General features: G+C 34.4%; 4 protein-coding genes and 1 non-coding gene across 6 annotated transcripts; all 5 read right to left on the bottom strand.

Annotated features, from left to right (window-relative positions):
* Positions 1-17,031: 17,031 nt before the first annotated feature.
* On the bottom strand, positions 17,032-27,752 carry LOC125830563 (mitochondrial outer membrane import complex protein METAXIN). The gene is made up of 6 exons (XM_049509746.1): positions 27,461-27,752; positions 23,520-23,854; positions 22,690-22,766; positions 22,546-22,606; positions 21,763-21,925; positions 17,032-17,507 (listed from the first exon to the last, which is right to left on the bottom strand). The coding sequence occupies exons 1-6, from the start codon at positions 27,618-27,620 to the stop codon at positions 17,323-17,325; spliced, it is 981 nt and encodes a 326-aa protein (XP_049365703.1). The 5' UTR covers positions 27,621-27,752; the 3' UTR covers positions 17,032-17,322.
* A 2,055-nt stretch (positions 27,753-29,807) lies between these two features.
* LOC125830565 (60S acidic ribosomal protein P3-like) lies at positions 29,808-31,221 on the bottom strand. The gene is made up of 2 exons (XM_049509749.1): positions 30,937-31,221; positions 29,808-30,065 (listed from the first exon to the last, which is right to left on the bottom strand). Exons 1-2 carry the CDS (start codon positions 31,132-31,134, stop codon positions 29,910-29,912), a joined length of 354 nt encoding a protein of 117 aa, XP_049365706.1. The 5' UTR covers positions 31,135-31,221; the 3' UTR covers positions 29,808-29,909.
* On the bottom strand, positions 30,462-30,585 carry LOC125830591 (small nucleolar RNA SNORD14). The gene has a single exon (XR_007443150.1). It is a non-coding gene; the product is annotated as a small nucleolar RNA SNORD14 (small nucleolar RNA).
* A 950-nt stretch (positions 31,222-32,171) lies between the features above and the next one.
* LOC125830584 (cytochrome b561 and DOMON domain-containing protein At5g47530-like) lies at positions 32,172-35,474 on the bottom strand. Its single transcript, XM_049509764.1, has 4 exons — positions 35,258-35,474; positions 34,294-34,743; positions 33,131-33,394; positions 32,172-32,450 (listed from the first exon to the last, which is right to left on the bottom strand). The coding sequence occupies exons 1-4, from the start codon at positions 35,462-35,464 to the stop codon at positions 32,172-32,174; spliced, it is 1,200 nt and encodes a 399-aa protein (XP_049365721.1). The 5' UTR covers positions 35,465-35,474.
* Positions 35,475-44,371: 8,897 nt separating this feature from the next.
* On the bottom strand, positions 44,372-63,219 carry LOC125830557 (U3 small nucleolar RNA-associated protein 25). Of its 2 annotated transcripts, none has more exons than XM_049509741.1 (25): positions 63,062-63,219; positions 62,867-62,971; positions 62,530-62,647; positions 62,080-62,168; positions 59,907-60,096; positions 58,432-58,567; positions 56,703-56,826; positions 55,155-55,255; positions 54,905-55,036; positions 53,156-53,236; positions 52,287-52,468; positions 51,502-51,574; positions 50,902-50,961; positions 50,748-50,786; positions 50,567-50,655; positions 50,268-50,332; positions 49,941-49,987; positions 48,693-48,752; positions 47,958-48,029; positions 46,854-46,883; positions 46,664-46,758; positions 46,423-46,528; positions 45,031-45,093; positions 44,875-44,937; positions 44,372-44,706 (listed from the first exon to the last, which is right to left on the bottom strand). In XM_049509741.1, the coding sequence occupies exons 1-25, from the start codon at positions 63,090-63,092 to the stop codon at positions 44,632-44,634; spliced, it is 2,226 nt and encodes a 741-aa protein (XP_049365698.1). In that variant the 5' UTR covers positions 63,093-63,219; the 3' UTR covers positions 44,372-44,631. The 2 variants fall into 2 exon arrangements, with proteins under 2 accessions (XP_049365698.1, XP_049365697.1); XM_049509740.1 differs by having other exon boundaries at positions 62,530-62,659; positions 63,062-63,218.
* Positions 63,220-64,538: the final 1,319 nt, after the last annotated feature.

Below are 64,538 nucleotides of genomic sequence, written 5' to 3'. Positions count from 1 at the left end.
ATACCAACATTATGAAAAAATACATCGTAAAATGTTAGTCATAGTTCTTATAGTTTGACTCTAAAAAATGAAACCATGACAATTAAAAGTGGATGGGGGAGTACTCATATAAGCAAAGCTAGAATTTTCATTAAGAGGGTTCAAAATATAAAAATATGAATACACAAAGAAGTCGAAGGAGATTCAACATCTACTATATACATATAACTTTAACTATGTATAAGCAGTGTAATTTTTCCACTAAAGGAGGTTCAGATGAAACCCTGGACCTTTACTAGCTCCGTGCGTACCCATAAACTTACTCATCATCCATTTTGTCATGCAGAGATGCAAGGTGCTGAGGGGAAAACTTGTCGATGGAGGAGCAAGGAATATCGTACCCGTTATTGCTTGTTGAGTGATACTTGTTTCATTAAGTGCAAACAAGAGTATTCCAAGGCAATTAAAGGTGAATGCATTAGAAAAAGCACTTTTTCACGTTATTGTTATTGTTGGCGCAAGTGTTAAGAAGCATCAAATCTTCTCACATTATGTACTATAGAAATTATGATAAATAAAAAATTAGTGGTGTGGTTATCTTGTGTCATGTGTGAAAGAATAAAAACACTATCAATTCATTAGAATTGTAGTAGTGATAGTAAGGAAATAGTTCTATATTTTCTTCTTGGGGTATGTACTATAGTTTGTTTTTTTTATGTCATGTGAAGTAATCTAAATAATTTAAATAAATTGTTCGTTGGTTATTTTCATTGAGTTGATTGCGTGTTGGTGTTTACTTATTATATTATCCATTATACAAATGACCACTTATTTAGGGATATAATCAGGGCGATTTAATTACTAACTGTTTATGTGAATTAAATAATTAAAATTTTATATGTGTATTGACAAATTTCCTAAATATCTGTTAATATTTAACCATGAACTCGATTATTAATATATACCTCCTCCGTTTAAAATTTGTAATAGACATAAGATTGTATACTAGTTAACAATAATGACAGGTTGACGAAATTTTTGTTGAGAAATTGCTCCAAATCAGCTTTAAATCTCAAGGAAACAGTGTTCTATTGTCACCAACTAAATGTCTGTTTGTGTTGAACTTTTTGTTGATCTTTTGATAGAAAGAGTTTTTTATATTTCCTCTGTTTTGTTAAGAGGAGTTGGGATTATCAGTTACTTGGTAATTGTTCCTCTCTTTTTAAAATAAGAGATAACTTGTTCTAATCTCTTCTCAGATAACTTCTTGGATCGGATTAAAGCGGGTCAGATCATTCTATATGAGCGACTCATGACCAAAAACTTATATAGTTAAAAGGGCTCAACTTGATAAGTGACAAATTTCAACTTTTAGAAAAAGATATAGGAAACATAAATTTTCGTTAGTTAAATTTCTTTGTTGAATATGAGAAGGAATTTGTATTGGCAGTATTTTTTGTCAGGATTTGAAATCGGGCCATAATAACGCCAATAAAACCCTCAATAGGCAAGAAAAAATCCAGAAGACAAGATAAAAACAGAAAATAGTAAATAACTTATAAAGGAAGAATCGAAGCAAAATAAAGATACAGAATGAGGCCATAGTAAAGAAATGTAAATATGATATATAATATAAAAAACGGGCCCAAGAGAGATAGAGAGAGAAAAACTATACACAAGAATCCAACCGGGAACCTGATGTCATCAGTTCTGGAGCATCTAATTACAAAGGCTATAAACATCAAGTTTGTCTAATCAAAATACAAAATTCATAGACATCTACAAAAGAAAAAAAAACAACAAGTCTCTGGGAGCCAAGAGTTCACCACAATCCGAGTTTGTGACGGTTACAGGAGAGACAAGCTCACTACTAAGGGTGACTCATACTAGGAGTTGCATCAGAAAAAGATGCAGAAGTGTAATATGAGTACCAAAATATGGGCTATTCATGAATAAGCAGCATATGTCAACCGAAGTTAGAAAAATCATATATATAAAGTAGTAGTATGTAACATCTCGCAACTTTATATAGGTAGAAAGAAGCTAAGAGCTTGAAATAATCATTTTTGGAAAGTATAAGAAAATCTGGAAATTTGCAAGTTAAAGTTGAGATTTTGGTCAACTTCAATCGACCATAACTCCTAACTCAGGATGAGTTAGGTGTAGTTCCAGATGTGGTTGGAAAGCTCTTGTATTTATCTTTCCAAGGCCGCCGAGTTTGTACGATTCCGAGTTCGTATGAGTGAGTTACGTCCTTTGTAAGTTGGGTTGTTCGAATGAAGCAACGCCCAATCCGGAATTTAAAAGGGTAGTTGGGTCTTTTCCTTACCCAATTAATTAAATCAGTTTCTTAGTAAAATAATTGGGGTCAAGACTGAGTTAGTTCAGTTTACGCTTTTGAAAATTAGAGTTAGGGTTTTTGGAGAAGGAACACAAGAGAAAGGAAAGAAGAAAAGCAAGATTTGCCAAGAACGATTGATTTTGGTTGTGGATTCGCCAAGAAGTTGATCCTACAAGGCATGTGAGTCTCTCATAGCGTTGGGTTCATTCACCCACGCGCCAAACATGTTTAGTTTCAGCGCAATTCGTCCTAAAAGAGTTTAAAAGTTGATGTTCTTGACATGAATTCTTGAATTTAAATGTTGTTCTTGAATTGGGTTGAATTGTGGAGTTTCTGAGATCTTTACATTGTGTTTTAGAGTTCCTTTGAGTCAGGTTCTTGAGTACATACGCTGGGTATCGGGACCTAAAATGAATTTGAGGAAAATATTCGAGTTTAGGCAAATTGGGGCTGGAAAACGAAGAAGGAAAAAGTCGAGCAGGCTTCGTCAAACAAGTCCACGTCGCGGACTTGTTCCCACAGTGTACAAAAATTGTCTCCGCGTCACTGACATGACGCGGACTCCTCTGTCTCAAAATTTAATTTCGCGATTATTTATTTAGAAACATCTCCGCGTCGCGAACTTGTTCCAAGACGGTGATTTCGTAACTTTTCTCAAGTTTAGCTATTTGAAATCATTCCTACACATCATGAGGTCTTACCAAACACAAATCATAATCCTTGAATCCATAATTCACTTCAAGGATCAGCTAAGAGTCAATTCAAGCAAGAGTTAAGATCAAAGTCAAGAGTCAAGCAAGAGAAGTTCATTTCAAGTTTTCATAAGTCTTTTACAAACGTTTTAACTTGTTTTAAGACTTAAGTTGAAGTTAAGCAAAGAGTAAAAGGTTAAGTTTGAAGTTCATTCCTTCAAAAGTATAGGGGGACTAAGTATTCCCAAAGTGATTTTTAAATGTTTTCACATTTAAATAAGAACGGAAACTGAGATTTCCAAAGAGCCTTCGGGCAAGTTTTCAGAAAAGAGTATTAGCTTTCTAAATGAAGCAAGCAGGGAAACTGAGATTTCCAAGATAGCCTTTGAGCTAAGTTTTTGAGAACTAATCTCAAATCATAGAAGAAGTATGTTTTTAAACATAAAGAGCTAGTATATTTTGGGAATAGTATTGAGCACCGATGGGGAAAAGTTCATACAACTATCAGCCCCCTTAAACCATGTAGCCATCAAGGGTAGAAAAGGGTCATACTTTTTTGATGAACCCTTTTCGAAATAGACTAGTGGATCTATTAGGCAGTTCAGGTCCTATACCTTTGGCCAGGTATAGGATGCGCTGGCAGCGTAAGGAAGATCGTTGTATCATCACTATAGCTCTTAAGTGATGGTTGTCGGTTAGAGAAACTCTCACATAAGTTATTGTATTTTTATATACATTAGTTTATTTGTATTTTTACATACATCTCAGAGTTATATTGTATCTTTGCATACATACAGAGTTGATATCATATTTTCAAACAACTTTTCTTTATAGTGTACTTGCTTTTAAATTGCTTTATATTGAAATGAGTCCAGTCAGGTTGAGTTGAGTTGAGCCAGGTAAGTTCTTCAGTTTCTCTCAGATTCTTTCTAGCCGATGTTGTTTTAGCATTCCAACTCGCATACTCGTACATTCAATGTACTAATGCCAATTGGCCTGCATCGTATTATGATGCAGACACATGCAACTAGGGTCAGCATCCAGCGCCTCATTGATCAGGTTCAGCACTCAGAGTCAGTTGGTGAGCCTCCTTGCATTCCGGAGGATCCACTCCATTGCTTTCTAGTTTAGTTCATTAGGATGTTGTGGGGTCTGTCCCAACATCCATCTCAGTTGTTTAGAGGCTTCATAGATAGACAGTCAGATGTTAGTTCTTTGAGTCTTTTCAATATCATTTCTTATTGTTAAGACCTGGGTTGCCACTTTTGGCCAAGTTGAATGTTTACTTTTTAACATTCTCAGTTATCTTATTTTTCAGTTCAGTTAAGTTCATTGAGTATTAAGTATGAATGTTGTCTTCCGCTGAGTAAGTAAGTCAGGCCAAGGGTTCGGTTGAGGCCAGCAATGGTCTTCGAGTGTCGGCCACGCCCAGGGTGTAGGCTCGGGGTGTGACATAGTAGATAGTTCTAACATTACAATTTAAAAATGTTAAGGAGTGAAAAACAACTACTAAAAACACAATTTAACAATCAGGAAGCACTCAAATACAAGACAGTCAAGATCAGATCAACCAAGCAAAGTAATGCATTGCAACGTGGTAAATGCAAAAAAGTAGAAGCTCGGAAGAACTGTCGAATAACCTGGACTCATCAATAGATGAAGTGCATTAGAAACATAACTCCAAACTCAGTCAACGAGCCGCCCAAAATATCTACGGGAGCTTGCCAATGAAAAGTTCTTAAAAAATCAAGTATTTCCCGTTTTAAGTCTTAAAAATTCTTAAATGATATAATTGTCATAAAAACCTCTTTTATGTGAGATAACACAGTGATACACTCCTTTGGAGTTTAATAAGTGGGGAAAACTTAGTAAAAATTGTTTCATATCCTCAAATATAACTTTTCCCAAGTTTATAAAAAATTAACAACTTAGATACAAATCTCAAATGTTTGAATTGCACACAAAGACATTTTCTTGGAAAGGAAGTCTTGAAATCTGTAAATAGAAGACATTTTCTTCTCTGAACACAATTTCACAATGTAATCATTTAATGAGTCATCTAGGGAGAAATTTTTCACCCAATAGGTTTTAATCTTTCTTTTGTAATAGTTTTCTCCAGCGGAGACTCAAGCTAATTAGGGGTTTAAAGCCAAAAATAAATTGGACGCCTAAATTTTAAATTTTTTTTTTATATGTGAGATTCAAGTTATTTCTTTTTTTTTATATAAATAAAGTTTTATTTTTTTATGGTCTTAAACCAAAGATATATATGCCGAAATATTTTTTAATCTTGTGATCTTAAACATATCATGTGGAAGTTAAATTTAAAAATTGATCCATAAAAAGAAACATTCTTTAATGTTTCGAAACAAACTAAAAAAAACGACAAATAAATTAAAAAATATAGTATATTTTTTTTTAAAAAAAAGGCTTATAATAATTTAATTATTACTAAAAGATTAGGCCCTTCGATTTTGGAGCCTAAGGCATATGCCTCATTTTTAAATGCATTGAGTCATTCCTGGTTTTCTCATATGTAGGTCAATTGATTAAATTATATTAAATTATTATTATTTTTAGTATAATTTTTTTGTCATCTGATTTATAATTATATTCAAGATTTAAATTAATAATTTGTGCATGACGCCCTGATTATTTCAATCTCAACATGAATAATAATCTTTGGACGAAACTAAAGAGATGAACATAACTTTAAGCGTCTAATATATGTATTACTTACTCCAATCATGATCTATTTAAGTGCTAAAGAAAATAAAAATTCTTCAACAACATCATCAGATTAATAATAACATATCCATTAATCAACTCAATCAAAATTACAATGAACAATTTATTTAATATATATATATATATATATATATATATATATATATATTACTTCACTTGACACACTGTAACGACTTGTTCCCATCGTTATAAAAAAGCCATTGGAGAAAGAAATTGGGTCAGAAAACTTTTTGAGAGTAACTTGAGAATTCCTAGCATAGTCCAGATTTGGACGAAATCGGAGTCAGTGAGTTCTAGGAAGATCTGGTAGCGAATGAGAGACCTGACAATGAATTTGATCACATGAGTAGATAGCTAAGACGTTAAGGAACCCGTGCGACTTTACGAAATTGAATTAGAGCGAGTAGAACTCCTGAAACTGATATTAGCGTGAACGGGTATTTTCTGAGTGTCATGGGATGAAGGTGTGTTGTGAAATGGGAGTTTGAGACTCTAATTACGACATTTTGTCTCCGCGCAAGCCATCAGGGTGGGGCCGTTGTAGCGGGGTGAGGACAGTTGTGGCGGGCCAGTCGCGAATTAAGTCGGAAATAAACCCCAAAATCGTTTTATTCTGCAAGTTTCGACTTTCAGAGCTAGGAGATGACCCCATGTGTTTTCTTGATAGTTTTCCACCATTCTTAAGGGTAAAGGTAAGGTTTTACTCACCCGAATCCATGTTTCGATCCGTAGAACTTAGTCTCTTGGGTAATTATCGATGGGGAAGGGTTTTGATCTGGGAATTATGGTGGAAAAAACCCTAATCTGGTTATGGGGATCAATGGTTTGACCTAGGGTTGATATTAATTATAATACGGATAATTAGGTCTTGTTTATTGATCATCGCGCTATATTGATTGTTTGTATACCAAGAACAAGCGTCTCACACCCCGAGTCTACACTCCGGACGTGGCTAGCACTCGAAGACCATTGCTGGCCCCAAGCGAACCCTTGGCCTGGCTTACTTAACTCAGCGGAAGACAATATTCATACTTATAATGATCAATAACACTTAACTGAACTGAATAATAAAATAACTGAGAATGTTTAAAGGTTAAACATTCAACTTGGCCAAAAGTGGCAACCCAAGTCTTAACAATAAGAAATAATAATGAAAAGACTCAAAGGACTAACATATGGTTGTCTATGAAGCCTCTAAAACAACTAAGCTGGATGTTGGGACAATCCCACAACATCCTAATGAACTAACTAGAAAACAATGAAAATAAGTCTTCCGGAATGCAATGAGGTTCACCGACTAACTCTGAAATGCTCATTGGATCAACGGTGCGCTGGAATGCCGATCCTAGTTACCTGTGTCTGCATCATAAGACAATGCAGGCCAACTAGCACCAGTACATTGAATGTACGAGTATGCGAGTTGGAATGCTAAAACAACATAGGCTTGAAAGGAAATCTAGAAAAAAAACACTTACCTTGGCTCTTCTTAACTCATGAATACTTAACTGAACTCATTTCAATATAAAGCAGTTTAAAACAAGTGCAATATAAAGAAAAGTTGTTTAAAAACATGATGTCAACTCTGTGTATATACAAAGATACAACATAACTCTGAAATGTATGTAAAAATACAATAAACTGATGTATATAAAAATACAATAACTTTTGTGGGAGTTTCTCTAACCGACAACCATCACATAAGAGCTATAGTGATGATACAACGATCTACCTCACGCTGCCAGCGCATCCTATACCTGGCTAGAGACCTGAACTACTAAGTGGATCTACTAGTCTATTGTGAAAAGGGTTCATCTAAAAAGTATGACCATTTTCTACCCATGGTGGCTACATGATTTTATGGAGACGTGAGTTATCTGAACTCATGCTCGCCCCCAATTCGGTGCTCAATACTACTCCCAAAATATACTAGCTCTTATGTTTTTTTTTAAAAACATACTTATTCTGTGATTTGAGATTAGTGCTCAAAAACTTAGCTCAAAGGTTATCTTGGAAATCTCAGTTTCCCTTCTTGCTTCATTTAGAAAGCTATTACTCTTTTCTAAAACCTAGCCCGAAAGCTCTTTGGAAATCTCAGTTTCCGTTCTTATTTAAATGTGAAAACATTTTTATATCTCTTTGGGAATACATAGTCCCCATATACTTCTTTGAAGAAAAGAACTTCAACTTTACATCTTTACTGAACTCAAAACTTAAGTCTTAAAACAAAGTTAAAACATTTGTGAAAGACTCTTGGAAAACTATAAGAACTTATCTTAACTTGACTATTAACTGATCCTTGAATTGAATTATGGATTCAAGGATTAAGATTTGGGTTTGGAAAGATCTCATGTTGTTTAGGAATGATTTTAGATAGCTAAACATGAGAAAAGACCAAAAATAAAGATTTGAAGATAGGTCCGCGACGCGGAGACATATTTAATTTTTGGTTTCAAAAACGTCTTTTGAGACAGAACGGTCCGTGACCGATCCGCGACGCGGAGAAGCTTTTAAAATTTAGTTTCGAAAATGTCGTTTTAGGCAGAACGCTCCGTGACAGCTCCGTGACGCGAAACATAAATTTCCAAATTTGGGAACCAGCTCCGCGACGCGGAGGCAGTGCTGGGATTTCGTTTGACGAAATCTTCTTCTTCGTTTTCCAACCCTAATTCACCCAAACTCGATTCTTTTTCTCAAATTACTTTTAGCTGCAGATACCCAACAATTATACCTAAGAACCTAACTTGAAATGACTTTATGATTCGACGTAACGAACTCAGAAACTTCCCAACTCAGTCAAATTCAAGAACAATATATGAATTCAAGAATAGATATCAAGATCATCAATATTCAAACTCTTTTAGGTCGAATCCAAACTGAAATTAATATGCTTGGCACGTGAAGAATGATCCCAACATTATGAGAGCCTCACATACCTGATAGATGTAAATCCTTGTCGAAACACCAACTTTCTTGATCGATCTTGATGAATTTTCCCTTTTTCTCCTTCTTCTTTTCTCTTCTCCTTTCTCCTTAGCCCTAGCGTGAAATTCCAAATTCTAAAACTGACTAAAATCTGATATGACCCATATTAAACTCCTAAAAATGGATTAAAATAATAGGGCAAGGAAAAGACTAAAATACCCCTCTAAATCCGGATTGGACTTTCCTTAATCCAACAGCCCTACTTCCAAAGGGCATAACTTACTCATACGAACTTGGAATCGTGCAAACTTGGCGACGTTGGAAAGATCATCCCAAGGTCTTTCCAACCATATCTGGAAACACATCTAACTCATCCTGAGCTAGGAATTATGGCCATTAGAAGTTGACCAAAAACTCATTTTAACACCTTTACCAAATTTTCCAGATTTTAAACTTCCTTCTAGTTCTTTCTAGTTGCGAGGTGTTACAAAGCGGAAAGAACCCGAAAAGGGAAGAATCAAGTTTCTTAGGGGATTCAAGCTTTGTTCGAGGTAGGTGATGGTTGTGATTTCATGTTTGTGTGATATATGTTTGTAATTGCTTCATTGTATTGCATGTATGTATGCGAATGTTGCATTATTGATCACACCCTATGTAAATGAGTATGAACGAATAACTATATGCCATGAATCACCTCTTAATTGTATGATTATGAGAATGTACATTGTGATTGTGATCGTGATAGTGGTATGTTGAATGGATCAGGTGTTATGTTCCAACACACTAACTTGGAACGGGTGCCACGTTTCAGCGCATATATGGGATCGGGTGTCACGTCCGGCACACTAATTTGGATCGGGTACCACGTACAGGTATACTAACAGTTTGGGTTTGGGTTCCATGAGAGGACCATTGACTTGGCATATTTGTGTACTCTTTGAGAATGCGGAATTGACATGTTTTCTTGAAATGAAGACTAGTATTGTATATGTTCGGTATATGCCTGTTTTATAATATTGAGGTTATTTGCATGTGTTTCACTTAATGGGATAGCCGCGTGATCCTACCAGTACATTGTGGTTGTGTATTGATACTGCACTTGCTCTTTCTTTGTTGAGTACAATGCATCTTCGTCAGGCGGCTACTGACAGGCTGCCATGAGTTCTCTTTTGTTTATGTCCACATCTTCGGACTTAGACTAGTACTTCAGATTTTCCTATGTTTAATTGGGTTGTACCCATTTCCTTAGACTTGTGGTTCCTTGTTAGAGTTTTGGTACATTGACTTTCAGGTTCTAGGCATTATTTCCGCATTTGGTTGTTAGACTTTTGTTGGAGTTTATGGGAACTCCCTAATTTTCCTTCCTTAGACATTTAAACTTGCTTCCGTATCTTTAAATGTGTAGTATTTTGGTGAAGGCTGCTTAGTTGGATTGTAGTAATGGTTCTCCCACCGGGGGGTTAGTGTGGATGTCAATTACGATGGTCTGGATCGTGACACACACAAAGATATAGTACAATGTCATACTAAGACATAATTTGGAATTATTTCCTCATCATAATCACTACAATTCAAATGAACTAGTAGTACTTTTATTCTTTCACACACAAGATAACACACCATTTATTTATTTATGATAATTTGATACATTAGACTTAGCACTTGCGATAGCAAAAGCAATAACGAAAAAAGCCTTTTCTAACACACTCACCCTTGAATCCTCTATTTTGCACTTTTTGTTACAAATCTCACTAAACAAACAAAAACTAGTACGATATTCATGGCTCCTCCAATAGCAAAGTTTGCCTTCAACAGCTTGCATCTCTGCATGGAACAAGTACAACTTAATTATCATTAAAAAAAATTGGTTAAAATCATTTGTTAGAATTGAAATATATGAATTTCTCTTCAAAATATTAACATTATATAATAGTGTACATGTTAGTATAGCATTTTAATATTAGTAAAATGTTGGATCATTCTATCAATTTAACTTAATAGGTGCTGCACGCTGATGATAATTGGTGTGCATTATTTTGCGCGTTGAAGGGAGTGGTATATAACACCAACAATTGTTAGGATCGAAAATAATTAGGTGTCATGCGGAATCTAGCAAAGCAAACCTCGAAAGACCATAAGTAAGAAGACAAACGAAAAATATATCATAGGACACAAAGATTAACCTCACACAATTCACTCAGAATATAAAGAGGTTCACACAAGTGATACGTTATCACTTGTGTCTCACAGTTTCTCCCCCTACACAAAACTCTCAAAGCCCCTAGGGCTACATTGTGAATGCCGATTAAGTTAGAAGGAACAAACATCTATTTATAGAGTCCTAAACATTTTCCTACAAGAAAAGAACTAGCCAAATATGAAGACTTTATATTTGTGATAAGAAACTCGAGGCAAATATCCAACAATATATGTACCACGAAAGGATTGGGCCAGGTAAACAAAAATTAATTTATGATGAATCCTGGAAATTCTATTTCATATTTAGTTATTTTGGAATTAATATATACTGAAAACGTATTATTCTGAATAGTCACAAATATTGAAATGACAAATGGATTAAGAATTGAGTACAAACCATTGGATGAAATGAGGATGAAGCATAAGAGGAGAGCAAGGAAGGTTGTGTAGCTCACAAATGACTTTGCCATATTCTTATAAAAATTGTACTTTGGATGTAATTAATGATCTTTCTATTTTCTTTCAAGTGATTTGTGTGTGAAAACTATTAAGTGAAAACAAGTATTTATAGCAAGGCTTGTCAATTTATTTGATTGGCTTAGTCAATTGTTCCAATAAAAATGTAAGCAATTGGATGGCTACTGATGTGAGCCTATATATATGTGTGTGTCGTTTTTTGTTTCATATTTTAGTGTTGTTGTCGACATCTTTTGAGTACTAATTATACTATTCTGTGTTTTTTTTTTTTCATTCAGTGTTTGAAGCCTATATATATTGGATCCCTAATTAAATTCAAATCACGTGCTACAGGCAGCAGCGTTGCCACATATAGCCCAGGTGGCCAAGTGGACACCCTTCGTTGAAAAATTATATTATGTAGGGAAAAAGGACAAATATGCCCTTGAACTATCGTAAATGGTATGCAGATACCCTCTGATACTTTTGGGACATTGGTGCCCCTGCCATCCAAAAACTAGAGCAAATATGCCCTTCTCTCTAACGAAAGACTAAATAGGTGTCATGACCCTAAAATGGACGTGATGGCACTCGTCTTATCCCACCAAGACAAGTCAGCCTAAAACTCAACCATTACAATAAAATGCGGAAATTTCATAATCAACTCAAAAATACCCCCAAAATCTGGTTGTCACGTGTACAAGCCTCTAAAGTATTACAATTGATTCAAAAGAAATATACAAGTCTCAAATGACATTGTTTCTAGAATAGAACAAGATCATAAATAGGAGTAAGAAGGTCCGTTGAAATGACAAGCATATATCTCACAAACCTCCACAAGAAGCCTTGGAAAAGAAGAGAATGACAAGTACCACAAAAATCCAAGCTCGTAACCAACAAAAAATTGTAGAAGCAAGAGGTGAGTACCAAACCACACGGTACTCAGCAAGTAAACTCCTAAACACAAGCTAAGGGAATAGAATACGAGTACTCTTTACCACCCCAACCGAACCTCCACAACTACAACCTGCATAGAACCAGCCCAACCTAACAGTTCATAGTTTACAAAGCACATAGCTCAACAACAACACTCTAACAATTTCATATCCTTGACAACAACACTCTAACTGTTTCATATCCTCAACAACAACACTCTAACAATTGCATATCTTCAACAACAGGCTCAATATTCATCAGTCACAAGTTCCACAGAAAGGCACTCACAAGATCAGCAATACACAAGATCAAGTTCACCAATAATAAAGAAGTGCAATGCAATGAAATGCAATGTCAAGTATAGTGATGCATGTCTGACCTAATGATACACACATATTGTCTCTCAGTCCGGGACCCATGGGGGACATATCTATCCATGCATTCATCGCGGCGAGCGATATGACCCTCGATAATAGTAACCATCGCGGCGCGCGATACGTCCCTCGAAATATAGTATCCATCGCGGCGCGTGATACGTCCCACGAAATGGTACATCTTCTTTAATTTCTTATTCTTTCTCAATGCACATAACACTTGTCACAACCATGTCTCAGAACAATGCAAATGGCATGTATGTTCACACAAATAATGAGGAGATGACCATTTTCATAACATTGCACAATTCACAACAACACAATCATGCTACAACATCAACAATGATTCAACAAGCCTTTCAAACCATTCTCAACACATCACACAAACAATTGATCACATTGCCTTTTATTACCCCTTTTTCATCATTAGAATAAGTCAATGTGGACAAGTCAATCCATCACCAAATCTCATTACCCCCAAACACATATTACAAGGAAATACACGATTTCATACACTTAACAAGAGTTTAGAAATTCACTTGCCTCAAATAATCGAACAATTACTCCGGAACTTGAGCCTTCCCTTTTTATTGAACTTCCAACCCAAAGCAATCTAGTCAAATAATTAACCACAATAAGATTTCAAAACTAACAACACCCATGTTACTATAGGTCTAACCTAGACCCAAAAACTCATCCCAAATCTATAATCAAGTTCTTAAATCTCGTTGCCAATTAACATGTCAAACTCTTTCAAATTTTTTCCAAATTTGAAGCCTAGGGTTAAGTCCCAACTTCTCCAATATCATAAATCTAAGGATATTCACAAAATGCAATAACCCTAATATTTAATTATTTATCTCAATATATCAAAAATATAGTTTATAATGTGATAATTATGGAAAAACAAAAATCTGGAAAATATCAAAACTGGTTCGCTAACTCCTAAATCAACTGTAACCACTGAATCATTATTCCTAGTATTCACCATTTGCCTATCATTAGCCACACCATCGTTTCTCAATTCCAAAATTACTTTATACAGATATACCAATTTTCTTATTCCAAATCCACTTTTTCCTCTTCAAAGCCAACATTAAGTAATACTAACAGTTATTATGATTACATAAATGACATTTGGCCGTAATGATCACAGGATTGCACGAAATCCAATTCTAATCCACTGTAACTTATAAATATACATATAATTAATCAAGTTTGCAATTTGATTCCCTTCTTACTCTTTTTCACTCATTATTATAATGATAATAATACTTATAACTACATTTGACCTCAATACACATTTTCAATTGCATAATTAATGATTTTATAAATGTTACCTGATCGTGAAGTGCAGTGGATGGTTTCCACGCCAGTCGCCGCTATACGCAGGTAAGTCTCCTTTTCTTTTCTTAAGTTATGAACCAAAAACTCTCTAACCTTAATAATTTATTTTCCTATAAAGGTCAAGTGGTATATGGTATTAAAAAAAAAAAAAAAAACTTAACCCATAATTATTAACTAAAATTAGTTATTTAATAATTAACCGTCAATTAATTTACTTTAGTTAAATGAATATTCAAAATTTCCAAAAATAACCTTTCGAGTCATTACAATAGGGACACATGGCGCAATCTTATCTGTGATCCAATATTTAATAAATGCCGATCGGTGGATAAGATTATGACACGTGTATGTCCGTTAGTATAAAGGGTGTATATGCTCTAGTTTTTGGACGGCAATGTCCCAAAAGTATGACGGAGGGTATCTGCATACCATTTACGATAGTTCGGGGGTATATTTGTCCTTTTTCCCTATTATGTATATAGAAAATTGTACGAAATGCATAGGTCAAAAATTATTTTTCATACATATATATTAAATCTTGGACATCCTTAACGAAATTTCTGACTTTGCCACTGACTACATAGTTCATTGGGAGGTGGCGCTTTCAACTGGATTTTCTCCATATCCAGGACTCAAACCCGAGACATCTTATTACTGATCGAAACAATCTCACCACTGTTTCACAATCCATATTGGTCTATATTATTTTGTGCTTAATATAGCATTTTGATGTGTGACAATAAAAAGGTGTGGAAGTTAAAAATATTGGAGCAAAATTGAATAAAAGCGGAAAGAAAAAAAAGGAAAGGAGACAAGGGGTGGCATGACGGAACATCTTTTCCACGGAAAATGTTTGTACCCTCTCTTTGTCTACAAGGATAGGGATGACAATGGGGGCGGATGCGGGGCGGGGGCGTTTTTAAGGTTGTGCGAGATGGTTTGAAGAGAGTTTTTTAAAAACTAATGTGGGGTGGGGCGGTTGCAGGTTTATGCGATTTTATACGGGTTCAAACTTAATTTTAACTTTTTACATGTTATAAGAGTGATAGAGCATCATTTATTAAGATAATTTCTCTAAAGTTACTAAAATAATCAAGATAGTAAATGAAAATGGCTCAATAAAAACTAATACGACTGTTTACATGCTTCCCAATTGACCTTTAAAAAATAAAATTTTAATTTATTATCTATTAAATTAATATACTTAATGAGAAAATGAATTTATTTTTATAAATTTTATTTTTAGTATCAAATTTAATTAAAAAAGGCAAATATATAAAAATTTATGCGTGGCAGGTTGAAAATGAAAAAAGTTGTTATGCGGGACTGGTTAAAAATTTTATGAGTTAAGCGCAACCCGGCCCGCACCGCCCCATTGTCATCTCTATACAAGGATTCCTGAGGCATGAGTTAAGCATATAGTTGATTGCTCTTTCTTTCGATTGAACGTGTTTTCTGGAAAAATAAGTGGATCTTACTTATTTTCTAATGTTTTGATAAATAAGTAAGAAAATCTTTTATATATATATATATATATATTCCAAGAATATTTTATAAGTTATCTAACAAAATGTTATGAAGACAGATAGGAATGGATACTGGGAGTTCGGGGGTGGGATGGTCAAGGAGTGAAGGCTGGGTCAGTAAGGAGGTGACGAACTTAGAACGTGACTTATGCAAATGGAAGTAAAAAAAAATAGAATGAAAAGAGAATGGAAGAGATCACTTGACGATTGAATGTAGAAGTTTTTCATCGATCGTGATGGCTGACGCACTGAACAAATTTCAGACCCTGAAAAATTCTCAATTTGTTTTGAACTATATTATTTTGTTTTTTCTATATTTAGAAATAGTGCATAAAATACGTTTCGAAGAGGGAATATAAGATAAGAGGAATTAGTCAGATGATAAGCATCCTCACTTCTAATATGAAGATTGTGAGTTTAAGTCATCAAAGGACCGTTTGAATGTTCTCCTTTAGAATCGATCAACTTCACAAAATGATAGAAAATTAAATCCTAAAGAAACCACGTCATATATGTCATTTATTTTGTTTCTTACATCATATCTTAGTTTACTATTCAACTTCTTGACTGCATCTTAATTCCAAAGAAGAACCGTTCATTAAATGTATATATTGCTTGCATTAATTATGTCAAAAGTTAAGTTGAAGTATTTTTATGTATAAGCATACGAATCTTGCTCTTCCTCATCAACTAGGGACAAAGTTCTTTCATAAAAAGAAAATTTTCATTTCTCTCTATAGTAAGCGGCTAAGCGCATGTATTGAATACACTAGGTCAATCAGTATATTTAATATTAAGAAATCATCGAACTTTCGTGTATACCTAGACAACTTATCATACAATTAATCATCAATTGTCTTTGATTCATTTTAGTAATGAACACCGTCTGATTTCACAAGTGCCTAGAGAATTGTCCTTATAGTAAAGCGTATTACATTTCACAACTCATAATCAATATGTACTGTAATGAGGATGAAATGAAATTCAAATGTATATGCACGTCCCAATAACATGTATACACTCATTTCTCTATCGAATAATAGAAAACTCGCAATGTCCATATACGCACTCTGTATTGGATAATCCTATATTGAATAACCCTATATCTCTTGTTGGAAAATACCCTAAGTGAACAACATTTTCCTTGATACCAAACACACCCTAATTGTAGATGAAAGACAACATAGATCAACTTCTAAAGCAAAATAATGCACCATATAACAATCTAACAGCTGTTCTAAAATGTCAAATCCAGGCCTCCATTATAATAACATCTGACTGTTCCAATATTGTTATAAACAACATATCTAGTGTAATATAATGTTGTCTAAAGAACATATATAATATAACATAATATGAAAGATTGAATTCCATAGAAAACATGATGGCCATTGTGAAATGTATTATAGAGAATGATTGTTAAAGAGAAATCAGACTACCAACCAAATGACAAACAAGAAACTACCTCCAAAGCATGACTGCTTCTACCATTTTCCAACATCCATCAAAACTGAAGTTGAAACAAAAAATTATAGCAAATCATAAAAAGTAAAAAGAAACTGTAATTTTCATCTCTCGTATTTGTTCGTTGCCCTATTTTTCTGAAGGGGGCAACTCAGACCACGATTTATGAAGAAAAACAATTTATTCTACAGTGATACCATAATTCATGGCAGCAATTTGTACACCAGGAAGAATTCAAAATTTTCCAGATTATAAAGAGGGATACTACTAACGTGCATCAAGAGTCTCGAGTCTAAACTACTCTCAACAGTGAAAATCAAGGCACCCACGCCCACTGCTCAATCATAATCTGCACCATCATCATCTTCATCAAGCTCCACTTCAGCAGCATCAGATCCTCCAAGAAGAGAGAGGAAAACTAAAACTGCAACTAGTTGAGTGACCAGAAAATATTTAGCCCTTCTACGGAACTTTTTCTCTTCCTCAGTTTTTTCCCTCTTAGGCTTGCTTTTGGGTTTCGAACCTAAATGAATAAACAGAACAAAACAATCATATAGTAGCAAAAACAAAAAATAGTAACAGGACAATAACTACAACAAAATAATATGATAGTCGAAATACAAGAAACAACAGAAAGTAGAAATTAAAAGACAAGAAACTACAAGAGTAATACTACACCTAATATGGACGAATAACATGACAGCTATCTTTTGCCCTAATTGATGTCATTCATACCCTCCTATCTAAAGTCATTTCCTTGATAAGTTAAAACTGTGTGATGTCCTATCTAATCATCTCCCCAAAAATACTTCGATCTACCTCTACCTCTCCTGAAACCATCAATAGTCAACCTCTCACACTATTGGTTTTTTTAATAAACAAATTAAGAAAATAACAGAGAGACTTTGAGAGAAAAAATATTGCAATATTATCAAAGGGAATTATTTTATTAACAATCCAGAGACTTGCATTTATAGATATAATTCCTAACTAAAAATAGAAAAATGAGATACTAACTTATCAGTTTAATTCAAATAACAAATAAAAAGAACTAACTCCTAAATATAAGTCAAATAGGACTCTAATAACATAATTTAAAAACCCTAAAAATAGCCAACTGTTTTATTTCTGCAATATCCTGAGACATATTTTCAACACTCCTTGGATCAGGAATTGTAGATTGTAGTCTCATCTGAAATTGACCTTGTGAACAAATCTACTAATTCATCATTTGTCTTGCAAGGCTTGTGTGCATCTTCTGTTGGATTAAATGAGAAGCTCTTACCTCTCATTTCAACTTGTAAAATCTCTTGCTTAGTAGAATCAAAGATTCGACAATATTTGCCTCCAAATAATAATTTAAATCCTTTTTCTATTAACTGACCAACACTAAACAAACTTTTATCAATATTAGGCACATAAAGAACATCTGAAATTATTTTTATACCTAATTTGTTTTAATTGAAACAGACCCTTTTCCTTTTGCAGGAATATAGTCACCATTCCCAATTCTGACTTTCTTATTTTCCATAGGAATGAACTCTTTAAAAAGATTTCTTTCATATGTCATGTGGTTTGTACAACCACTATCAATCATCCAAAAATCAGATTTTTTGGTTGAAAAACAAGTTGCCACAAATTAGGGTCTTCTTCTTCTTCTTCAGTAGTGACTTGGGCAACTGTTTCATCTTTTTGAAATTTGTTTTTGCAAATCACAGCTTCATGACCGAGTTGACTAAGTTGTTTGCAGTTCTTGCACTGTGCATCTGGTCTTTTCCAACATTTATATGGAGGATGTCCATTTTTTCCACAGTGCTGACAAGGTGGGTAATTTTTTCAAAAATTTACCCTTGCTTTGAGTTTTGTGGCTGGCTACTAATCCTCCTTCAACCATGCCATCTTGCCTCATAAGTCTCCTTTGTTCCTGAGCCTGCAAAGAATTTAACAATTCTGCCAAGGTAATTTTGGACAGATCTTGTGTGTTTTCCAAGGTAGTTATACATGCTTCATATCTTTCGGGCACGATAACAAGAACTTTTTCAACAATTCTTGCATCTTTAAATTCAGTGCCTAGTAATCTTACCTTGTTGACAATAGCAAGCAATCTGTCAGAATATTCCTTAACTGTTTCTGACTCTTTCATTCTCTGCAATTCGAATTCCTTCATTAAATTTAATACCTTCATTCCTCGTATTCTTTCATCTCCAGCATATTCTTTCTTCAGATAATTCCAAATATCTTTTGGTGATGTGAAAGTCATGATTTTCGTGAAAACAGTTGTCGAAACAGCAGCAAACAAAGTTGCTTTTGCCTTCGACTTAATGGTTTTCTTTTCCTTGTGACTCTTGATCTGGGCCACGGTGGGATTATTTGGCAGCGGATTAATTTCATAATCATCTTCCACAGCTTCCCAAAGATCAAGAGCCTCAAAATAAGTTTCCATTCTCACAGCCCATAGTTGATAATTCTCACCATCAAAAATAGGAGGAGCCATTCGTGAAAAACTATTTTCAGAATTCATTTTTCTACTCACAGGTCCCTCAAGAAGAAGGCTCTAGATACCAATTGTTGGTTTTTTTAATAAAGAAATAAAGAAAATAACAGAGAAAGACTTAGAGAGAAAAAATACTGCAGTATTATCAAAGGGAATTATTTTATTAATAATCCAAAGACTTGCATTTATAGATATAATTCCTAACTAAAAATAGAAAAATGAGATACTAACTTATCAGTTTAATTCAAATAACAAATAAAAAGAACTAACTCCTAAATATAAGTCAAATAGGACTCTAATAACATAATTTAAAAAACCCTAGAAATAGCTAACTGTTTTATTTCTGCAATATCCTGAGACATATTTTCAACACACACCTCCGCATTGAGGCATCTGTGCCTCTCCTCATCACATGCCCAAGCCATCTCAACTCGCTTCCCACATCTTGTCCTCCACCGGAACTACTCAACCTTATCATGGATATTCTCATCTTTAATATCTCTCCTAGTATGCCTACACATCCATTGCAATATTTCCGCAACTTTCAACTTCTAAACATGAGAGTTCTTGACTGGCCAACACTTCACCGCATCAACACAGTTGGTCCAACTACCACCCTGTAGAACCTGCCTTTAAGCTTTGGTGACACCTTCTTATCACATGCGAGCCTTCATTTCATCCACCCTCCACCAATACGATGAGTGACTTCCTCTTCAATCTCTCTATTTTTCTTGGATAATAGACTCAAGATACTTCAAACTTCCTCTCTTTTGGATGACTTGTATATCATACCTCACTTTCCACAGCAGCCTCAAGCGCTATGTCATTGAACTTGCACTCCAAGTACTCTATCTTGGCCCTGCTCAACCTGAATCATTTACACTCCAGGTCCATCTCAAAACCTCAAGCTTAGCATTAACACTGCCACGAGTCTCGTCAGCCAGATCAATGTCATCCACAAATAACATATGCCATGGCACCTCATCTTGAATTTGTCTTGTTCATGTATCCATGACCAAGACGAATAAAAAATGGTTATTAGGTTGACCCTTAGTGCAACTTCGTCAAAACTGGGAAGTGCTCCAAGTCTCCTCCCACAATAACATTAATTGATATGTCAATACAAAAAACTACCTAACGAATGAAGTTTAAATGCAGGTGATGTAGCAAAAACAAATGCATGGAAGGCATGTTTCAATATAAAGAAGAAAAGTAAAGACATGCAGCAATTTAATTCTTTTCCTCGTTCTTCTCCTTCTTCAAAGCCTCCTCTCTGTCGTCTAAATCCAAACCCTCCTTCAACAACTTTAAGCTCAACCAACAGTCTTAACTCCCTTATCTTGAGATTAACAGCTCAGATTTGCAACTAAATTGCAACAACTCTTCTTCTTCCTTTGTAGCAAACTCGGCCTAGGTGAGCCACTTCACCGGTCTTCATGCTCTCAACATCCCCAGCAATAACCCACGCACTAACTCATCTCTTAATGCCGAGAAGAACCCTAAGTTTCTCTTCCAAAAATCAAAACTCCAATATTTTGTTACCCACTACATTTTTCTTCTCTTTTTTTTCTTTTTTTGTGGAGGGTCATATTGTCGGGAGAGAAATTGGAAGCTGAGTCAATGAGGGGGTTGAGAAGAAACAACAATTTTCACTTTATGGGTCTAAAGTCATTTTATTGGCTAAATCTCAGATGAGAAATGCACAATCCGCCATGCCAACATTTCGAACTTGATAGAAAAATCCGACAGGTCGAAGTGTTCATTACGTCACAAATAAAGATTAGTTATCTAAATGAAATATCAAAAGCAAAGTTCAGGTGTCTATGGCTATTCCCAGACTAAATTATACTACTAGTGGTACACTTTGGAGGTACCATTGGCTAGTTCCATAAAATGTGACAGGGTACCTCCAAGTTCCACTTTTTTTTCATATTTACATTACTTATGCAGAAATTATAGTACTAAACAAAGATTTTATACCAGAAGTGTTGCATAAGTAAAACCGAGTATTGGGATCATTAAATGTGCTTATCCCTCAAACAAACAACAGCCCTAAATTAACAAGATAATGGTTTTAGCAGGCATGGTAAGGAACCAACAATAAAAAGCGGATCATAGGCCTTCAAGATTTGAACTTTTAAATTTTAACAGAAATATAGAAAGGAAAATATATATTTATGATGCAACTAACAGACTATCACCCAAGAATTCCAAAAAATGGAAGAGAAAACAACAAAAATCTATAAAAAGCAGAATAATATGGTACTATCAGAAAGTTACTCACTCCATTGTGAAGGACGCCTTGGCACGGATGAAGAAGGATCACTCTGGGATTGTGTACCGGAAGATGATGATCCGCTAGAATCTATCAGTTCACTTTTATACTTCTCAGTGTATCTTACAAGATTATCATGTTCCAAGAGCTTGCTTCGGAGCACTGAAGTTTCCTATCAGCAGACATAGACAATTTAAAGGTAATTAGTGAAAGTGCCAGAGTGACGATCACATCTATTTTGCACTGCTCTGATAAAATAAGAGGCTTGTGTAAGATAAAAACAACTGCCTGTTGTGCTTTCCAACCAGTCTCAGATTAAAGAAGCCAACTTCTGACACATTCCAAATATAAAAACATCGTTAACTATTTCAAATTTTTGCATAGGCGTCTAATTGTGCATATTTCATGTTTGTTTCAAACAAAACCGCTCTCATTCAAATGGGCTTTGAAACAACCAAACAGCACCATTTTCTTAATCAAGCAGTTTTAGTGCTCAGGAAATATTATTCCCAATGATTCCAAAATGAACGTAATTCTAGTGTCAGTTGACCAGTGCTCCTTCTTCATCTCAATAACTTGTTCCCTTCTTACACAATCATGTAGACACAGGCACAAGATTGTTTAACTTGTTGTTTGACATGAGAGGAAACCAATTGTATCTCTACCTAGTAACTATAAGTTGTAACTATTATTATTAAACAGTTACTTCCAAATTTACCATATAATTACAGTACAAGTCTGAACAAAAGCTAAGCACGTAAAATTGGTTAAATAAAGCCACAGCGCACTCACAGGCAATGCATACAGTGTAAAAAGTGCATGTCCGAGGAAAACTGCATCCAAACTTGTCGGCCTGTTAGATAACTTTAGAGATTAGTAAATAATGATGCAAAGAAAATGATACATTTGCTTAGTTATGTTGTTGGATGAGGTAACCTGTTGTCAAAGAAATAGGCCTGCTCCCCTAATCTAGTTGATAAAGCACTAAAGGCATCATTGGCATTCCTGTAAATCTGTCCAGCAAAAGTTTTTGATTAATCCCCATTACGAACAATATGTGAAATTAAAGCTGCAAGAAAGATCACAAATGAAGCAAAAAGGGAACCTCATGCAACTGTCTGGTCTCATCCCACAGCAACCCAGAGACTGCATAGTTTCTACAACACTTCGACCTCAAACTAGCTTGAGTGGGCTTTATGATTTCTAATAATCCCTCCGTTTCAATTTTATTGTCCTATTTTGACTTGGCACGGAGCTTAAGAAAGTAAAGAAGACTTTTGAATCTTATGGTCTTAAATTAAAGATATGTAGAATGTACCAAAATGTCACTTAATCTTGGTCTTAAACATGTCATGTGGAAAGTTGAAACTAAAGAGTTGCCAAAAAAGGAAAGAGACATTCTTTTTTAAACAGACTAAAAAGGAAAGTAGGACAAACAAATTGAAACTGAGGGAGTATCCATTATGCCCCATAGTCCATTCAGGCCTATTTCATTCCAATATCCAATATATTTGTTTTTATGCGACTATTTTAGGATTTCTACGAGACAAATAGTTTCCTATTGCAGAAAAATCCATAAATTTGATCACTCTCTTCAAGAATAAAATTGTAGCTAACAGATAATTTATAGCTAAGGTGTAAGGTTGAATGAGCACTAGACCCTTTCCTTCCCCTTCTCATGCACCTTAGAAAACACTTACAAATACATAGTGTGAGTGCAGAAAAGTAGAGGTAAAAATAAACAGATACCAATAGAACTATATTACCTCTTCCTCTCTTCTTTCAGCATTTTCTTTCGTAATACCAAGAATTTGTTTCACAACATGAACTTGCTTTAAGTACAAGATTTTTCCAAGTGGCCACGGGAGATCTGAATAGTAAATCTTGTGTGCAGAAGTTCCGTCAGAACCCACCCAAAGTTCATAAATAATGGCATCTGCAAGCCATGACTCAACCATAGCCTTTGCTGATATCCATTCAGGTATACCACGGACTTGAGAGTCCAAATCAACGAAACCATCTTCGCTTAAATTGCGGATAACTCCACCCTTCTCATTGTTGTAGGCTACGTATGTACCAGATTCGACATAAGGTATTTGATCTGGCGAAAACACAATAAATATTGGGCAATCAACCTATAGGATGACTCAATGTGCTGAAAGAAAGGATATGGCATATTAATTGACTCAAAATATTGCGAAACCTGATTAACAGATAAAATGAATAAACCAAATGGAGAAAACCGTAAAGGCACTACACAAGATTTTCTCATTTGAAATTATTAGCCTGATGAGAGAAAATTTAAGAATTCCTACTTAAAAAGACAGTAATACATATAACTGAAATATTTTGGCGGTAGAGCTTACTGGCCAAATTGATCACTAAGCTTTACCATTCAATTGCTACAAATTTATTTTGAAGCCCTAAGTCTATGCTCTTTTATCCTTGAAACAATCATCAAACACATGTATCATCTATAGTGGACTCAGCCTACTTATAGGAAAAATCAAGGACTCAGTCCCACCCATTCTCTGCTTCCCTGTTTCAAGTATTGGTAAATATATCCAACTTCACACAAGTACAAATGGGTTTCTCTAGCTTGAGATTCTCTTCACATGGTATGCATAGATTCTTCTAATATCAGATAGTTTTGGATCATTTAACACGTGAAATCTCCCCATTCCGAGCTAGAAATCAACTCAAACAAAGAGTTGAGCAGCTAGACCACAGTATATGTACCATCTAACGGAAAAGGCGTAAGGTGACAAGGGCCTGCCTCACTGAGGCGAGAGGCGAGGCACTCGCCTTTTTGAAGTGAGGCGTCAATTAATACCAACAATTAAAATATTTAATTGCATCTATAAATAACCAAACTCTCCATAGCAATAACATATTAACAAATATTTCAATTCAAAACAGTATACTAAACTGAATTGAGCAGAAAATAAAAATATATGGACTAGAAAATGAAAAGAAAAATGGGCAGATCCACAAAAAATTGAAAATAGAGGCCAAAAAACTGAGGAAGAAAAAGCTGTGCACAATGCAGCTGGGGTTACTGGTTGATGTCCAAAACAGAGGGAGAGGAGAAATAAGAAAAAAGGAGAAGAAAGACTGCTGAAACAGAGGAGAAAGAAGAAAGGAGAACAAAGAAGAAGAAAACATAACCTTTTGGCTTTTACAGCTGAAGAGAACAAAGGGAAGAAGAGAACTCAGTGGACTCTTTGAAATTTGAGGTAATAAACCCTAAAATCACGTTTTAAATTCTAAATTGCTGCATCAGTTTTTTTTAAAACAAAAGGAGACGCCTCAGTCCCCTTGCCTCGCGCCTTATCGTTCCTTTTCAATGTATGCTCCCCTCGCCAGGCGACAAGGGCTTGCCTTGCCTCTCGCGTACAGCACTAAGACGAGCGCCTTCAACAACGCTGAACATAGCCAAGGAAGATCTGAACATTAGCAGCTGTAACTAAGCCAATGCCGACCTAACTGCCATATTTATCCATGTAACTAAGACCAATGCTTAACCCATCCAATCGGAAGATAGAAGGAATACAAACCGCTTTTCCTCTTATAGAAAAATAGGACTTTGGCACTTGTTTATCAATCAGTTATTTCAACTACAATTCAATCTCAGTTGGGTACAATCCTCTAAGCACATTCTACTTATAATAGGGTACATTTCATTCTAACACTAAATAATTTGACATTTAAGTATATTAGGAGTTCTCTTTATCAAAAATGTATATTAGGAGTTCTTTAACCAAAGATTCTCCAATGCTCGCATTTATCCATAAATGGACATACAAGTATCTAACAAAACTAAAAAAACCTTTACAACCACTGAGTCTGACATTATGTCAGAACAACAAGAAGACTTAGTCCCAACTTCCTAAAATGATCCTTCATGTTCATTGTGTTTGTTCAGAACTAATGCAGATTAATGTAGAGAAATTGTGAGTCCTTTAAGAAAGTACATCTCTATTGCATCCTTACAACTGAACCAAAATTCTGGTGCTATAACTAGAGGCGGCTCTAGGATTTCTAAAACATGGGCCCACTACTAAAGAAAGGGGTAGACAGCTTAGCTTCCAATCAAGTGCATCATTAAGCCTTTTTGTAGAATGGGTGTCAACAGGTAATATTTGATCAATTTTAAAATATGTAAAAAAAAAACCTCGTTTTGTGGGAAGACCATGAATTCATGTGCACTTAAACTGCATGGTAAATTCGCTCCTGCCTGTGACAATCCAATACATTATAAGAATATTATAACTTCGCATATGATTATTAAGTATCTAACTCGACCGGGAGGCAAGTAGGTCATGGTGTAGAGGAGTTTTATGGTTTGATTAGACAGGTGATACTAGAAGATAAAGAGGAAGCAGAAAGAATCGAACAATATAATGATGGTTCTGATAGAGATTTCATCGATCTTGAGCAGGAACTATATTATGATCAAATTCTGATATTTTAAAGCTTGGTAGGACACTAGGACTTGTGAAAATGTGAAAGTTAAAACAAATGATCTTTGATTGAACCTATTATAAGTCTCGTGTTTTTTTAATGGCACGTGTATTTGGCATGTATTTATCAAAAATACTAGTGAATTTAGGATTGTTTTGTTTTTCTTTATATACATAATGTTTATTTTCAAAAAATTTCACACTCCAACCGAGTATCCATGTAACTTTTTTGCGCTTAAAATCTACAGTCGAAAGACTCCTAATTGTTGTAAAATTACTCGAGCTCATAAATTTGGAGAGTCTGCTTCTACACTGAAATGAAGACCTTCAAGAAGAAATACAAGACTAAAAAATTTTCTTTATCCATCAAGAAAATTAACTACCATAGTTCTTTAAAAAAAAATTGAGTCAGGCAAACTCAAGAAACCCACTTCAACCAAAGCATTTTTTTTTATAACTGTGGTTTCCAAACCAACTTGCGCACACCTCAACCAATTCTACGGGTACCTTCAACCTCCTACTAGCACAAGTACCGGGTATTCTATCAACCAAGGTTTGGACAAATGACAAGAAATTACCTAGTGTTTTTGCCTCCGTTGGGGATGAAGTTTCCAAACCAATTCATTGACCACTAGGCTACACTCTTAGATGCTAAAACTTTGACTTGTCTAAAACACCAAAAGTAATCAATAGTTGGACAGTGCTAGAACAAAGGAGGATATGAATTATCAGTTATTGCATCCTAATGATAACTATCTGTCATCTGGAAGACACATATCATAAGAACTGCCATTAGAGTTTTCACAATTTACATTGTTTCCCTATTTCACAGAAAATATTCCACCACTTCATTAGATAAATAACTGTGCAACAGAACCACCAAATTACTCTCTCTCTAACCTACTTTGTTCATTAGGTTTCACATATGTAGGATAAATATGTCCAACATTTGGAGCTAAATCGAACATAAACTATCTCATTATTCAAAAATCCAAGTTAAACAATCAGAAACTTACAGAATACACTAAAAATCAACATCTTAGATGATAACAAAATATGATCATCTGGAACAAGAAAATGACAATAAAATTATACACTTTTGCATCCCTTCAGCGCAAAGAAGCATAATTTTGATATTAAAAACCTTTAAGCATTAAGTAACTATTACCAAAAACTCAGAAAATAGCTATAACAAAAATTATTTTAAAAATAAAATTTCAATAATTAGCAAGCAAAAAGAATACCAGAATCAGGATTAATGAGATTGAAATCCAAATCAAATGGAGTTCCGGAGAATTTGAGGTAAACGTAAGCCGGTAAACAGTTAGGGCAAGAAGTGGGTAGTCCGAAACAGGATTTTCGGGTCACAAGTGTCAGTTTCTCTCTCTCCTTTGCTTCTTCCATTAGAGATGGAACAATTTATGAGAAAATCTCTGTATCAACAATGAAATGAAATTGGAATTTTTTTTGGTGAAAATAAAACCCTAGAGATTTTGGGGAGGCGTTTTGTGAATTAGGGAATAAGTAAGGACTGAAAATAGTAATTTCCAGGAATAGAAAGCCTCTAGCTTATAATTTACGTAAATATATATTTTTTCTAAAAATACTTTTCACTACTCTGAAAATACTGTTTCAAAAAATATTCTGAAAACAAATTATTTTTGAAAAAGTATTGAATGTTTGGTGTTTTATGCAAATTATTTTTATGGAATCGATAGGTAAAACATAATCAATTTTTAAAACCAGTTAAAAATAAAAGAGTTATGATAAAGAAAGATAATTAGCATTTGGCTAAATATATAAATAATCTCTTTTAACTTGTCTTAGTATTCTATTTAGCCACCTAAGTAAACTTATTAGGCCATCTCCAACCCTGTCCTCTATTTTACTCTCCAAATATAGAGTTTTCTATTTTTTCAGACAATCAATTTCAACCACATTCTCTATTTTACTCTCTAAAAAAGAATCTTCTTTTCTCTCCTCAATATTATATTATTATTTCTATTTCATTTGCATTTCCTTATTTCATAATATAAATCATTTCTCTTTTCTTTTTTTTTCAAATAATCACTTTATATAATTTTTACGTAATATAAAATTTTATTTTTTCAAATTCATTATTTAATATTAAGTTTTATTTTATTCTAAATAACATAAATTGCAAGTTATTAAATAATTCCTCCGTTTCACAAAGAATGACCTCCTTTCCTTTTTAGTCAGTTTAAAAAAGAATGACCTATTTCCTTTTTTGGTAACATTTTACTTTTTGCTTTCCACGTGGCATGTTTAAGACCACAAGATTAAGGGCAATTTTGTACATTTGACATAACATTAATTTAGGACTACAAGATTCAAAAGTCTTCTTTATTTACTTAAACTCCGTGCCAAGTCAAACCAGGTCATTCTTTGTGAAACGGAGGGAGTAATATACAAATTAATGGACAATTCAAATAAAAGTGAAATCATCAATGAAATACAATTACATAAAAATTACATAAATCAACAAGCGCAATCGCAATCACAACCACAACAATTCTCTGGATCATACACTAATTTTTTTCCAAATATTGTTAAATCTGGAAACGACCTACCGAATTACTGAATTATTGTTGCGATAAAATTATTATGTATTGTTATCTTATATTTAAATTATTATGTTATGTATTATATTTTTAAATTAAAATTTCCATCTTATCATTTTACTTATGTGCATTCGTCATAGTGAAAATTAATAATAATATCAAATTATATTAAAGTGATGAAAATTTAAAAAAAAAAAATATTATTAATTCGGGATGAAAGTAGTGTATATCAAATAATATATTTTTTAAAATGTCATATTACATTTAAAAAGAATTACGAATGTTAGATATTTAATTAATGACCTTATATTAAAAATAATATGTTAATTACAAAATAATAGAAATATAATAAAATAATGAAAAAGTGAAATAGAGAATGTGAATAGTAGTTCTCCAAATTTGGAAAACTATTATTCACCTCTCTATAAATGAAGAATAGAGAGTTAATTAAAGAGTGGTTGGAGAGCCCATTCGAGTAGTTGGAGAGTTCATTCTTTATTTTATTCTCCAAATATAGAGAATGGAGAGTAAAATAGGGGTGGATTGGAGATGATCTTACTCCTGTCCACTTTTGTTTGTCATAATTTCCTTTTTAGAGTCTATCTATCAAAATTTTGACTAACATTTTACAAAGTGTTTTTTCATTATATTGACATGCAAAAAATTGCAATTTATAGTTTGAATATCTAAATTTTTTGTTCAAAGTATCAAATTAATATAATCTAATTTAACTTTAAATTTAATCAAATTGACTTTTAAAAAGCATAATATAACATGAACAAAATGAGTATCAATTTGATGTCATTTTAGTAAAAATGCGACGGGGATTAACTGTGCGGTCTTAAAGAATGAAGCGTAGTGTGACAAGTCCACAAGGACAATCAACAGTTTAAAATTGTTGATACTTTTAGAGAGATTCAGCCATTTCTTTAATGAAAGTAACTCAAAACAAGAGCAAAAATGAGTTCAGAGAACCATGAAACACAATGTCACGAGACAACTAAACAGCAACTGATAATCCAATGTTTTATCAAAACTTTAGAACCAACAAAATGAAGCTAACAAAAGATGAAAGCAACAGAAAATTGTACTACTATATAGTAATGCCAATCTAATCAAAGAGTGAGAATCCCAAATCATCGTCACTCTCTTCTTTCTCTTCCTTCTTCTCCTCAGCTGGAGCTGCTTCTGCAGCTGCTGCACCACCGGAAGGAGCTGCTGCTCCACCACCAATGGAACCACCGCCGCCACCACCACCAATTATCACCTATACAATGTGCAAACAATGAGGATAAGAATCATGTTCACACAGTACACAACTTATCAAACAAGAGTAAACCCTCTATATTCAGAGAACCAACAATTCATAAAAAAATTTTACAAAATTCACAGGCAAATCGAAGGCCGTTAACACTCCCTTTTGGAATGTTCAAATTAACTTGTACCTTTAGGACAAGACTAAGTGTGCTTAATATACTACGATGAACGTGTTATGAGGTATCCGGCGTATGTTATCAGGCCAGAAGAAACCCTCTATAGATTCCACCATAGTGGGTCCGTGTTATTTCATTCCAAAATAAAGACTACAGTAAAATTAAGAAACAACATTCAAATATGAAACTGGGAAAATCAAACAAAGTTTGGTAAATCAATGCAGTTCGGGGATCTCAGACATCCAAGGAAGGATAAAAGCAGCATTATCTCTCAAGCCTGGCGAAGGCGAAAGATCTTAGGCGGCCACTGCGAATGTTTAGAGAAACAAGCCTTCAATTGTATCATCACAGAATCCCCCAATATAAACACTCAACCAGCAAACCAAAATTCGCAAACAATGTAACTAATCAAGTGATCAAATTCCAGTGTAGTCCCTTTTCTGTTCAAAATACTAAAACAACCAACCAAATAGCCAATGCGCTTCCTTTTCTTCTTATTCAAAATCACTAGTACCATAAAATTGCACATGAATCACAAAGAAGGAATCCATACACTATTTGATTCTCAGGTTAAATCAGACAGATAAACGAACTTATTCCATTGATAATTCAATCATCAGTCGCGCATCTCAAATACACTAGCTAAAATACTCAGATCCAAGAGATTCATAACGAAAAATAAAACAGATCCATTAAATTTTATACCTGGAAAACAGCGGAGGAAGGTGTAACAAAGGAGAAAGATGACTGAACACCACCAGAAGAGTCAGAAGCAAGAGCAGCTTGAACAAGCTTGCGTTGAAGATCATAGGTACAAGAAGCAGATGCTTCTAGATCACCCTTGTGTTGCTTAGCACTCCATTCATCTCCTGAACCTTTGCAAACGAAGGTGAAAACTCCCATTTTTGCTGCGGCTCTTCTCTTTCTCTCGAGCTTTTTCACTATAGGATGATAACAGAGGCGTTTGGAGTTGAGTGTAAATTGGGGGTTTTGTAGGAGGAGAAACCCTAGGGTTGTTTACTATATTTGAAAAGACCCATATGTCCTTCTGGGATGAAAATATTAACTATTCTATCCTCGTTAGTTTTCATCCGATATTTGGTCCGACACGAATTTTTTTGATCAAATAAACAAATTATAATTCTAATTATATTCTTTGTTATCACCGAAAATACAATAGATCGAAATTTTCTATTTGGAATAGGAACTTATATCTCTTCATATATTACTCTTTAATCTTTATTCTGAAAAACTTTACAAGACCCTCCGAGGTGGGGAGTAGTACGTATGGTTTCATCACGATTCACGATTTTTTTAGGTATTTAGGAGCCATTTGATAGGAAATAAGCTATTTTCTCAATTTTTCGTGTGTGTTAGCCCATAAATATTTTGGTGATATGACTTTCAGGTGTTTTTTTTTAAAAAAAAACTTTACAAATCCGTAATGAGTTGGGGAGCAGTATGTATGGCCTCACCACAATTCACGCTATTTTTTGGCATTTAGGCGCCATTTAAAAGAAAATAAGTGATTTTCTCCATTTTTTGTGTGTGTTAGCCCATTAATATTTTGGTCATATGGTTTTCGGGCAATTTTTTTGAAAAAACTTTACGAGACCCTCCGTAATGAGTTGGGAAGCAGTACTTATGGCCTCACCAGGATTCACGACATTTTTAGGAGGCATTTAACATGAAATAGATGATTTTCTCAGTTTTTTGTGTGTTAACCTATACAAATATTTTGATGATATGACTTCCAGGCTATTTTTTTGAATTTTTTTTACCATATACATGATTATGTGATATTAACTTGAGATGTGAGCAAACTAACCGAAACACAATGTGACATTAACTTGAGATCTGAGCGAACTAGTCCAAACATCACCATTATGAAAAAATACAAAAGAATAAAAAAGATGTGATATCATCATACTTCTATACTTCTAGTGTATTTGTTTGGACAACTCTTCTTTGCTTTTCAATTGATCAACTTTGAATTTGATCCAATTGGTAATTTCAAAGACAAAGAAGATGAAAGCAATAGAAGAAATAATAGCAATGTAGGTAGGTTTCCATGTCTCTTCTTCTTGCAATATTTTGATGCCTTTGAATATGTTGACACAAATCACAATCAACAATGCATAGCCAAGAGAAAGATGATATATACTCCAATATGTGTGAAGTTCATCATTCTTGTGGGGCTTTAATCTTAGTGCCAATGTCTGTATATACACATTAACCAATTGATTAATTAGTAGTGTACATTAAATTGTCATTGACATTATAATGAAAATAAACTAAAATCATAATTAAGTGATGGATTAATTCATGAATCATGGGATAAGAGTACATATTAATCATTCCTCGTCCGATCAATTTATGTGAAGGTATTTGAATAGAGGTAAAATTTAAGAGAAAGAAAAACCTATGAAACTTATGCATATATCAAACCGTAAAATTTATGCGACTTTAAATGGGAACTTTATGTGACTAACACTACTAAATTCAAAGGTTTTTTTCATTGTGAATCAGTGAAAAACTTGTTCTATAGAACATGATTTTCCTACTTATTTCCCATTGAATCTGCTCACTGAAAAATTGCATGGTGAAAAATAGATTCTCACTAAAATTATTTAGTAGAAACCTTCCTAAGTTTTCCGTACAAAAATAAAGTAAAAAAAATTTCTTTTCACACTGATTCAATCAAAATATCTATAAAATAGTCACAAAATATTTATCAATGGAAAAATAGTACTACTACAACTAAAAAGAAGGAGTGACACATAAATTGAGACAACAGAAATAACTATGATTAACAATAAAAGTATATCATATTTATTGCATAAAAAATGAGGGCAGAAAATCAAAAGGTTGTTAGAGACTAGAGAGTAGAGAGTTTTACTTGTAGGGTGGCAAATGTGAAGATGGAAATACCATAAGCTCCATGTTTGGGAAAAGAGTAATATTTGGAATAATTTCCAAGCCAAAGGCCAATTGCCCAACCAGTTGCACCAAAAATATATCCACATGCTTGGCATGCCTTATGAGCATGTTTCCATTGATCATGTTCATTCCAATGTATTGGTCCCTTTTTGAAATACCTAGCTATTATCACCCCAATAGGCAATATTACACCCCAACCTATAATGCTAAGTATTCCATGAGCCTGCAAATATAAAATTAATTACAAGTGTAAAATAAACTTTTTCTATTCAAGTGTAACTTATTACTTTCCAAAATATAGAATGTAGTTTCTCATAAGTGAAATTTGGGAGAGGAAAAAAAACATAATACATAAATATGTCCTTTAACTTGGCCTCGTATTTGTGGCCTCTAACTTTGGATGTGCACAAGTAGGCACTTAAACTTGTATAAAATTGAACAAGTAGATGCACGTGTACGTCCTACGTACGTGGCATAATACACATAGGATGCCACGCATGACACAAGTTGGTTACGTAGGACGCCACTTAGGACTCATATGTTTACTTGTTCAACTTTATACAAGTTTAAGTGTCTATTTATATATGCACAACCAAAGGGTTTAAAATATTGTGTTCTTATGAGTTTAGGGGTTCATTGGCAAATTGATAAGTAGGAGGGTCCAACTTACAAACGGAGCCAATTACAAGGGTCTCCCTAATCATTCCGCCTTACATAAAACCAATTCAACTCACATATCATGGTTAAGTAGCTTAATAAAGTTTATATATTATTAACTAATTAATCAGAGTTTAGTAAAAGAACTCTATACTCAAACACATAGTGTATGTATGTATTAGCTTAGTGTAAATATCTTATGTGAATAAGTTTTTACCTAGTTTGAAGGACATTACATGCATGCAATGAAAAATAATAATCAAAATTATTGATGGCTTAAAATAAATTTGCACTATCAGATCAGCTAAAAAATTACTATTAGACAATTACACAAGTTCATGAAAAATAAGGTGTAACCTCAGCTACCACATGCATGGTAAAATACAATATTAATAGGAGTGTAACATTATTTTATATTGTTACGTGTATATAAGTTAAATTCGAAAAAATATAGACATCACTTACAACTCTTGCTTGATGGCGTCTAGCAGATCTAATACTTAGAGATGTGCCAGTCTGCAAATCAATGATCTCTGTGCTATCATAATTTTTGAGTGTTTTTTCATGAAATTTGGGTTCCATTCCAATTGCAACTATTCCAACTTGCCAAACATGATTAATTCTTGAAATATCAACTGTTTGAGGAAGATATATAGTGGCTTCTATAATGTGATATTGAATATGTCCAAGAAAACCAAATGTCAAATTGCTTACATTTAAATCAATTGGAGTTGGTAAAAGATTGCACCCTATTTTAATATATTGTGTGACATTGTATGTGTTACCAAGAAATGAACCATTTGTTTGTTTGATGCCAATAAGTGCTTGAGTCCCTACCATTCTTGGTTCTGGTCCTAAGTTCAAACCCCAAGCTAACCATCCTGTTTCACCATCTAATCTTGCTCCCACCATTACCTGGAACAGAGGTAAATTCAGAATTTAAAGTCGTAAATTAATGGTAGAACCAAAAATTTTACCTAGGGGATTGAAAAGAATGCTAGAATATCATACTTGAAATTTAATTTGAACATGCAGCCTGACCCGACTTTTGAATCATTTCTACCATTATACTACAAACTTCCTCAAATTACCAAAAGGATTCAACAAATTTTAACAATAATATAACAAATTCACCCAATTTGGTGTAATTTTCTAACAAAGGGGTGTCCGATCGATTTATAGGATATTGACAAGAAAAAATTCTATCAATAATAAAGAACAAAAGGAAAAAAAAAACATAGTTGAAAAAAATGAATTTTGAAAGGAATGGGAAAATAGAGAATTCAAGAGGTCATGAGTATCAAAATAAAAATAAAGACAACTGCTACAAAGAAGAGCTTCCAATTTTCTGCATGTATATATGTATCGAATCGAAAGCAATAAGTTTAGTTGAACTCATAAATTAACTAGCTCTAGATCTGCCTCTGACCTGGAGAGTTTGAGTCGTCGTGTTTTCGACTTTCCATCCAAATTCAACTCCATTCCTATGTTTGTATCTCTTGCATAATGTTAGATTTCTACTAAGGGTTTCAGATAAGAAATTCTCAGTGCAACGATGGGCATGAATTGTCAATGAAAATAAAGATAAAAGAAAGATTGAGTTTGAGACAAAAAATATTAAACAAGATGAAGACATCTTCACTTTCTTTTTTATTTCTTTAATTTATTGCTTCTTTTTTTTTCATGTTTCAACCTCAATATATATAAGAACTAAGTTAAAAGAGGGAAAGAAAAATAAAATTAACTTGAGCATGCATGATATTTTCCATGGAGTGAGAAAATTGGAGTTTAAAAGAAGTAATGTATATGTTCTGTTCTCTTTATTCATGTTTTTTCTCACTTTTTGTTGGATAAAGTCTGAGGTTCTTTTTTGGGAACAAAGTGTGATAGGGTAGCAATAAGGGTCGTGGTGGAGCGATAATTCTTTATTGGTAATTAGACGTCTCGAATTTGAATTTTACTATGTATGAAGTCTTCTTTATTAATTAAGGATCATTTTATCCCCAACATTATCACAAAAATAACTTTTAGCGGTAATATATATGCACATTAATAATGAATGTTAAAGTCTTTGCCGGCATTAGTTAATTGTTCTTGGATTCAATGTCGCTATAGACTTTAGGGACATTTACCAAAAATGTTAATTGTCACTAAAAAACACATGTAACGGCAATTAAGCTATATTGACGTTAATTAATTTCTGTTGTAAATCATTTTTGGTGTAGTAATTATTTCCCACATGAATTAGAATTTAATCGCATTTCGATACGATCACGAACCCTAAGTTGGAAATCGAAAAAAAAAAAAAGAGAGAAAAAGCGTGGGAAGGCAAAAGCAGTGTTTCAATTACTCTTCTAAGGTTTTACACTTTACTTGTCTTTCAATTGTTGCTTTTCTTGTTTAAAATGCTTTTACTAAAGTGAGAACCAACCAGATGTAGCAATGTGCTTCACGTATGTAAAGTGTATGGGAAGGAATTACACTCCAAGGACAAACACACTTAAAAAAAAAATAGATAGGCGGAAAGGCTTTACACAAGATCACAGGGTGAGAGAGAGCCTTTGCTTACATGCTTAACCGTACCCTCCTATCGTACTTATATTGTCTTTCCTTCAGTTATATCCGGTTTCTTTCTTATCCGAAAGCAAGAAAGATAACAAGGGAGGGTTTAGGCAACTCGCTGGTTTCGAGATGGGTTTCCTTGCGGGTGTGTCCACTTGTTTTCCTATTCAAGTTTTGGTTCCAATTTCAGAAAGTTCAGATGAAATAATAAAATAGGCATAATACATAAATATGCTCTTTAATTTTACTTCAGTGAATTTTTATATCCTTCAACTTTCAGTGTGTACAAGTAGATACTTAAATTTATATAAAATTGAACAAATCGACACACATGTTCTACCTGACATAATACACGTAGGACACCACATAGGATACAAAATTGTTATGTAGGATGTTATGTAGGACGATTGAGTCTATTTGTTCAATTTTATATAGGTTTAAGTGTCTACTTGTGCACACTCAAAGTTGAAGGGGTATAAATGCTAGCTGAAACAAAGTTAAAGAGCATATTTATGTATAAATTCCCCTTTAAACTTGTTTTTTAAAGGGAAAATTGTATGAAATAGCAAACTATTAATTCAAATTAAATGTTATAGTCATAGTTTATTTTATTTGTAATTCGCAGTAAACATCCCATTTTTTTGCCATATGGTTCGGTATACAATTAGTCATTTTCGGTATACAATTAGTCATTTTCGGTATACAATTACCTATTCGGTATACAAATGTATAAAATGTGTTTGTGTTTGTATAAAGCGATAGAAAATTGTATATACAAATACAAATACATATATTTTCATCCTATACACTTATAATTATACAAATACAAATCTTATTATACAAATTACAATGTATAAATGAATTTATACAAAACTGAACAATTTGTATATAATTGGATGTATCTAGCGAATTATACAAATCAAAAGTTCCATAGCAAACATAAAATTTGTTATGGAGCGCAATTATGCAAACTATAGTTATAACATACAAATATGATTTTTATGTTTGTTATATGTGAAAGTTGCTCTTTTTCTAAGGTATATATCTTCTTCTTTTTTTTAAAAAAAAAAGGACAAATATGCCCCCGAACTATTGTAAATGGTATGCAGATACTATCCTCCGTCATACTTTTGGGACATTGGTGCTCCTGCCGTCCAAAAACTAGGGCATATATGCTCTTCACTCTAACAGAAGACTAAATAGGGACACGTGGCGCAATCTTATCCGTCGATCTGATATTTAATAAATATTGGGTCGGTGAATAAGATTATGACACATGTATATATGTCTGTTAGTATAAAGGGTATATATGCTCTAGTTTTTGGACGACAGGGACAATATGACAAAGGGTATCTGCATACCATTTACGATGGTTCGAGAGTATATTTGTCCTTTTTCCCAAAAAAAGAAGATAATAGGCATAAATTCTCTCTAAACTTATGCCTTCTTAACTATTAGATCAAAAGTGAATTTAATACCACTCAGTTTCATTGATATGTTCCTATCTCTTGCGGTGGATGTGGCAACAACATATTCTAGGAAGGGAATGATTATTTTCTTCCTTTTCTCAAAGTTATTCTCCCAAATGTTACAAATTTTACTGTTTCAACTTGTAAGTTACTAGTCATAAAGCAACCTCTTGGTTGATAATACAATTAGTGTATGGAAGAAGCTTATAAGATGCATTTTCTTTTTTGGGAAAGGGTCAAAATTATTGGTATTATTGGTAATCTGAGCCACTTTTGTAACGAGGACCCTCCAATAACCCAACAAAAGAAAATGATTCCATTAAATCCACCAAAAGCTAGAGGGCAAAAGTATTTTTGATACCCAAATCAAATATAAGATAAAATTGAACTATTTTCAATAGTTCAAGGACATTTTGGCCATTGTTTTGCCATGTTAATTGTTATGTCAATGATCTAAATGACTCATGTGGATAATCAATAGTTCAGAAGATATGTAGTCCGAAAAATAAATGGAAAATATATTTTTGATACCAAAAGCAAACAAAAGATAAATGGAAGTTATTTCGAATTATTCAAGAATATTCCTGGCTCTTTGTTATTTTTTTTTAATCTTCTATTAAGGATGCATAGGTAAGTGTTAAATTTATATCAAGGTAGACAAGAGCAAAGGTCAAATTTCTTTTTATGATCATTCATCTTAATATTGAGTTGCTATAAATCGCATCTTACTCCAAAAAAATGTGCAATAAAAGTGATTTGAAAATCACTAGGTAGCCATAAACTCTTTTCAAGCAATGCCCAAAAATCTCATGTCTTTCTTGAACGGACCACTCAATCGGTGAATAACTGGATGTCTTATATTTTTAGTATTATATCTTTTGAACATTTCTTGGAATCAAGAGTCTATTGAAAATAGCATCCCTATATATATTAACATCTATTGAAAATAACGTCCCTACAAAATACCGCTTTTCAACATTCTTTCAAATAGTCCATGTTAACATCTTTTACATAATATCCAACCCCTATAGCCTCATATGTCACAAGACAGCCAAAGAATCATCTTCCAAGTATGTCCCTTCTGTAAGAATTAAAAATCTTATAACATGGACTTGCTGAAAAAATCCCATTAGCGTTTGCCTTCAACTTATGATGCTCGGACTCTTTAAAAATGTTGATAGATGTGTGGCAAGTCCTTCAAAAACAGTGCAATTTTTGAGGATTTGATACGGATACAACAACATTTTAGGAGAGTCCAAACAAATATACCCAATTTATAATATCCGATACAGGGTTTGGATTAGTTTTTAACTAGTGAAATTGTAATTTTTTAAGGAGGTTTTGGATTCGAGTTTTAGTATCGGAGAAAATTTTGTTGAAAGCTAATTAGTCGGGAGTTTCAATGTTGATATCAGACATTGGATGAAAAATAAAAAAAAATAAAAACAATTATTTCGTGGTGCGATCACAATATCAGTATATTAATGTTACAATTGATATTGCTATAACTTTCTTATCTATATGTATATAATTTTACTTTTATACTAAATAAAAGCTATAATATTTTTTTTTTATTAAAAGTAGATTCTGAAGAAATGGATTTTTCATTATCACATGCTTAGAAAATAGATGAATTGAAAAGTATACGGATAAATATTATTTTTAAATATTTATTTATTTAGAAATTATTTTAAATTCTAGTATGTGTTGTTTGTACTGATATTATTCTTGTTATACCACTTGGCATAGGCTGATTGCAGGGTCACTGTTGTTTTTTAGGTGAAGACGAAGATGAACTCTGACATGTTCTACCTCTCTTTCCTTATGGTGGGAGTCGTGTCTTATTATATTAAATCTAGCAATCTCTTAAAGGCAGTGGTGGAGCCAGAATTTTCATCAAGGATATTCATATTTAGGACAAGTAAAAAAAATAAACCTTGTTAGTGAGATTATAAAGATTGGAACGTCACTTTTATTGTCTTAAAAAATGAAACTAAAAAAAATTAAACAAAACGTCTTAGTCTGGGTTAGAACCTAGGCCCTTGAGGCGACTTTGCTCTCTAAAAAACGAAACTAAAAAAATTAAACAAAACATCTTAGCTTGGGCTTGAACCCAAAGCCCTTGAAATGATTTTAAACAACCTTAACCATTGAGTTATCTTTCTTTAGAATGTCAAGATTGTTCAACAATTAGTATATATCGAAAAATATTGATATTTAACATATATACTCGCAAAAATATTCCGACGAAAGTTGTTCATCTGACCACCCATGCTAAGGTGTAGCTCCGCCCCTGCTTAGAAGCTCTTGTACCTGTTAAGATAGTTCTTTAGAAGGTTTCAATATATTCTTTATAAAAACACTTTATTTTGATAAGTTTGAGTGTTTCGGTATTTAAATAGGGTATTTAATTAGCTTGTATTTTGTTCACTTCCACATTTCATGTTATAGAGTAGACGCTCATATGGCCTGATGATTGGGTCGTGACAATTTCAGTTTTTTCTCTCTGTTTTTTTGTTTTTCCTTCTCACTTTACAAAAAAAAAAATCAAATTCCTTTATCCACGATTAGAGGAGAGCAAAGTAGATTCCTATATTATTATATTATAAGAGGCTAGGAAGCACATATATATATTTGACAACATGAGTGCTTTCTAGTAAGGGTAATTTGGTATTTTCATAATATTGGCTATATATGATGATCTCTGTCAGGCGATGATTTTGAGAGACGCCTTCGTCTTTTGAGGTAATTTCATTAGGGTTTGTTATGTTCCGCCGTCATTTGATCAATCTCTTCTTCCAACTCTCTCTCTCTCAGTCAATTTATCTGAATAAATACGATTTCAAGTTTTTCCTGTTTAGCATCTACAAGTTCTCTCACGTGGCTACTCTAATTTTGGGTTTTTATAGTTTGATTTGAATTCTCTTTGTGTTTGATGTTGCATCTGGCCCTGATTTGGGAATTGATGCTTTCTTCTCCGTGCAATCTCGATGCTTTCTTCTCCGTGCGATCTTCTCTTTACATATCCAAATCAAAAGGTAACTAAAACTTTTGAATTTCTTAACCCTCTGCATATCATGACCGTTATTTCAGGCTCTGAGTTGAAGAAAAGAAAAATGAAGAGTTGCATGAAAAAAACAAAAGCAATCCAATAAGGGTATTTTTGACTCTGATCTTGATGTTGTTGATGAGAAGTCATATCATCAGGTAACTAACTACATTAATTGTATTTTCACTTTCGTATAAACTACTCTTGTGCTTAATTTATGTGCTAGTAATTAGAAGGAGATTCAATGAAGAGGATATCGGGTTTCAAAATTAGGCACTAGTTGTATAAATTATTGTAAAATGTGAACTGAATTATTTGATTTCAAAAGCTACCATTTGTGTTGATTCATGATGTAGAATAATTGATTTCAAATTTTTAATTAACTTGATCAGCAAATGTATTGTTTTGATTACCTTTATTAATAGATTATTATAAAGAGATTCCATGGTTTTGATTTAATAGCAAATGTAGTGTAGCATTAGATGTGTAGTGGGTGCATGTCATATGTTCACTACACAACCAATGCTAATACTATATTTGCTAAACCACACTTATAAAAAAATAACAAAAACTTGATACACCACCCAAAAATTGAACAGATGACATGCATTCACTACACATTCGATGCTACACTACATTTGTTATCGTATCAAAACTTTGGAATCTCTTTATAATCTATAAATAAATATAATCAAGAACAGTACATTTGTTGATCGAACTAATTAAAAATCTGAAATCACTTATTCTACATCATGAGCTTTGAAAATCAAATAATCCATCTCATATTATAACATTAATATTATTTTATACAACTTTTTCCTAAATTTCGGAACTCCATATCTTCTTTATTGAATTTCCTTCTAACTACTAGGCCTAATACATAAAATAAGCACAAACGAAGAGTGTATATGAAAACAAAAACACAATCAACCTGATGACATGACTTTCCATCAACAACATCAGGATTTGAGTAAAAAAATATCCTTTTCGGACTACTTTCATTTCTTCATCAAGCTCTTCATTTTACTATTCTTCATCTCAGAACCTGAAATGACAGTCATGATATACAATAGATTAAGGAATTCAAAGGTTTTACTGTGATGTACTGATATTTTATTCTAGCTTAGAGCAATTAAAGTACTATTGCACTGTCTGTTTGATTTTTGAATTCCTTAAAAATTATTATATCATGAATTGTAGAGACGTGTTGAGGTTTAATTGAGGTAGACAAAGATTAGTACAAAAAGGCTATGACAAAGATTAGTACAGTTAGTGTATTGTCACTGTGTAACTTAAGCTTAATTGGCATTACTGCTAAAAACTGCTTATTTTAAAAATAAAAAAAATAGCTTTTTAAAAAAATGTTTCTGAAAAAAATAATAATTTGTGTTTGGCTAATTCATTTGAAAAGTATTTTTTAAAAGTAAATTGTGTTTGGCTAAATTTTTTTTAAAGTGTTTTTGAGAGTCAAATTACGATTAAGGACATGTATTAATGTCATTTTAATATTAAGATTATTTTATAGAAAGAAACTAGTTTAAACATCTATTACAAAAAAAAAATTATTAAATGGAACTTAACCAAACATATGATATATATACATATATATATATATATATATATATATATATATATATATATATATGGAAGGGATATTTTAGTCTTGAAAAAAAATAATTTTTTGCTTCTGCTTTTTTTTAAAAGTAGAAATTTTTAGCTTCTTCCCAATAGCAAAAAAACTAATTCTGCTTCTATTTAAAGAAGTATAAAACATTTGACTATCTAACTTATAATGACATTGAAAAATTGCTTTAGGGTGTGTTTGGTATGAAGGAAAACATTTTTCGGAAAATGTTTTCCAATTTTTTCATGTTTGGTTGGGTTAAATGTTTTGGAAAATGTTTTCCAAATCAACTCATTTTCCTCAAATTTAAGGAAAATGACTTCTCTTCAAAACTTAAGGAAAACATTTTCCAAAACTCTCTTCCAACTTCCAATTAAAAAAAAGTTGTTGAAAAAATCAATTTATTTGGTCCCTACCCTCAAACCAGCCCCCCAATCACCCCCCAAAAATAAATAAAAATTTAAAGTTTGTTTTTAAATTCAATATTTTTACCCCACCCTCACCCCTACCACCACCCCTCCCAAAAAAAATTAAAAGTTGTTTTTAAAAGATATTTCTAATTTCAATTTTTTATTTTTTTACATCCCCCACCTCCTACCCTCGCCCCCCAGCTCCCTATCAGCCCCCCACCCCCTTCAAAAAGAAAAAAGTTTAAGTTTGTTTTTAAAAAATATTATTTTATTTTTTCACCCTTACCCTCGACCCCCCTATCCAGCCCCCACCCACCCCCTACAAGCCTCCCCACTCCCCAAAAAAAAATTTAAGTTTAGTTTTAAAAAATATTTTTGACTTCAAAATTTCATTTTTTCACCCCCCGCCCTACCAGACCCCCCACCCCCCAAAAAAAATTTTAAGTTTGTTTTTAAAAATATTTTCGACTTCGAAATTTCATTTTTTCCACCCCTACCCTCGACCCCCGCACCCCCCACCCACGCACCCACCCCCTACCAGCCCCCCCTACCCCCCAAAAAAAAATTTAAGTTTGTTTTTAAAAAATATTTTCGACTTCAAAATTTCATTTTTTCACCCCTACCCTCGACCCCCCACCCACCCAACCCCTACCAGCCCCCCCACCCCCCAAAAAAAAAATTTAAGTTTGTTTTTAAAAAATATTTTTAACTTTAAAATTTCAATTTTTCACCCCTACCCTCGACCTCCCCACCCACGCCCTACCACCCACACCCACCCCTTACCAGCCCCCCCCCCCCCACCAATTTTAAGTTTGTTTTTAAAAAATATTTTTAACTTCAAAATTTCAATTTTTCACCCCTACCCTCGACCCCCCACCCCCTACCCCCACCCACCCCTACCAGCCCCCACCCCCAAAAAAAAATTAAGTTTGTTTTTAAAAAATATTTTCAATTTCAACAATTATTTTCTACTCTAGTAAAAATAAAAGAAATTTTTCAAAAACATTTTTCATTCATAAATCAAACACTAAAAATCTTTTTCGGAAAATATTTTCTACTCATCAACCAAACATCAGAAAATAAGTCAAAAATCAACTTGTTTTCCAAGGAAACACTTTCCATGGAAAACATCTTCCTTCATACCAAACACACCCTTAGTCTTTTTTATGGAGATTCCATCCAAACCCAACTCCATTGATATGTTCGTACTCTTGCAATGGATATTCAGTTAATATAAATCGCACCTTGCTCCAAAAACATGTGCAATAGAAGTGCTTGTAAACCAATAGATAACTCATCGCGAGCAATGCCCAAAAATCCCATATCTTTCTTGATCGGACCACTCAACCATATCTAAGTAGTTGGCAGGAGAGGGGCGGGTGAGACTGAGTTCAGAAATTGTAAGGACAGAAAAGTCAAAACGAATAAGTTCATTTTTTATATATGTTTCTGGAATTGAATAATGTTACACTAATATCACAATTTTAAAAGAAAACAAAATTGATTAAGCAATATTGCTCAAATAATATGTTATAAGATTTCTGAATTGAAGGCAAGAACCATTTTCCTTCTTTTAGATAAGTGCAGGCAAGAACCAGTTCCTTGAGTTGCAGAAACAGTTGGACCCTTTTGAAAGCAAGATCTTCCCTTGGCCAAACACTTCTGTTGAGATTTTTTGTGACTTTTCTTTTAACAAAAGACGAAAACACCCTTGTCCGACATGACCATCCTTTTTGAAGCAGCAGTACCGACGATCCTCTCAAGCTGAATTCAACAGAAAGTAGATTGCACAGTAAGAACACTACAAGGAAACCAAACACTTGGCAGAAAGTTTGAGATGAATACTTTGACAGGGCAAAGGGAAAAAGGTCGAAGAAGCATGAGAGCAAAAGATATGAACTAATAATTGTATAGGGGGATTTGAAGCCATACCCGAAGCTGGTCAAAACGAGAAAATAGAACAGTGCAAGCAGACCCTTGTAGCAGATTTACAACCTGCAGGAGAAATGAAAAAGATAACTAGGTAAGACTTGCGTTCATGTGAAGCACCATATAATCCTAATTTGGGGGAGAAGTAGAAATGATCACCTCTGGGTAAAATTCTTTCCGCTCTGGAAGTGAATAAATGATCAAGTTCTGAATGCCACGTATCTAATTCTCAGAACAAGTTGAACACAAAAATAATTAGTATTATGCAAACACTAAATAAAAAAAGGCTGATAATATCTTTTAGAGGGATCCAAGGATGCATACAACCAATAAGTTACCTGTTTCAAAAAGGATAGATACAACCAATAATCATGAAAGAAGACAAGATTAATACCAACATTAACTATCAAATGGCAGTGTAATTGAGAAGAAAGTTGGCAACTACCGCATGATACTGTTTAAGTACAAATGTTACTGAGAATATGATATCAAAAAGAAAAATTCAGTACTCTTGTTTACTCTTTTGACACCAGAATCCCCAGACCTCTCAATACTCTGCAAAGGAATGACACCTTTTATACCAAACCGAACAGTAGCCAAAATGACCTCTTATGACTATGCTATTTGGAAAGCTACTGAGAATGGCCAATACTCCAACAATTCGGCTTAGCTTAGAATATCATTAGGGTCATAGACAGAAAACCTCTTTCCTTATAACATTTGGCATAGTGCTATACATTTTAAAATATCCTTTCTCACTTGGAGATTGATACATAACAAACTGCCTTTTCTTGGAAGTGACAAGTCTACTAGATCACAAATTCAACCCCATGAACAAAATACAAAACTATCCTTGGAAGCACTCCTAGTTTTTCCCTAGAACTACAGACTTGTAAGAGTAGAAAAATCCATAATACCATCAAGTAATTTAGAAGGTATACTTCCAGGTTCAATATAACTTCCGTAGCACAGTGCTATTAGCATTGAAGATCGTTTGTCTTAGACAGTCAGGAGCTTTCATATTCAGCTACCAGATATAAAGAAAATTAGAATCCTTTGCCAGAGACAGGTTGTAGCACTCCTAGCTTATCTTACCAGTTTTTCTATTTCATTCCTTTTTTTGGATGAGTACCATAGATCTAAGCATAATCCCCATCTGTTCCTCACAGTATACTAGTTTGTGAGTGGATATCACCTTGATCATGATCCTCTAAGCTCATTCAGGAAAACTTTCATGAATCAGATCGATCAGCTGAAAGAAACCACTTCCAATTGGCAGGAAGCACATTTATCCTATTTAACAGAGATTTGGAGATTGTTCATGTCAAGACTGAAGGAACCAGGAATAACTATAAAAAGAGTTTTATAAGCTGATTAAAATTCCCAGTTAGAGTGCCTTGGACTAACTACAATTTTCTCTGCAGAATCAGATATACAAGGTATAGACTAAAAGCATACAACGTTATCCAAGACAAATGCCAGAGCATTCTTATAAGCAGGAAAAAAAGTAGAGAAAGTAAGGCAGCACAAATAGCATTCAAGAGAGAGAACCTTGTATCGGTGATAGAAGTGAGCTCTTTCAGTGTAAAGCATGATTTTCTTCTTTCCATCAAAAAACCACCCTCGTGCACGAGATATGTCACTCTGTTCAGTGTACCTAGAAACAAAGGCAAACAACTGACTGAACCTTAAACCAGAACAGCATACTTATATAACAAGTACACCTCTTGGATCACAAATTCAATTTTATACACAGAAATGCAAAGCGATCTGAACACAAGATATTACTCACTCTCCCAATAGACAAAAGGATGCCTCTTGTGACTTCAAAAAGTTCCTTACACGGATAAACTCAAAGTAAGAGCTAATAAATAGCATTATACCTCCCTGCAGAACACAAAAAAGAGTCAAAGAAAGACCATCTCTCACACAGCTGAATACTTAGGAAGAATGAATTGTTTCCCGAGCTCAGTCAAACATACCTGAGTGGAATCCTTTATCTTGGGGAACACCTAGAATAACAAACTTGATAAGAGTGGAGTTGATCATATATCAATAGTACAGCACAATTGTAAGACCAACTGATTTGATGATGATATTACCTTTACAAAATCATGTTACACAGGTAGAAGGGTGTGGTTATAAGTAGTTTTTTTTTTTGAGGAAAAAAAAAGAACAAATGTACAATTCCATAACTAATTAGTAAATGACAAAAACTGAAGCAAGACGACTTCATCTCTCTTTACATTGAATAACACAGTACAAATGCAGGTCCTAAATAGTTCAGGAAAACTCAGTGGGAGGTAACGAGATGGTATTGGATAAAATCTTAGTTTATATGCACCACCAGATTTGAAATTTAAACAAAGATTAGGGGCAGTGCCTTAAACAATCTTTTAATACAGACACGAAAAATGATTAGAGTATCCGGTTCCAAAATAATCATTTATACAAATACATTCTGGCAGAGAATTAAGTTACTATCCACTTATCTAGCTTCATCGCGAAAAAGGAAAGAGAGTTGCATTTATGATATAAGCTAACATTATAAAATACAGGATCTAAGAAAATTAGAGCCTAAAGGATGAATCATTTGGCGGCTCTGTAACAGAAGAAAGGATGGAGGGTTATATGGATCAGACAATGGGAAACTGTACCTATGTTAACTTGAAAATATGTGATCATACAATGTAGTACTATTTGAACCATACTCACTTCCATCAGAGTATTTTTATCTTCACTTTCATTATTGTTTTCCTATTTCCTTTGGGTTTTTTTTTTGAAAGGGGGAGGGGGTTTACAGCAGCCACACAATGATTTGGTTAAGGAAAGATTTGATTAAAGAATGTGAAGCAGGCATTATGACCCTGGAGCCTAGTAAAGAGGATACCATTTTTATCAAACTTCTGTTGAGAAGGTAAAGAGGTTTCATTTTCTTAATATTTTTTAATGGTCTGGGAAATACATTCCATCTTGTTAAAGGCATAGTAGGAGCAAGCTCTGAACTTCAGGAAAGATAATATCACAATTATTTGAGCCGTGCCATCATGAAAAGAAATGATCAATAATGCAGAAGAATAACAGACCTTTTTTGTGAAATAGTCAAACCGGGCATCATCAGCATCTTCAGCAGTATTCGCATCAAATCGCTCATAAATCTGCAAGTTTGAGAAATGGCAAGAACCCATAAGAGGAGAAAGGAATCTATAGTACTTCCACAGTAACATGATTAATCAAATTCATGTCAGCAATTAAAAAATAAAACAGAAGCCAGACAAGATTCAAACTTAATAATACATGTAGCATAAAATAGTATGTCCACGTGCTTGGCTAAGAAAAAAATTTAGACTGTAGGGAAGAGGAAGTGTTTAAGACATAGAAGAAATATAAGTGTCCCATCTCTGTTAAACAAAAGTTTTAGATGAGGTGATCAAAATATCAACATAATCATAACGTGACATAACTACAGACCCAGAACTCGATGTATTCCTTTTTGATAAACTGAAATTCCTGCACCCAAGGGTGTGGCCTATTGGTCAATGAAGTGGTTGAGAACCATGAGGTCCCAAGTTCAATTTCCAGTGGAGACAAAAAAACACAAGGTGATTCTTCCCATCTGTCCTAGCCTTGATGGGCAGAGTTAACTGGTACCTGCTGGTGGGAGGTGTCAGGTATTCCGTGGAATTAGTCCGAGGTGAGCAAAAGCTAGCCCGGACACCCCGGTCATCAAAAAAAATAAACTGAAATTCTTGCACTGAAAATTCGCCGGGTTCAAACCAAATTATTAAATATAACTATAAGACCATAGTTTTAATGCTCACCTGCCGTATTTGAAGTACTACCTTTGGTAAAACACCTTTATACTCGCTTGCCAATTTGACCTGAAAATACAACACAAATATCTCTCTTTTCTAAGCATTCACAGAATGTAAACATGCTGAAATTTTATATTGATGTTTTAGGACAGTAAAGAGGACATTGCTAGCAAATTTTTCTTAATTAATGTTGAATGAGCATTATGAATTCCAAGGTAATGTGCAGGACTATGCATCAATCTTTTCTAGTGGAAATCCAATTCTTTTTCCCTAATGTATGCAACCCTTCAAAACTCAAATGAAGTAAGAACAACATATTGAACTCACATCAAAATTTCCATCTCCCACTATTAAATATTACTGTATAATGGAAATTCATTCATCATGTTGCATAAGTTTAGGCACATCTATCATCTTCATTAGAAGAAATTTTTTTCTTTTATGAAGGTCCTCATTAGAAGAATGTAAGTGGAAGGAAAAATAGAAAGTCAAATGGAAAATGTTTTTATTTTTAATTAGATAAAGGAAAAACAATAATTAAAATTACAGCTTCAAAGTGCCCCCAGGCTTTGGCCTAGTGATAAGAGTGCAACGTGATGTGGTTTAGAAGCACTTCACTGGTTTGAACCCTGAAACAGACCAGCCCAATATTTAAGAGTAAAGAACAGAGGGTAAGGTCCATTCTCCATCGAGTTTTGAGTTGTGCATCATTGGTCCTCAAAATTCCAACAAAAATTACTTCTGTTATCAACAAAAATTTTATTACAAGTATAGCAACAAATCACCAGTGTATGGACGATTGATTAGTCCAGACACTTCAAATTAACATGATGACAAGAAGGCTATCAACGTCTGAACATTTTGGGTGAAAAAATAATTCCATCAGACTGGTCCAGTAATTTTCTTTAACAAGCAGACCAATAATATGTACCCCTTTTCGTTTGTAGATCAAAGTTAATTTGTCTCTCTGAAAAGCATATACCTCTTTTATGCGCTAGATGCTCAAACTATGCCCAAAATGCTTATTTCCCCCAGCCACCAACTTATAATACACCAAACACAAGGAGGTATAACTGAGGGAAAGCGGATGACGGAAAGAGCAGTCAAAGTAACGACATAGCACTCTAAATCAGGAACAGAGCTCAAGAGAGAAACACAACACAATCATATTAAGGGTTATTATTATTCAAAAGTTTCCCATCATTGTCACCAGAGAAAAGAGGAATATTTCTATGCAATGCCAAATGGACAGACCTTTCCTTCATGGTTGAGGCAATGATGGTTAAATAATCCATTGATGTCTGCATAGGACAGAAAAAAAACTATAAATTTTAGGCCATAATTATAAAAACAGTTATCAAGAATGACACCAGATTAAAGTGAAGCCCGGTATTTTAGTGGAGAAGGGTAGAGGGGCGGGCCCATTATCCACCGAGTTTAGAAGGCTGTGATTAATCCAAAGGGCGGGTCACAGACGGATTTCTCAGTTATCAAAAAAAAAGAATGACACCAGATTTTTAAAATTATATCATTACCATCTATCTTTACAGCCTGCACACCACACAAAAGTTGCGAACTTACCTGGATTTATATGAGAAGATAAGATTATTGATTGCCGATAGAATGGCGCTTGACCATCTAAATACCTGCAAGCCACATTCACAAAACAGAATTATCAGCAAAAAGCATCAGTCATTTCAAGGGAGTGCAACGTGTTCTCAGTTTGGCCCTCATATTTATCCTATATTTGTGTGGTCGCGGAATGTTTTACGTGAATCCGCGTTTAGAACACACAGAGCAACCCACTTCTTTTTTCCAAAAATGGGGTGGATAACTGAAACAAGCAATAAGGCAAATAAAAGAGCAGTTTGCAAGCTTACCACTGCCTAATGCGCATAATATCTGTTCCATGCTGCTGGGAAGGTATCCGATTTAATTGCTCAACAATTGTATTCACGTGTGACCAATTCTGCGAGTACAAAAATATGAACAGAAGATAGTGAAGTGTAGACATGCACCAAATCAATCAATCAAAGGGGCACAGATGAACTATCAAAGTACCTGCATCAATATGACATCTGCATGGTCAACAATTAGAACCTGCTCAAATGGTAGTTATATCGTTAGATGACAAAAGGGTAATGAGCGTTGCTAAAAAAGATAAAGCACAGCCCACTACTTTCCAAACTAATATAAATATTCCAATAACAATTACCTCTATAGAAGACAGATAATCAACATTTTTATCCTTGTATAATTCTGCCTCCCCAATTTTCTGGAGGAAGAAAATCAATAAAAAGTTAGTAACAGCTCAACTTATAACGATTTTCGTACATCACATTACAGCTGCATAGTGTTAGCATTAAGAGAATAAGTTTTGAGAAAATCTGTTGATGTACTGAAACAGGGTATAGAAATGAGAAGAATAGAGTTCTGAGGTTATATAAGGATGCATGATGTTTTTGATTATTTCTTTTTTGAAAAGGACTAGCCGGGCTCCTTTGAAGTAATGAGACTATTCAAATTACAATATTCGTGGAGAAAAAATTGTGGCTATGTCTTAAGCCTGTATAGAATATTACAGATACAAGCCCCCTCAACAAAAAAATCAGTCAAGAGGCGACGATTTGCAAGTTCCCTTTATTACTTTAATTTATGGCTTTGAATTTAGCACTTCTTTTCCTTTCTGTGTTCTGGAAAAAGTATACTGTATATTTCAAACATCAGAGGGAATCAAGGATTTCATGAAAGATCTAAAAACCATAAAATGACAAGGAACAAGAGATCAAACAATTGCATGTATTAGCAAACTTACAGTGATTAACCCAAGAGGGGAAGCAACAATCATGTCTGACGAGTAGAAGTCACCATACAATCTTATGCTCCTCCTAAAATAAAGACACACATATGATTTGCCTTTGGAGAAAAAAGACAATAAAAATATTCCAGATGGATCTCTCCATAATTTTGACATTATACTGTGGAGTTACTCATACCTATGTACACAGTTTCATTAACTTATTGAGTGTTGCTAGCATGTTCTACCCTACTCTGTAAGAAAAGAAATAAGTGTCTCGATTTGTCCATCTTCATGTATTGCTTAGATTTCAAGTTGAACCATGTGCCACATCCATCAATTTGTAGTCAAAGCTTACTTAGATTAACCAATTTAAAGCATCATCAGTCAAAGTGGAAGCGCACGACCACAAGACATCCCATGAACATACATGACATTTTTGAAAATTGTGGGTTTCATTTAATCACTTTGTTGTTCTTTCTATAAATCGTGATTTTATTTAGCAAGATGTATCAAGGGATACTATGACATGCAGCACACAACATCTTAAAAACAAATAAACCAGGAGGATATGAATGCAAGGCGAGATAGACGATTAAACTTTTCTCTTAGGAACCTGCTTGCATAATCCAGGTACTTCAGCAAGTTGTTCATGACTGAATAATGAGCAAATTATGTGTCCTTTGAATAATGCTTACCAGCAATACATAGAGCATCAAAGTTGAAAAGTACTTGGACAAAGAAACACAGCTTTCATGGTGTGGTAAATGTTTGGGCAATTTCACCAGAGTTAAGAAACATACCTAGTGAATTTAATTCCAATCATGAAATGATCATTGTTATTTCCCCCAAATAGTGTTTCAAAATCAGATGGTTTTGAGCTCCTTTTTGATTCAGAGATTTCCGCAGCATCTTCATCCTCCTTCTCTTCACTTACTCCAGCTCCAAATTCTCTATAGAAACGTTCATGCTCCTCTACATTAGACTGAGGGAATCAAAACCACATTAATAAAGTATGAAGAAGGCCTACTGATGCCAAAATTAGAAATATAATCTTGGTCTAGTGGCGGCTAATTGAATAATGTCTTTACCTTAACTATGAGTTCCACTTAACGACTCACATCTAACAAGGCAAAAAATGTTTTCCTAGAAATCTAAACATCCACCTCAATCTCAAAAATGAAGGCGTAATAGGTCATTGTACATTCTTGTCTTCTAGACGGAGCTAAATTTGCAAATCAAACATGTAATTCCTTTTACTAGAAATACCTACGCACTAGCAGTTTCATCAATAAAATTATACCATTACCAAAAAAAATTTAAAATCCATATTCACTATCATATCACTGCTAAAAGTTTGCATATTACTGCAAAATAAAATAGCACAGTTGTTAACTTGATATATGTTATCTTACGTAAGGTGTCTGTAGAAACTTGCAAGGTGCTTGGTTCCCAACACTAGTCAATATATCTTACTAGGCAAAGTTCTGTATACTTCACAGCAACTAACTACAATTTCTAGGTCAAGCGGCAACAGCATGAATAACAATACTCTTGCTTAATTCCAAGATCCAACAAGGTTAAATATCATTTCATGAAAGCTGCTGCAAAACTCTAGGAAAGGCACTGCTTAGTTTATTTTGCATGAGAATTCAGGAAATGGAAAAACTACCTTGTATTTAGGAGGTATCAAATCAATCAGCCGCTTGACTAACCGAAATGCAACACTTGCTAGAGGGAGAAGGATCAAAACCTGAACCAATCACAAGAAATGATCAAATATTATAACAAGTTAACCAAACCACAAGAAAATGATCAACACTATACGTTTCAAAGTGCTTAGTGAAAGATGAAGGCACAAAATCGGACACCGGGAAATGCAAGATCATAGTACAAAAGTTGATATAGAACAAACATGGATGTAACCACAGAAGTACAATCATCAAGAAAATTAAGCCAAACCATCAAGAAATTATTGAAAAAGTTGATCACGCTCATTGGAATCCAGAATATAAAACCATAAGTGGACCTCAAATGCGCTGTTAGTTCCTAAATACTCAGGTGATAGTCAACTGCACTTTTGCTATGTCTAAAGACAGTTGAGCAGGGCCCCCAAGGCCTAGCTCAAGTGGCAAAAGGTGGAGGATTTGTGGCTTAGGTCGCAGGTTCAAGCCCCACACCATGCAAAGCGAAGCCCGGTATTTAAGTGGAGAAGGGTAGAGGGGCGGGCCCATTATCCACCGAGTTTAGAAGGCTGTGATTGGTCCAAAGGCGGGTCACAGACGGATTTCTCGGTTATCAAAAAAAAAAAAAGACAGTTGAGCAAGTGGTTAATGTAGGAGGGCAGAGAATAAGGAAAATCTTAGGGCAGAATGACTAAAGGTAGTGGGATTCCGAACCTAGCTTATTCATAGGGATCTGACCATTGGCATAATCAGAAAAAACTTTTAAAATATATAATATCCCAAGCTGTATTACAAGTAAAATATAAAAGCAGAAAAAGAAGAAAATGAACTTCAAGCTTGAGCGCATATACAATAAGTAGAAGGGCATATCAACAAGAAAGGTTTCTATAGTGAGAAAAGCACTTCACTTCTCACCAAGAAGTCAGAAGTTCGAGTCACTGAGAAAAGAAGTGGGAAGAACCACCAGTAGTCCCTCGTAAGAGGGTTTGGGGAGGGCATATCTGATGTGCCTAACACATTAATAGGTCCTACCCAAAAAAGAAATTGTCAAGTTGGAAAGAGAAATTGCTAGGCTATCTAGTATTTCTTATTCTTTGGAGATGAGCAACGTTGTGATTTAACTTCTTAAAGGCTAACCCAACTATCAGGAGTGATATGCATAAATGTGGGTCAGGATGGAATACGTTTAAGAGTCTCTTTGAACGGAGGATTGGATAGTTATAGTTGTACATCAAGTAGTCTCCTCTGCAATAATCCAGTTCCACCATAACTACTAACTATGGGTTTAACTTTTAAGAGTATTAACTCACAGACAATACACAAGGTTATGCCAGCAAAGTGCATGTATCAAGAGTAGGACGGGATGTTCTCTTTTTACCGAAATCACACAATTTCCCACTAACATATACAAATCTTCTTCTAAGAATATCCTCAATTTTACACATCAAAGCCCTCAACAATATCTATAAATTGTAAACAAGACAAGGATGCACCTCTAATAAAACATACAAAGCTTGATATCCGCTACTGGTGTTGGGAAATATCCAGTGCAAGTACGCAAAGGTTTTTGCTAACTTCTAGCGTATTTGTAGAATCAGCACAAAAGTAGTCACATTCCTTATCACCCGATTGACGGGTACACCAAGGCAAATGAAAAATCCGTGTAACATAGATAACAAGTGTATATTTCTCACAAATTCATATTCAGAAGAATAGGAATGAAAATAGGTAAATACCTTAGGGCGAGTAAATCCGCGGTCAAGAAAGGCTTCATTACTTAGGATATCCGCCTTCACATTGTCCTGAAGCTTAGCTAGTTTTGCCTCGTTCTTCTTTACAAGATCCCTGGTTCTGAAGATATGATTGAGCTGCATAAAACGATTCCCTCAAATAACCAAGACATGTTTGCAATTTGGATTATAAAACACATCACTCAAACTTGAACAAGTAAATTATGGTGAAAAGAAGCTAATGAGATGCTCTTACAGAATGCATAACATAAGCATCCATGGTACTTGAATCTTCTTCTAGACCTTTGAGATAGAAGGGTTTCTTGTTGTGGTGCAGAATATCCCGGTAGCTGTTGCCTATAAGAGTAAATGAAGTAATAGCAATTACAACACCAATTATAGCAGAACAGGAAACAGAATAATATACATGAAGAGCAAGATAAAATCCACCAGGTTAACAACGAAAAGGGTGCCACAATAGGAGTTTGGTAAGAGGAACAAATAAGTAGAGAATCTAATTCACCTTTAGTACTCCTTCGATGAAGAAAATACACACCCTATCTCATTCTTGTTTCCCTCCCTCAACAATCACTCAAAACCAAATTCCCATAATCTAGACAAACTTGATGAATTACAAAACCTAATGTAAGCACTTGATACTGCAAGTAAGAACGTCACTTCCTGTAATTTTTGTATACTTTGGTTTTATGAACTTTAAGCTTGAGGGAATGATGCAATCACCAAACCACATAATGCAAATGCTTGAAAGTTCCTAGGACGACAACGTTTTGCATTCACTGATGCATACATAAGGTGTGAATCATTAGAGATGGATCTCACGTGTTGGTTAAGTTGGAAATATCACATCAGAATTAAAATTGAATACGTTGTCAAGCATGTTTACTTTTTTGAGATGAGTCAAGTTCAGCATAGTGAAAAATTTTGTGCAGCATTATGAGTGAATGTATGTTCACCTACCAAGAATAACAGCACTACAAGTGGCCCTCAATGTTTAATGGACCAATTGGGGGGGGGGGGGGGGGGGGGGGGGAGTATAGTGTTAGAACCAGCCTAGGCCCATTTGGTAAACTTGCCCACAAAAACGGCAGAAGATGGGCTCACACCAAGGTTTGTTGTGAAGATTCGAATTTGCCAATTTGGAGATCCTCCACCGAGCCACCTCCCATTCCCTATCCTACACCCACTTCTTCTTTTTTTGATAAGAAAAATAATAACTTATGTGGTCGCTGGAATACAAGGCCAGGTCTCCATGGCCACAACGTGGACATCCTCCATCAATTTTCTTCAATTTTATATTTCCTTTTTGTTTGCTTTTTCCTATGCCCTTACATGTATAAAAATATTTCACTTGGAACAATTTTAGTTTATGACAAGATTTACAAAATCAAATACATACATATAGAACTCCACAAGTAATTTCACCACAAAAAGAGATAGTAGCTAATAATGCAGCCTAAGACATCTCTCTACCATTAGTAATCTCTTTTTTCTCCAATTTTTCCACAAGGTTAACTCAAATTCATTTTTTCTACTTCAACTTCACCAAATCACACCTAGTAGTAAACACTACTTCAGACAAGAACATTGGGTTCTGGTGTCACACTAATGATCTACTACTCTAAGGGTTGCTGACTGTAACTGACATATCTTGAACAAGTTGTTGCAAAATAACTAAGAAACAGGCACATAGTTCTATCCATCTATCATCAGACCACAGGCAACAAACATTTGATAAGTAAAACACCAATAAATGACCAAAACAAACTTGATGGCCTTTACTCACATATGGAGAAAAATAATCTCTGCTTTGATGAATCAAAATCTGCCCCTCCAGACTTCTCATATATACTCAACCAATGCTTGTGTAGTGTTGGCTTCAAGCCATGAAACAAGAAGCTGTCTAGCTCCTGCAAGGAAGCAATGGAACTTGTAATTGTATGGGAAGATCACTGTGGAAAAGCAATGCATAAATTTTTAATAGGTGAATCCATTGATATAGCAAAGAGCAGTCCAGCTAGGTATTGCAAGGTTTGCCTCTATTCAGCAATGCAAGCAAAAGGCATTCCTCCGTGAACCTTAAAATACAGTAACCAAGGGAATTCGACATTTCGACCTAAACTCATTCATTAAGCATCAAAAAACATGGTACACGTGTAACTCAATACACATAGGGAGCAACGTTTTAGAAAAAGAGAGCTCTTGACTGTTGGTATCCTTTACAAGACTTAAGTTGTTTATCACAAAAAGAAACACACAAACGTGCACACCCATACGCAAGTTTACAACACATAATACAGAGTATAATCCCACAAGTGGATATTTTTTTTTTGATGATAAGGGAAACCCGCAGCCGCTATCCTTTGGGTGTGCACAGGGTAAAACCCCCGCTCCTATGCAATAGCTCGCAAACCACATAGGAGAGGTAACCCGCACTAGGCAAGCCCGGTGTGACGAGCTCGACCCAGAAGGCAAACCCCTTGCTTTCGCTGGCAAGGGGTTTCGAACTTGAGACCTCCAACATGGAAGTCCCAAGCCTAAACCACTGGGCCACCCCAAAGGGTCACAAGTGGATATTAAAAAGGAAAGATTTCAAAAAGAACTGCAGAGTATCCAGACACATTGCAATAAGTATCACTTGCACCTGCAAGTATGAAGCTTGAAAACAAAAATAACTGGAATTGACAAGTATCTAACAGAAAGCCAAATGCAAGATGAACCAATTTAAAAAGGGGAAAATTATGCTTTACGTTTACTGGGAGACAATATTTACGCCACGTAATCCAATATAAAATAGTATACAACATTATTCCCGGTGTAATTCATATTTGTGTATAAACACCTTTTATATATTATTTATACACTTTTATACAAGGTTGACACATTATGTATAATGCTTTCCCTCAGGTATAATATTGCAAAATGTTATATAATATTATATATTGGCAATATTGCGTGATATTTTATGTAGGACTGTATATTTTTAAAATTTCCCCTTAAAAATACCCAGATTCAATATGATAATTGATCCACAATCCTAAAGAAACCCAGAAGCAAGTGGAATCTCTATCAGTGGGTAGGAGTTACCAGACACCGGCAACAGCACTTCACTGACCATGAACTATTTTATGTTCCTTTTGAGAAATACACTAATAAATCCTAGAAGATGTTAAGCAAGATCCCACTTTCAAACAATTTGGACCACAAAATACTCTATAGATTTATTGCCCAAATTTGCCCCTAAATTGGACGTTAGGTCTAGCAAAGATATATGTTGCTCCAGCAATGCAGCTGGCAATTTTGCAAAAATTTTGCAACAATGTGAATTAAAACAAATCACAGATCACTATTTAACTATTTACCGGACTGATATTACATGAACATAGCCTAATAGTCCTTCTGCCCAAGAGAAGGGATGAATGAAGATCTACAACAACCAAACGTGGAGACGGGTTTGTGCACTATGAAGCAATCAACAATAGAATAGCATAGCAATAAGCAAACAAGACAGCTACCTTCAGAAAACACTTGTCTGTCCCCCTCCACTTGTAATTTGACATGGCTACCACCCATTTGTAAGTCCATTTCTTTTTCTCTAGCTTGTCAACCTCTTTTTTGGATAACTTGTGATCCAAATGAGAGTGAAATGAGCTGCATGCACGGAAAGAACATGGTAGATTAACAATTTTCATAACTTCTGACTACCAAAATCTTTCTTCAACCATCAAACTGTTTTTGATGAGGTAAGATTTTATTAACGAAAACAGTATGAAGCTGATACTTGAAACTGGGAAAAGAAAGAAAAAAAAAAGGAAGCTAGACTTGATTACACCAAATTCCTAAGTGTTATAGCAAGTCTAGCACATCATGTAAATTAAAGATGGTATTCCATCCTTCCAGAAATACAAGTGATACAGGCAGTTAAATTTTATAATCCAGATTTGCTCCATAGTGTCTTCAAAACATCTTTTGTTCCTTTCTTTTCAAATAGGCTATGTTATGAATATAGAAATTGATCTCCAGAGTTTCTTCAATAAACCACCTAGATAAGCTGCTTCCCAGCATTCAAGAACTTCTCTGAATTTCCCAGGGATAACCCACTCTATTCCAAAGACAACCAAAAACATGGAACAGATCTGCCAAGTAAACTTGGAATGTAAATGTAAAAATAAATGTGGACATAAATGCTCCACAGAGTTAACATCTTGTACATAATATCCGACCCCTATTGTCTCATATGTCACAAGACACTGACCGCCAAAGCATGCAACTTTGAGCAGCATTGCAGTCTTCCAAATCATCTTCCAAGGGCATTTCCAGTATAACGTGAACTAACTGAAAAAATCCCATTACTGCTTCAGCCTTCCAGATTTGTTTATCTTCCTTTCCTTTGTGTGACAGAAACTTTTTGCATCTTCTGAAGGAATAAATCAATTTCCTGCATTTCTCTTTCAAGAAGATTGCTCCTAAACTGAAAACTCCAGCCTTCCTCAATAAACATGTCTGCTAGCATGATACCGGGATTACCAACAACACAAAATAAACTTGGAAATTGATCCTTAAGAATCCCAGATTCATCCCAGTTACATATATATGTCATGCAACAAATATGTTGAAAAGTCATCCATAATGTTTTCCTTAACAATTAGTATATCTCTTTGCCGGTCATTTTCTCATTCAATACCAATCGATTCAAGTAGAACTCATGGGCAATGAGGTGCACGCCTTAGTAGCTTACCCCACCTAAGCTCAACTTAAGCGAGGTGAAGCGCCTTCCCTAAACTTTTTTGAGCTTCAGGGCTTAAGCATGCCTTAAATGAGCCTTTGGCGACATGAACTTTGATTTGTCCCAAGACGACAAGACATGAGCATTATATCAAGAACATAATCCAACACAATCATGAGACATAAACAAGTGAACTAACACAAATATAGGAACATGAAAGGAAAATAAACAAAAGGAAACAAACTCAATTAAAACTAGTAGGACCTCGTGCTTGCACAAGCCCCTCTTGTAGGTTGACCATTCACTCTCAATTCTTGTTCTCCATCTGAACCAGAAGCCTCTGAATCATCGTCATCAGTTTCAGTACCTCCAATCCGTCCCACAGGGTTTCCCAGACCACCTCCATGTTGACTAGCACCAGGTTCGCTAAGTCTAGAAGACTCACTATCACTGCCTATTTCCAAACACAAAATTATAAGGGGGAAAAAAAAGAACAGACTAATCAGTAGACGCTACTGTTATTAACAGACATATGCATCAGTCCAAAATAAAGTTCCACCTCAAAAGAAAAAAAATGCTCACAAATTCATATATAACAAATCACGAGATATAGCTCCAGCTTATGTTAATTTATTGTCTCCCTTTTTTAAGCTCAGAAAAGTAAGTTTGAAGGCAAAGAGACGGAATGGGATTGGTGGGGTGGGGGGTTCTTTATCATTGCTTCCCATATTAATACTGCACATAGCACTTCATAAGGTAAAGTTAATCTTCCTATGACCTTAGGTCCACATAATAGAAACATGAGATCTCCAGAGCAAGATTCCAGTATTCATTGTTGGAAGATTTTCTTGGACTCCACCAACGTGATGTGAATATTATGAATGTTTATAAGGACTCCTATCAGTCGCCAAATTTTCAAATAAATTTTGTTTTTAAAAGAAGTATTTCTTTTTCTTAAGTGTCTTTTGAAAAATATTTGAGTGTGTTTGGCGATCAATTTATAAGTACTTTTGCCAATATTAGTGAGAGCGGTTTAAGGCATTAGTAGGACTCTCTTTGCAAATATAGTATACCATTCATTCTCTATTGCTTACTTTTATTTAGTGCAGCCGAGTAAAATCTTAGAATTTGTCCCGTTTTCATCAATAGATAAATAATTAACCAAGTAAGAAGGAATACTTTCTGAAGACAAAATCATAAAAGAAGAAAACAGAAATTCATTTCTCCACCATGCATGTTTAGGGCCTGTTAGGATATATATACATTCATTAATTGCAAACTCCCACAGATAGTATTTGAACTTCAAGTGGAATACCGAAAATACTGGTTTGATGATTTGAAAGCGAAGTGGCATCCACGGCCAAACATAACTTCAACTTACAAACACCTTTTTTTTCAAATATCAACTTCAAATACTCTTTTGTTTCAACTTTAACTGAAATATTGTCCAAACAGCTACAAAAACTCATAACAAACACTTCTTTTCTCTACAGATAAAACAATTATTTTAGACAAGAAAAACACTCCCAAATCTTACTTATCCCATTAGATCATCCATGCAAATACAAGCTATGTACATAAAATTTAACATGTATCAGTATTGTAACTCATAAACCCAACTGCCACCAAGTGACAAAATCCAGGAGCAGCAAGATGTTTTTGACTAGAAAACTAAATACTAAACCTGCAGAAAATGACATGACTAGATTGAGTTGGGTACCCCAACTCTTGTGTTGCCTTGATGGTGAAAGAATCCTAAAGGCATTGATCTAGCAGCAAGACATTTGACATACTCCTGTTCTTTGAGAACATAAGAACGCCAGCTGACATAAAAACATCTCTCTCCGTACAGATAGTCCATCTGGAATCAATATTTGGGCACCTACTTAATAAGTCTCGACTTTATAGCTTATGCTGGAAAAAAACTAAGATGAATTGACAAGAAAGGGTAGAAAGTTTTGCTGGCGCCTGCAACCTAAGTTCACGAATGGCACGCTGAAGACGCAGAAACTGCAGTGGTACTCTTCCCAGTCAAATATTGCAAGCTTTGACTCTCTTAATTGTCTTCACTGTTCAAATATCATGCCTAATCTACTGAGGATGATAAACTTGACTTAGAAGAAGCAAAAGGTCCAACCTAATTTGAGATTGGTTGTAGAGTTAATGTTCCAGAAAAAGTTAAGATCAGCTATAGCGTTAACATTTCTGAAAGATATCAGTTTCCAACGTCACTTATGTGTTAGAAGCCCCATTCTCGACCTAAACTACTTAGAATCAGCAATAACCATCTAAAGGAATTCAAAGACTATGGAATATAAGAGCAAATAAAGAACATGAAACATCTAGCAATAACTTTCTATAACTAAAACATCAAGTAATAACTTCCACAACATTTAAGAGTAAAATGCCAAATTCTCCCTAGTCCTTAAGGTCCTACCTTCATCGTCGTCATCGGCAGCACCATGAGCTTGTTCAACATCATCTTCACTTTCTTCTGATTCCGTGTTATATTCTTCTTGTTTTGTCCTATAATTGCACGCAGTTCACAAACCACTATCATGATATAATTTAAGCAGCTTCATGGTTTCAAAATGCATGAGAAGAGATGGATTATGTTTTCTTATTCTGTTTCTGTACCAAAGATGTCAACTTTGCTTTAATTTAAAATTATAGAGCACAATAGTTCAACATGAAAAATTAAACCAAATACAAAAAATTAAAGTATTCAAACCTTTACGCAATCTTAAACAAAACAAAGCTACAGTTGACACTTCAAGAAATCATCACAAGTATTTGATAACACATAAGCAAGGAAAACAATACTTCTAAAAAGTAACAACTTTTTTTTTTTTTTTTTGAACATTAAAAAGTAACAACTTTCTTTTACCTCAATGACTCCAACAAACTATCATACATAGTTGGCTCCTTATAATCCACAACTTCTTCTTCTTCTTCTTTCTTTTGTGCTTCCATTTCTTCCTCTGAATCTATCTCCGAATTTTCTTCTGCTGAATCTTCTATGAAGTATCAACCCACCAAAACAAAAAAAATTCAAACTTTGAGCAAATAATCTCAAATAACATACCACAAAGTTAGTAAAAATCAGTCCTTTTTATTATCTCAATATTACTATTAACCCAAACAGTTCCTTCACTATATTTTCTCAAACTTTTTTTTTTTGAAATATTTAAAAAGTTTCAGTGTATATAGTTTGAATGAGTTACCTGGAGATGGACTTCGATTGAGCTTCTGTTCTCTGCTATGTCGACGATTCTTCTTCACATTCTGATTCTTTTTAGAAGGATTTTGTTCTAGTCTTCTCTTCATACCTTTACACAAAAGAGAGAAGAAATTACAAACTATTCACAACAGAAAAAAGAAAAAGTAGTAGAAGAAATTGAGATTGAGAGTTAACTAACCCCGTTTTCTTCCAAATCGTTGATTGCCCATTCTGCTGTAATTCAATGGCAGAGCAACAAGTGAAGCTTTCAAGGGTTTAAGGGAGGAAGAAAGAGGGGTTTTGAGGCGCTCGGTCCGTACGTTGATAAACCGGGAAAGGAGGGGCTCGGTCGGTTTTTCTGAACCGGATTTGCCCTTATTTTTGGTTATTATTACGTGTTTGTTGTAAAACAAGAGGAAAATATAAGAATACTAAACAATATAGAAAGATAAGTGGTGATGGAAAATATAAATCTCTTCAAGTGTGTATTTTCTAAGGGTGAAGACTACCTTTTATAGGATGTTTAAACCATCCTTTTACAACATTTGACAATACGTTACTATAATAATAAATGGATACATTACGTTAGGATAGATTAGGAGAAACATCCACACAATTAAGTGGATTTGTAACACTCCCCCTTGGATGTTTATATATAATGTGCCTCGTTAAAACCTTACTAGGAAAAATCCAATGGGAAAAAGCCTAGTGAAGGAAAAAGAGTACACACATCTTGTAACACGCCTTGAGTGTTGCCTCATTAAAAACCTTACCAGGAAAACCCAATGGGACAAAACCTTGGCTAAGGGAAAAAGAGTGCAACGCGTATTTTACTCCCCCTGATGAAAAATTTATTTGATATCTTGGAGACGACGCATTCCAATCTTATATCTTAGCTTCTCAAATGTTGACGTTGGCAATGCCTTAGTGAATAAATCTGCAAGATTATCACTCGAACGAATCTGTTGAACATTTATCTCACCATTTTGTTGAAGATCATGTGTGAAAAAGAACTTAGGTGAAATATGTTTTGTTCGGTCTCCTTTGATATATCCTCCCTTTAATTGAGCTATGCAAGCAGCATTATCTTCATACAATATTGTTGGAGTCTTTGTTTGTACAGAAAGACCGCATAATTGCAAAATGTGTTGAGTCATTGATCTCAACCATACACACTCTCGACTGGCTTCATGAATGGCTATTATCTCTGCATGATTTGAAGAAGTAGCAACTATTGTTTGCTTCATCGAACGCCATGATATAGCTGTACCTCCATATGTGAATAAATAGCCTGTCTGAGATCGAGCTTTATGTGGATCAGACAAATAGCCAGCATCTGCAAAACCGATCAATTCTGACTTGGATGCATTAGAATACAACAATCCCATATCAATTGTTCCTTGAAGATATCTGAATATATGCTTAACACCTTTCCAATGTCTTCTTGTTGGACATGAGCTAAATCTCGCCAATAAACTTACTACGAAACAAATATCTGGCCGGGTATTGTTGGCTAGGTACATTAGTGCCCCAATAGCACTAAGATATGGTGTTTCATCACCAAGAATCTCTTCATCCTTTTCTTGAGGTCGGAATGGATCTTTATTTATATCGAGAGATCTCACAACCATCGGGGTACTCAATGGGTGTGATTTATCCATGTAAAATCGCTTTAA

The sequence above is a fragment of the Solanum verrucosum genome, unplaced genomic scaffold (assembly GCF_900185275.1).
Source record: "Solanum verrucosum unplaced genomic scaffold, falcon-dt-bn FXZP01000004.1, whole genome shotgun sequence".
Taxonomy (NCBI): domain Eukaryota; kingdom Viridiplantae; phylum Streptophyta; class Magnoliopsida; order Solanales; family Solanaceae; genus Solanum; species Solanum verrucosum.
Note: the sequence above shows the minus strand (reverse complement) of the source record. Positions and strands in the feature narration are given on the sequence as shown.

Excerpts from the sequence above, each read along its gene's own strand:
- LOC125830557 (XM_049509740.1), bottom strand. The coding sequence starts at position 63,092 with ATGGGCAATCAACGATTTGGAAGAAAACGGG. Across the intron at positions 48,030-48,692 it reads TAGTACTTCAAATACGGCAG|ATTTATGAGCGATTTGATGC; the intron begins GTGAGCATTAAA and ends TCAAACTTGCAG. Across the intron at positions 46,884-47,957 it reads TTGACTATTTCACAAAAAAG|GTGTTCCCCAAGATAAAGGA; the intron begins GTCTGTTATTCT and ends TTGTTATTCTAG.
- LOC125830584 (XM_049509764.1), bottom strand. The coding sequence starts at position 35,464 with ATGTCTTCATCTTGTTTAATATTTTTTGTCTCAAACTCAATCTTTCTT. Across the intron at positions 34,744-35,257 it reads CGACGACTCAAACTCTCCAG|GTAATGGTGGGAGCAAGATT; the intron begins GTCAGAGGCAGA and ends CCTCTGTTCCAG. Across the intron at positions 32,451-33,130 it reads TCACATTTGCCACCCTACAA|ACATTGGCACTAAGATTAAA; the intron begins GTAAAACTCTCT and ends GTGTATATACAG.
- LOC125830565 (XM_049509749.1), bottom strand. The coding sequence starts at position 31,134 with ATGGGAGTTTTCACCTTCGTTTGCAAAGGTTCAGGAGATGAATGGAGT. Across the intron at positions 30,066-30,936 it reads CTTCCTCCGCTGTTTTCCAG|GTGATAATTGGTGGTGGTGG; the intron begins GTATAAAATTTA and ends CACATTGTATAG.
- LOC125830563 (XM_049509746.1), bottom strand. The coding sequence starts at position 27,620 with ATGGAAGAAGCAAAGGAGAGAGAGAAACTGACACTTGTGACCCGAAAA. Across the intron at positions 23,855-27,460 it reads TCTCATTAATCCTGATTCTG|ATCAAATACCTTATGTCGAA; the intron begins GTATTCTTTTTG and ends TGTTTTCGCCAG. Across the intron at positions 22,607-22,689 it reads GCCTATTTCTTTGACAACAG|GCCGACAAGTTTGGATGCAG; the intron begins GTTACCTCATCC and ends GTTATCTAACAG.